The sequence below is a fragment of the Coenobita brevimanus genome, chromosome 6, assembly GCF_032717465.1.
Source record: "Coenobita brevimanus isolate Jiangsu-jjx chromosome 6, ASM3271746v2, whole genome shotgun sequence".
Lineage (NCBI taxonomy): Eukaryota > Metazoa > Arthropoda > Malacostraca > Decapoda > Coenobitidae > Coenobita > Coenobita brevimanus.
The window spans coordinates 180,334-252,422 of NC_136959.1; the positions used below are offsets into that span (position 1 = coordinate 180,334).

Consider the following 72,089-nt stretch of genomic DNA (forward strand, 5'->3'; position numbering starts at 1 on the left):
CAAGTTACAACTGCTGAATCACAAGCTAGCAAAACACACACACACACACACACACACACACTAATAGTATACTGTAATCTTCACTTTAACAGTTGTACTCATTTGTACACACAGCACCTGTAGAACAGCCATAAGTACTACTGATACATCAGCTAAATGAACATTGTTTTCTTTTTATATATCACATGATTCTTAATTTATTTCTTACAGTGCGGGACACTAACATACAAAGCAACACACATTGGTGGTTGATGAGTTTCTTAATGAACAAGATCAGACAAAAAAATCATGCATTCTTTATGGGCAATAAAACAGGTGTGACCTTATTCCTGCCATGTTTAGCACTTATTGCTCAGGCAGTCTGCTGATGACCACACTGTTGATGAGTCTGCTTCAGTGATCAGACTTCAGCTGTGGACCTGGAACAAAAGCTGCCATTAGCCCAGCATCTCTGTGAACCTGATAACACTGTACAGCAATTTATGCACAACACTGTACAGCACTTTATGCACACACACAGCCAGGAGAGACAGAAAGAAAAGTTGAGTCATGACACAACCATTACCTTACATCTGGGATCAGCAAAGTCCACATCAGCTCCTCTGGTGCACTGACCACTGGTTGCCTTGTACAGTAAACATCCACTCTCCGGCTGCTCTCTCAGCACTCACCTGAAACACAAAACTGTCTATTTAAGTGGGAAACTAATATCAGATACCAGTCAACCTTAGAGAGAGAGAGAGAGAGATGACGGCATAAACTTAGCATTGACACTCCTCACACTAACTGCCTCAAATGTGGTGATAACCAGTCCTACACAGAATGCATTCATTACCCCCAGTTAAGTTAATGCATTTTCCCTCCAAAATTTCAGTTTTAAGGGAGTGCCAGTGGTTTCCATGGGAGTATTTTGTACAGTACTCCACTACTCTATGACAGCAACTGCTTAATGCTGCTACACTGCAGCCGCCAAATATGATAATTTTTGTACAGTGCTTGGGCTATAGTATCTTGCCTAGACATGCATGATATTCCCACACATCCAGCTGCCCATGACCACTGCCATGTACAAAGATGACATCACCATAACAAGCAGACAACCACACTGAAGACACAGTCTGCATATTGCAACAGGACTACCACATCACACCACAGACTTGGGTTGAGGACAACAGGGTGACAATTATTGTCCCAGCCAAATCCACCACCACACTCATCACGTGCAGAAAACATGAACACAGGCACTCCCCTCACATCACACTTATTAATTTTTATTTTCTTTAATGCATGGATAAAGGAACCAAAAGCCAGGAGCCCACAAACAGTTACCTCCAAGAAAAAAACAAAAACAATACAAAAGAGAGCCAAATTCAAGATTCATTCATTTCGAGATGCCTGGACACACTGCGTTTGAGAGACTGGAGATCATAGGAAATAGGAAATGCAGACAGGGAGACAGTTCCAGAGTTGACCTGTTGCATAAATGAAGGACTAGAAATAACAGTTAACTCTTGCATTAGAGAGTTGGACAGAAAAAGGATGAGAGTTTGTTGCTAGATGGCTACTATGCTCCCGCTGTAGAGGTGAAGGGACGCAAACAGACAGTTCGGAGGGGCAATGACCATTGAAGTAGTGACAGGAATGAGATAAAGATGCAACAGTGAGGTGAAGAGACAGGTTGAGGGGAGCCAGTAAGAGGAAGAAAGTTAATGAGACGAAAAGCTTTTGACTCCACCCTATTGAGAAGAGCTGTATGTGAGAAGCCTCCCCACACGTGAGAGTTGTACTCTACACCGGGGCAAATAAAACCCGTGTATAAAGCCAACAACTGTGCAGCGGTAAAGAAGGTATGGAGTCGGCTTAGCATACCTCCCTCTCGTTTACATTTCCTCTCCATCTCTCCATATCATCCTTGGCCTCCCCCTCCCTCTCCCCCCCTCCACCTCACTCACATACATTCTGTTCGTTAGTCTCTCACTCTCCATCCTCTCCACATGACCAAACCACTTCAATGTATTTCTCCTAACAACCACATTTATTCGGTATTATTACATCAAACCTTAATAAACAAGTCAGTTAACTGTACAACCATATTGAGAAAACTCATCTGAATAACATACAAATACAGGTAAACCCTTAATTCACGCGAACTTTTTTCACGCGATTTCGGTTATCCATGAATATTTCGTACAATAATTAAAACAAAATTATAGTATTCAAATAAATAATTTTAATATACAAGAGAAATAAATAAAATACACAAATGCCTACCTGCTGCCTGTGTGCATATGTATGTGTGTGTGTGTGTGTGTGTGTGTGTGCGGAAGGTCGGTCCACACACTGACACAGTCAGTTTGAATCCGACGGTCGAACCATGCACGACTCGCGAATCGTTATTTGTGGCTTATTTTTCTGCCTTCCAGTGATTGCTTGCCTTGTCTGCCAACCTGGGCCCTAAGCACAGTGCTAGTGATGCATGTGGTAACACACCAAAATGGACTAGTAAAGTGATGTTGCTGACAGAGAAAGTTAAAGTGTTGGACAAACTTAAGGGAGGAATGTTGGCGACAATTCCCCGTCAGGACGATTCCCTGTCGTTTATTTACATATAAGTTTATTTAACAAGTACAGTACACTAGTTTTTTACTTATATGAAATATAAAATCTACCTGAAAATTAGTTATTAAAGTATTAATTAATCAATAATAAGTATAATTATAGAATGACAGAATCATCCATGTTTTGATGGTGAATTGACTTCATGGTGAATTGTCTCTGAACCGTGTGTTTGGGGTGAGTCAACTGTTCTTACAATAAAGAAGACAGAACGTAGCATACGGGAGTCAGTGAGGGCTAGTGCACCAGACTGTGCTAAAGTGTCTTCACCTACGCCTGTGAACTGGCTTGGAACCGTATGCTTGGGGTGATTGAGTCAACTGTTTGGACAATAAAGAAGGCAGAATGTAGCATATGGGAGGGAGTGAGGGCTTGTGCACCAGACTGCTGAAGTGTCTCCACCTACGCTTGTGCTTGTCAGGTTTCAGTGTTAAATTTCTTACATTTTTTTTGTTTTTCATACTTTATGCTAGTTTATAAGGTGTATGTAATGCATAAACAGTATTATTCAGATGTAATATACTTAGTAGACATGCGTAATTATGTGCACACAAGGGCAGAATGTATATGCGAATTAACCACATACGCGAAGGGTCTGGGAACGTAACCCTCGCGTGAATTAAGGGCTTACCTGTAATTAAAATCATGAAGACGAAGGGGAGCTGCAAGGCTTGGTGGATGAGTTTGGGAGTGTGTGTAAGAAACGGAATCTAAAGGTGAATGTAGGGAAGAGTAAAATGATGGTCTTTGAGAGAGGTGAAGTCAGTGAATGTACAGCGAGGTTGGATGGTGAGGAATTGGAAAATGTGAGTACGTTTAAGTACTTGGGTAGTGTGATGAGTAAGGATGGAGGTTTGGAGGGTGAAGTGCTTGAAAGGGTACAGCAGGGAAGAAAGGTTGCTGGTTCTTTGAAAGCATTGCTAAGAAACAGGGAAGTGAGCATGGAAGTGAAAAAGTTACTACATGACAGTATTGTGATACCAACTCTAATGTATGGAAGTGAAGCTTGGACGTTGTTGGAAGGACACAAGTCAAGAGTGAGAGCAGTGGAAATGAGTTATTAAAGAGGAGTCTGTGGAGTCACATGGAGAGACAGGCTGACAAATGAGGATACAAAGGAGCGTTGTGGTGTGGATGTGGATGTGATAGGAGCGTTAGGAGGAATACACTGAGGTGGTTTGGCCATGTGGAGAGGATGGACGGTGAAAGACTGACGAAGAGAGTGTATGTGAGTGAGGTGGAGGGGGGAAGAGGGAAGGGGAGGCTAAGGATGAGATGGAGTGATGGGGTGGAGAGGTATATGAGAGAGGGGGGTGTGAGTTGGGAGCAGGGCAGTGAAATGGCGGGGGACAGGGCGACGTGGAAGCGATTTATTTGTGGCCACCCTGAACGGGATTGAGGCGTCTGGCAATAGATAGATGGATAGAAATAAGAAAAGAGAAATTAGCCACATAAGGTACATTAGATACAGAAACTTAAAAGAGAAGTCACTGAAATAAAGTATTCCCCCAACCAATAAATGAACCATGCCAAATCTATCAATGTAAGATAGGACTGGAGAATGGGATATTTTGAGATCTAGTTTCCATTTCTCTTTAAAGCAATTCTAACAGAAAATGCTGTGGGAGGACACAACATTTTTAGATGCAGAGGGAGGAGGAAGACTGCAAAAATGACTGATTTCTGACAATAATGAAAATCATCTACTTATTGCCAGATGCCATAATCCCGTGAGAGGTGGCCATTTGTCACTGAATTGGTGCTTTTATAGGTAGGGGCACTAACCCTCTGTCAACTATCTTGTTGACACGTATGGAACACGTGTGGGTTGGCTATATGGTTACCACCCTGCACTGTAAGTGGTTTCCTGGCTTACTGGACACCATTAGGTTTGTCAGTCAATGTAAAGCCATCTGAAAAAGAAGGAAGAGTAACAAAAAGTGACAGAAAAGATGAGGGAAATAGGGAGATAGGAGGGCAGACACAAAAAAAGAATGATAAAGGCAAAGGAAGAAGTAGGCAGCACCACATCAAGTGAGTGGATGGTGGTCACCACCACCTGTGAAGATCATAATCAGGTATTTTTGCAGTTTTGGACAGTCATGACCCTCAGTAATTTTAGCTTAAGCTGCCTTTTGTACTGTGTTTTCAAACTAGTCAAAGTTTCCTGGACATACTTGATGCTCTTTAGAATGAATTTTAGACCAGTACCATCCTTAATGTGCTCTTATTGGCTGGGGGATTGAGCAGGCAGAATCATGACAGAATCAGCCGAGTTAAGAAAACGGAGAATAGGATGATAATAAATCAGTTTACTTATAAATATCTTCATTATTAGCATGCACAGTACCTGCTTCTACATCAAAGCTATAAAAGAAAATATGACAGCTCACCAGTGTTTCCCTATTAGTCATGATTATGAGTTCTCAGGACATAAGGCATTAGAAAAAGCAGGACAGACATAAAAAAAAAGCGGGACTGTCCCGCCTTAAAACGGAATTCTGATCACCTTATCATTACACCATGAAGTGAAATAAATGTGCAGCTTACCTTTTCAGTTAAAGGCAAAGGAATTACTGTATTAGTGGGAAATGGTTGTACGTGCCATCATTACCCTATGATAATCTGTGAGACTCACGAAATTCGCAATTCTCTCCAGACAGTATTATCTCACTAATTCACCCATAACTGGTCAGCTTTCTGAATTCTGGTTTAAACAAGTATTCATTTCAAGTGGTATCTACATTTATATAGTTCAATTTGCTGTTTCATACAACCATGGAATCTTGAAATTCCTTTTGACAGTAAACACATCTCATCATCTACTGCTGTTTTTACTAAATATTCAGTCATCACAAATGCACTTTTCAGTATTAAGTAGATAAGTGGGAGTCAGGGTTGGGTGGGGGGAGCACAGCGGAAATGGTTTATTCCAGCCCCTATCTCTCTTTCATTTTATCTAACTTAACCTAACCTAACCTAATTTAATCTAGTGTGGACATAGATTTGATAACAGATGGAGCTTCAACCTGAACAACCCCCATTCCCACTCCTTATCTATTTAGTAATAAAAAGTGCATCTGCGATGATTATTTAGTAAAAATGGCAGTAGAAGGTGCGTATACTGTCAAAAGGAAACTTCAAGATTCTATGGTTGTATGAAACTGCAAATTGTCCTTTATATCACCATCCTATGACACTGTTGGCTGTTAATTCTGCGAAATTTTATTGTAAAAATAAGATATAACTTCCACTTCTGTTGACCATCTTTGCCGAATCAGCTGTTTACCTCAGGCACGGGATCTCCTGACTGTTCTTGTTGCCCTGTGTTACTGCACATCCTTTGTGTGGCAGGACCAGACAAACCCAGTCCTGCCTCTAACTTAGGACGGGATCGCTTAAGACCAGTCCCGAACGGTCTGATTTGTCTCACCAGAACAACCATGGGACTAGTCTCGGCTGGTCTGAAAGCCTCATTACAATGCACCTCTACTCAGGTTTGGTTTGATGTCTGATTAAATTACTAATGTTTGATTAGCTTTGTTTGGTATGGCTTGGTAAATCTGGTTAGATTACTTCAACTAGTTCAGTTAGGTTCACTTGGTTAGAGTTAGCATGAGCTTGATCAATCTGGTTAGCTTACTTATATCCGCTACGATAGGCTAACTTTGTTAAGTTTGTTTTGTTACGAAAAAATAAAATAACGTGTAAGAGATTCATACCACATCAAAACATTTAAAAATACATTAGGCATCAGATATTGTATGATTCAACGAATGATAAAATTTACCAGACATACTCTAATACCACAGTTCCTTTCTGGCTGTCATTACCCACCTAGGACATACCTGCGAATATCCTCAAAATGAACCAGAAGACACAACGCCAGCTGACACATGGCGTTGGAAGACATTTGACGCCACAGCAACTACTCGTTCCTGAGGCTGACCACCACCATCTTTACACTCCCTTCAACGCTGTATAGTTGTACATTACTGTCAAGCAAATCTTTTTACGTTCATGAATGTCTTTCATATAGTCAAAGATATATAACTGAAACATCTATTGTGGACATTAAATTGCTTTCGTGATAATATCTAAAATAAAAAGGTTGTATATAAATTAACATGGGAACGCTATCTCTTCCAGTTCGTAAGGGTCCCGTTTAGTTAATACAAAAAAATCAATACTGCCTGCTATGGAGGAAGTATCTCTACATTTGGAAGTTGTATGATCGCCATCTTTCTAAGGGGAATATAAACGAGACATTTTCATCAATATAAAACACGTAATCAGGCACTTCAAAGTTGTAGAAATACACTATTTCCCCGTTTACTTTTAAAATTTAATACTTCTAGTCATACACTGGCATTAAAAGTAAAAAGACTGTGAGGCGGGGGAGTGGTAAGATGGGTAAAAATGTAGCATCGCACAAACGTTTCCGTCAGCTGATTGTTGTTGTGACGCCAGGTGACAGGTGTTTAAGGCAGACGTGTGGTGTGTTATCCTCCTATAATCTGGGAAACTTCACCGCCTCTGGCTTAGTAGGCATCTTCCTGAGACTCGGGACTCGGAGAGAACTTATACGGGCTGTTTGTTGTTCACGGACCTTCATCCAACACCAGGAACCAAGGCAGTCAAGAAGGGTTGTATGATATAACTACCTGTTGGGTAAGTCAAGTCAAACCGTTGTCTGTGCATGCCATCTATCTATCAGTCTATAGCCATATGCCATAATCCCGTAAGGGGTGGCCGTTTGTCTTTGAGTTAATGGTTTTACGGGGAGGGGCACTAACCCTTTGCTAGCCCACTTGTTGACACATAGGGGAACACGAATGGGTTTGTTATATGATTACCACCCAGCTTTGTAAATGGTTTCCTGGCTTACAGGAAACCATCAGACTTGTCGCTTAATGTAAAACCACCTGAAAATGAAAGAAGAGTAATAAAAAGTGACAGGAAAGATAAGAGAAATAGGAAGAGGGGAGGGCAGACATCAAAAGAATGGTAGAGGTGAAAAAAGAAATAGGCAGCACTACAAGTGAGTGGAAGGTGGTTTAAGGTCTTGCCCTTGTTTCTGATGTTTCTTGTTAACCTGTCATCTGATATACCGTAACAGCACACGCAGTATCCCAAGTATTGGAAGGTAAAGATGCAAACTGAGAATAGTGTTACGTCCCTGTCCCACACTGCCACAGGCTCCAACAGCAGTGGTTCAGTATAGGAAGAACGTCACCAAGTGAATCGCTCTTCGTGGGGTCAGCCTTTCAATGGTCACAAGGTTAACTCGGGGGTTGTAATAACATAGGCTTCTCAAGTTCTTTGTTATAATTTTCCAAGTAATTACACTGTCTGCTTCACAAATCTAGAGCAACACTAACTTAAAGGCACAAGTTAAACTGACTGAAACTCCTCTATGCTCTCCCACATCCTTTTACTGTATAAACTTCCTTGTAAATCGATTGTTCTGGGACGTACTCCTTGCAACACCAGTTTTCTGTGTTGGAGACATACAAAAGTCTTTACTCCAAAGCCTTCTTACTCTAAATGCTTTATCATAGCAACTGAAATTAAATCTGAATATTACATGATTTAACAAACAACCATCCAAATAACATAAAACATTATAGTGAGAAAGAGGGTAAATATGATGCCTACCGGTAATTTTACAGAATACCCTCACTCACAGCAGCAGGCTATCTGGCAACTCTCACTAGCAACTGAAAGAATGCAAACCATTGGGAATTTTCCAGTGCCACCCAGCTAGTACTACTGCTTCATAACAGTAACGTAAAACTTTTCTGACGGGTATGTAGAGTTACACTGAGAGACAAACTGACAAATGAGAAAGTCAAATTACACTCTGGTGTTGATCTGGGTGTGCCAGATAGCATTAGCCAAAATACTTTCAGATGGTTTGGCCGTGTGGAGAGGATGGAGACTGAGAAAGCAATTAAGGGAGTGTATTTGCGTGAGATGGAGACGGGGAGGGAGAGACCAAGGATGAGCTGGAGTGATGGGGTAGAGAGCTATATGAGAGAGGGATGCAGTTGACCTGGAGAGATGGCAAGCAGATGGCAGAGGACAGATAGATACAGAGGTGATTCATTTGTGGCCATCACCTAAGGGATTAAGGCACTGAGCGATAGATAAATAGGTAGCAGCACGACTAGGCTTGAGGGGAAAAGAGTAATGTGTGTTTGGTAGACATAATGAATCAATTAGAGATTATTTGCACAGAAAACTTCTTAGCAGAACATGTTCAGAATCAGAGTAAGTCACATGAAAAGTGCTAATTTGGTTGTCACACAAGCGTAAGACAGTGAGATGCCTCGCAGGCAGGAGAAAAAACTCATGTCAGGAATTGTCATTCATTTTAATTATATAGATGTCATTGGTAATATTGAAGTCCATGAATAATTAATCACATTTTTGTTTTCATAGGCTCCAACATGCTTCCATGTGGCGGCCTTGGTCACCTACTGGCATCTCTCCATGCTGCTCGATCTCTCGCAGCTTCCCTTTTTAGTCCCTTAACCCTGATGTCACACTCAGTGGCCTTGTCTTAGGTTTTTTTCAGTCTACCTCTTGCTGCCATACACCCAACATTAACACTTCTCACTTTCTGCACGCAATTATCATCCCCCATCCTCTCCACAAGCCCAAACCATCTCAGTTTATCTCTTCTCATCACAATACAAATACGCTACAGTCCCATCCAACCTCTCAACTCGTCCATCGTAAACCTAGCCCCCCCAAGCCTTGCATTCAAGGACGCATTACACATCCACCTAATCACTGCCATTTCTATACATTTGAGCCTGCAAATATCCTCTTCCTTTACTGCCTAGGACTCACTACCATACAGCATTACACTCCTAACACATGCCACATACAAAGATCCCTTAGGACAGAGGAAGAGCCCTCTCAGTGTCCAAAGAGGCAACAGCTTCCTGAACTTCTTCCAACCACTCCTCATTCTAGCCACAGAGCTCCCTCCTGCCCCACCTCCATCACATAACATGTCTCCCACATAACAAAACTCTTCCACACACTCAAGAGACTCACCAGCAAGTCCAATCCTTTCATGCCTAGCAATATCCACCTGCTCTCCATGACACGCTGCACGCATGAAACCAGCATTATCTCGAAGTCTACCTCTATTACCGTTACATCTCTTATTTTTTTTTTTTTTTTTATAAATAACAGAACGGAGGAAGGAAAAACAAATGAGTAAAAAAAACAAATCCATACACCAGATTACTGGCATCCTCCGTTATGCACCCACTTATCACAAACACTGCACGAGATGGAATTATTCCCCACACCTTTGTGAAAAATCACACCGGGCCACTCTCCCTCTTCTTTGACAGTACCACCCCCAGCCCTAGATACCATCATGTTGTATATGCATTTACTCTTAAGCCCTTGTGCCCCATACCATCTCTCCACTTCCTAAATCTTTCCTTGGCCTCCCTTTCATTCTGTGCAATGAACACCAAATCATTAGCATATAACTTTTCCCACAGGAGTCCATTTCTGAAGTCACGTAAGAGGGCTTCATGATAAACGACAAGGAGCTAAAGACTGACTCCTAATGCGCACCAACATTCATGGAAAACTCATCACTCAAATCTCCATTCACCGTTACCTGGGTGTGAGTACCTACTTAGCTACATGGCCATAACAACCCCAACCAGCCACTCCTCGATCCCAAGCTTTCTCACTGCTCACTACACCATCTCTCTAGTGACACTATCATAAGCCTTCTCCAAATCAACAAAAACAAAGTATATACAGTTCTCTTTTCTTTCCTGTACATTTTTCCTGAGCTCTAATTTTTTAGTGTCCTTTATTTTGTATTATTATTATTTTTATTATTATTATTCATCCATCCATCCATCCATCATCCAATCCTACACTGTCCCATGAGGAGCGTAGGAGTCCGGGGCTAAGCAGTTGGTCCCAACATTTAAGATATTATTATTATTATTACTGTATTATTATTGCTATCCATCCATCCATCATCCAATCCTACATTGCCCCATGAATGTAGGAGCCCAGGGCTAGGCAAGCTGGTCCTGACATTTAAGATGAGAGCGACAAGCCTCACTCATCCCTCAGTGGCATTACGTGAGCAATAAACGGTAACCCCAACCATCCCTTGGATATGAACCTACACTGGTTCAATCTGATTGGAGCTCCATAATACTCACTAAACCACCAGGTGCCATAATTTGGTTATGGTTACCACCCAGCATAGTAAATGGTTTCCTGGTGTACAGGAAACCATATGGCTTGTCACTCAGTGTAGGGTCACTCATAAGCAGAAGGAAAAGGAAAGAATGAAGGAAAGAGAGACAGAAGAGGGAGTGTAAAGTCACCCATAAGCAGAAGGATGAGGACAGAATGAAGAAAAGGAAGGAAGGAAAGAAAGAAGAAGGAGAGGAAAGGGCAGACACCCCAGAGCAGCACTACATCAAGTGAGTGGATGGTGATCGCCCCCACCTACCACATTTATTATTATTATTACGGTATTATTAATTTGAGCAGTTTTTGGCCCCAAATATTGCAAATATTGATTTTGTGTTAGGAGAACTATTTTTTCTCACCCCAAAAATAATGGAAAAGGGAGAAGGGGGGATTTACAAGCACGTTAGCGAAGCTTCATCTCCACTTTCATCTAAATGGGGAATGCAGGCACAGTCACCAGTGATAAGACTTTGGGAAGTGAACATGAAAGTAAAAAATTTGCTGCATTACAGTATTGTGATACCCACTCTAACATATGGAAGTAAAGCTTGGACCTTGTTGGATGCACATAAGTCAAGAGTGAGAGCAGTGGAAATGAGTTATCTGGATGGAGCATATGGAGTTAGATGGAGAGACAGACTTACAAATGAGGAGTGAAGGAGCATTGTGGTGTGATAGAAAGGGTTAGGAGAAATTCATTGAGGTGGTTTGGCCATGTGGAGAGGATGGAGAATGAGAAACTAATGAGGAAAGTGTATAACAGTGGGGTGAAGGAGGGGAGAGGGAGGAGAAGGGGATGGATTGGAGAGGGATATGACAGGGAGGCAGGGTGAGTTGGGGGAAGGGCAGCAAGATGGTAGGGGACAGGAAGACATGGAAGTGATTTGTTTGTGGCCACCCCATACGGGATTGAAGCGTCATGTTATACAATAGATAAAGATACAATAAGCCTTCCATTTTGGTGACCAATTGGTGCTAAAATAACCCCACCAAACCCAATTTTTGCCAAATCCAAGGGCTTAATTAAATGGGGGAAATTTTAATTGGTTCTGTGGTGTCAATAAAAAGATTGATTTTTCTCCTATTCCACTTTTATTCTATTGTTGAGAGGTAATAAGTATTTAGTATATTAACATAACGTTTGAAAACAAACCCATCAACAGAAATGAATGTGCACTGACTGACTAAACTAGTATTCAAATTATTCCAAGGCTCACAAAGTTAGGCTAATGTCCGATTCCGTGGCCCCCCTCGCAGACCCCTCCTCCACCCTTCTCCACCACTGCCTCAGTCACTGGTTCTGTCTCTGCCACCATATCATCAAAACCTTCAAAGTAATTACCCATTGGTAGTCTGTGTTCATCTTCTTCCATGTCATCTTCCACATTTACATGTTCAGTTGCCTCATTCACTTGCTTGTTTTCTTCTCGTCTGCGGTTGAACTAGCGAGCGACTGGATCTTGGTTATGGTTCCAGCTGACTGGGCTCAGTAATAGGGTTGCCAAGTTGGCATTTTTCAAGCCAAAGATCTCAAATTTTGCTTTTAAAAACGACATTTGGTCTCAAATTTTTCCGTTCAGTGGAAGAAGTTTGCGGTTCGTGCTTGAGAATTATTTGTCAGTCTTTCAGTTGTGAGTTTTTCGTCACCAAAATAAAGGGTAAAATATTTTGAATTTCCCTGCCAACTGCAAATCTGCCAAACATAAACCTGCCAAAATGGAGGGCATACTGTAGATGACATTCTTTTATACACATACTGTACCAGCATCATAAATAATAATAAATAAATAAGTCACTGTGCATAGACAACATTAATATCAATATAGTATGGGTGTACAATATACATAAAATATGTGTTACTTGGAAGCTTTACTGCTACCTCTGATATTTTCTCCAGTGATACTTTCCTGTTATGTGAAGTCTGATCCTCTGATTATAAAGACATTTTGGTCCTATTAATGTACTGTACTGTAAATAGCCACCAGACCAGGTATAAAAGTGGCTTTGTTATATTGCAGAAGACTGGTAAGATAGCAGCTGAGAAGTGAATGGTTATTGAACAAGTCCTCAGCAGCCAGCATAGACTAGCCCCAGCTGGATTTATGGTAAGTGGATCATTTTTACAAGATTTGGATATGTATGCTGTACCTCCCAACTTACTGTATGTTCATAAAGGTGCTGAACAACATTATTTACCATTTCAGCCTGGAGGTGTGTTTTACTGATTTATTTTTTGTTACATCTAGACAGTTTTGTACTGAAGTGGTGTATGAAGGGCATATCAAACTCCTACAATTTGGATTGTCTCTCATTAGCCGAATAAACTGATTTGGGAGGAACAAAATGAATAAAACATCATTGAATTGGAGGAGGTAACAGATATCTTTTTTCTCTTTTTTTTTCAGTTCCACATCTGAAGTCTGATAGACACCATTGTGGTTATGAGAGAGCTCCTGGCCACGTAATACATGCTTCATGTATACTTCAGTGACATCGCACCTGGTATTATTGCTGGAAAGGAATGATTGATTTAATTATATGAGTACATCCTACAGTGATCAACTCTGCCATGCATAAAAAGAAACGTATAAGGTATGTGTAGCAGGAGTGAGTCCACATACGTAAGCTTTTGGCTGCTCTACAAATATGTGTAGAAACTAAAAGGTCTGGGAAAGTGAAGAGTGCATCATCAGGTATGGTTTAACCGTAGTTGATATTGTCTTGATTAGAATGTTCATTTAACAGTGGCTTTTAGTTGGCAGGTATGGGTAAGTAATAATATGCGTTGATAATTGTTATGTAATAATGGTAATGTTTATCCCTTGAGATTGGTCAGGGATAATTTTGTTGGCAGATAGAAAGGTCAACAGTGAGCTGGATCTGAGTGGAAAGTAGATTAAGTTTTGTAGCCATAGGACAATGGAAGTCATTAAGGAAGAACCAGAAGTGAAATTAGTGTGTGAGAAGGGTGAAGAAGTTATGAAGATGGTAAAGGACGAACCAACAGTTAACACAGAGAGTGGTGTGGTTGAAGAAATAACGGAGGTGATTAAAGAAGAACCAGCTGTGAAGTTAGAGTGTGAGAATGGTGAAGACAAGTTATTCATTGAGAACGGGATTGTTGAAGATCCTGTCACCCTTCCTGCCGAAGCTGAGAAGTTCCGGTGTTTAGTGTGTGGCAAGCTGTTATCTTGTAAGAGCTCTCTCCTGCGACACTCAGTAATTCATTCAGGAGCCGACAAATTCAAATGTGAGGAGTGTGGGAAAGTGTTTGGTTCCAAAAATCAGCTCAATAGACACCTTATAATTCATTTAGGAGTAAAGAAGTTTAAATGTGATGAATGTGGTAAACTCTTTGCTTATAAAAGTCATCTTACTGAGCACTTAATAAGTCATTCTGGATTGAAGAGGTTCAAGTGTGATGAATGTGGTAAGCTGTTCAGTCGGAAGGGTCATCTCACTGAACACATAACAGTTCATTCAGGAATGAAAAGTTTTAAGTGTGATGAATGTGGTAAATCATTTAGACTGAAATCTGAACTTATCCGGCACCTGACCATTCACACACGGGTGAAGAAGTTCAGATGCGATGAATGTGGTAAATATTTCAGTTATGAAGGTCAGCTCACCAAGCACTCAGTCATCCATTCAGGACTGAAGAAGTTCAAGTGTGATGAATGTGGTAAACTTTTTGATTATGAGAGTCGTCTCAGTGAGCACTTAATAAGTCATTCGGGTCTGAAAAGTTTCAAGTGTGATGAATGTGGTAAACTCTTTGGAAAGAAATGTGATCTTATCCGACACTCAAATATTCATTCAGAAGTGAGGAAATTCAAGTGTGATGAGTGTGGTAAAAGGTTTACTCAGAAATGTACCCTCACCCAGCACATACTAATACATTCAGGAGTGAAGAATTTTAAATGTGAAGAATGTGGTAAACTATTTGGTAGAAAAGGGGATCTCTCCAGACACTTGTTGATCCATTCAGGACTGAAGCCTTTCGTGTGTGAAGAGTGTGGTAAACGGTTTAGTGATAAATGTGCTCTCACCCAGCACTTGCTAATTCATGCTGGAGTGAAGAATTTCAAGTGTGAAGAATGTGGTAAACTATTCGGTAAGAAAAGCGATCTTACCCGACACTTGCTAATTCATTCAGGAGTGAAGCCATACATGTGTGAAGAATGTGGGAAACAGTTTGCAGATAAAAGTACTCTCACACAACACTCGTCAATTCATTCAGGAGTGAAAAAGTATAAGTGTGATGTATGTGGTAAGCTCTTTAGATTGAGGTCAATTCTCAGTCGACACATGCAGATTCATTCAGGCTTGATTAGCTTAACCCGTAAACAGCGACTTATATCCCAGACTGCAGCAAGGGGAATTGAGGCCAACATTCCAGAAGGCACCCTCTCCCTCAACTCCCAATCATTCCCACCAGACTCCACTCCCTTGCATCAACCCCACAGTCTGTTCCCATTCATCCCCTCCTCTTTCTCCTTACCTCATCCATACACCCTCTCCCAAACCCTCCCCTGCCCCAACTCCACCCGCACACCACCCCATCCCACTCAAAATTCCCACCCCCACAACCGTTTCCCCTCACCCTCCTCCCACCCCCCATTACCCCACTCACCTCCTCCCACCCCCTACTGCCCTGCCTCCCAGCCCACCCCCACCCCCATCACTTCCATACTTCCCCCACCAGTGCCAGAAGGGACTAAATTTCAAAACACTGTGGCAACTAATGTATAGGACACATTGACCTAAAATCTGTCTATCTCTGTCTATCTGTCTATCTATCTATCATCATCAGCAGCAGCCATTTGAGTGTCCACTGCAGGACCAGCCTATCCCGACCGAATTGGGGACGATACAGCCTGTGTATCAATACCAAGTGGCTTAGGCTGCCTGGTAGAACCTGTATGTAGGGTGAGAAGTGCTTGTAAGTGTGATGTAATGTTGGAGTGGCTTTGGATGTGTGTGTAGTCTGTAAAGCAAGTGTAATCAGCCCATGCAAGCTGACTGGGTGCAAGCATGCTTAATGGTGTGCGACACTGGTTCAACCACAGCACCCCTCATGTCCGCCAAAGCAGTATGTGGCCAGGAGAACTCTCCCAAAGTTTCTTACCCTGGCAGGGTGAGAACCCTGGTTCTCCCATGTACAAAAATGCACTCTATATATATATATATATATATATATATATATATATATATATATATATGTGTGTGTGTGTAGGTGTGTGTGTATGGAAGGGTTGAGAATGTAATTGCAATTCAGTCCTGGAGGAGAGAAAAAGTTGTGAAGCATTCTCATTTTAAGGCATTAATGCCTCTTATGTTTTGTAGGTGTTACATTTTTTTTTCTTCTCTTTTGTTTCATCAACTTCGCCTTTTCATCATCATGTCTTCCCCTCCCAGCTTTCCTTCTGCCAGTCCCACAAGTCCATCATCTCTGCACATCAAAACTACCCTCTGTTTCCAGCATTCTGATCCTCACAACAACACAACACTAGCCACTACCGGTAATTCACTTATTGTGTGAATCATTCTCCATTTTCAAATGGCAAACTGTACCAGCTCTTATTTCCATCATTCCCATCCCTGCACCATCATATCAATGAGCAGTAATTCACTTAATGTCTTGTGATGCAAACCACTCCTCTTCATCAAGTGATAAACTATACCAGCCCTATTTCCCGCCTAAATGCAACCAAAAGAGAGTCAGTGCCCTCTTTGCAGATAGGTCTTACATTATATACTGGTTCATAATGACACCTGTATACACAAGCAGAATAGACCCACTGACCTCTTCTCGGGTGCAGGTGCCACAGTATGTGCCAGTCCATAAACACACCTAAACACAAGCAGAAAGCCACTGCCCTCCTCCCAGGTGGGGTTGCCCCACCTTGCACCTGCTATTGGAACTAGTTATGGCAGGGTGGGCAACACTTCGTTGTGGATTTACATGTGTGTTTCTAAATATTCAAGTACATATGCCTTCCTGACTGACAGGTAATATTTTAATCTAAGGTACCACCCAAGTGGAACCTGTGGATGTATGCAAAAATCCATATCCCATTTTTAATGTGTTTACCAGCCCTTTGACTTGACACCAGCTTGCATACTAAAGACTTTCTTTGACCCCAGCTAGGCTACAGATATGTGCCAAAGGGCATAACAAACTGTACGTAGGTAAAATAGATGTACCATAAGAATGCAACATTAATGACATTTAAATCGAAATGAATAAAAATGAGGGAAAAAACTACCTGTGCAAGTGATTTCAGTGTACAAATGTGGGAAACAACTAACTGCAAGTGATTTCAGTGGTCAGGGATCTCTCTGCTGACCACCAATGCACAATCACAATACTTTTTCTGTGCAGATGTCCTTAGTAGTGCTTTATTCTTCTGTGCAAAGAAATTCCATGTATGGTGAGCAGGCATATTTGGAGGATCTAGTTATGCCTATCTGTTTTGTTACATTTCTCACTCTTGGTTTGTTGCCAGTTTTTTTGTGCAGTTTGTTGTTTTTTAGTAATCCTGGCCAATCTTGTCAAGCAGACTCATCAGCCGCAGGCAAGCAACCACTCCTGCAGGGCCAAACCGTGCAGTGAGCGGATGTCCTCTTGTGGTAGACAGCACCTCACCACAGCAAGGTGTGAGGAAGGGTGTGGAGGTTTGGTTCCTGGATGGATACCACATTTGTGTCTCTCCACCCAGTTAACAGGGGCACCATATTAGGGCCTCCCTTACCCCATTATGTGGTTATATGGTTACCTCTCAGCATTCTGAATGATTTCCTAGGTTACATGAAACCATCAATCTTGTCACTTAGTATAGAGCCACCTGAAGTGGAAGGAAGAGGAATAAAAAAGTGACAGGATGGATGAGATAAATACGAAGACAGAAAGGCAGATGCGTAAAAGAATGAGAAAGGTAGAGGAAGAAGTAGGCAACATTATACAGAGTGAGTGGATATTGGTCGCCACCACTTACCACTGTGTCTCTACATTAACTTTTATAAAACTTTCATTTTCTTCCATGTAACTCATCATTATCATTGGGCCAACAATGCCTTTATACCATATCCCAATTACAGTTCATATGCTAACACTTTTCAGAATACTGTGTACATGCAGAGCAATGGCGTTCATTAATTAGAATAACTCAGTATCAGAATATTGTAAGGAACCATGTTTACTGAGTAATGCTAAATAAACAGTAGTTTTTGTAACATGACATTCTCATTTCCCATACTGCAGGTTTTTAAAAATAATTATCGCAGATGAACTATGGAGAAAGCATATGACAGGGTGGATAGACAAGGACTGTGGAAAGTATTAAGAATATATGGAGTAGATGGGAAGTTGCTGAATGCTGAGAAGAGTATGTACGATGGTGCGAAGGCTGCAGTGCGTGTGGATGGTGAACTAAGTGAATTTTTCTCTTTGAAAGTTGGGTTGAAACAGGGATGTGTCATGTCTCCATGGTTGTTCAATCTGTACATGGATGGGGTAATAAAAGAGGTACAAGGTAGGGTAGTGGATGTTGGAGTGGCCCTGGTGAGAGAGGATAGTGTTTGGAAACTCCCTGTACTGTTGTAATAAAAGAGGTACAAGGTAGGGTAGTGGATGTTGGAGTGGCCCTGGTGAGAGAGGATAGTGTTTGGAAACTCCATGTACTGTTGTTTGCAGATGATACTGTGTTGTTGAGTGAAGACGAAGGGGAGCTGCAAGGCTTGGTGGATGAGTTTGGGAGAGTGTGTAAGAAACGGAATCTAAAGGTGAATGTAGGGAAGAGTAAAGTGATGGTCTTTGAGAAAGGTGAAGTCGGTGAATGTACAGCGAAGTTGGATGGTGAGGAATTGGAAAATGTGAGTACGTTTAAGTACTTGGGTAGTGTGATGAGTAACGATGGAGGTTTGGAGGGTGAAGGGCTTGAAAGGGTACAGCTGGGAAGAAAGGTTGCTGGTTCTTTGAAAGCAGTGATAAGAAACAGGGAAGTGAGCATGGAAGTGAAAAAGTTACTACATGACAGTATTGTGATACCAACTCTAACGTATGGAAGTGAAGCTTGGACGTTGCTGGAAGGACACAAGTCAAGAGTGAGAGCAGTGGAAATGAGTTATTTAAGAGGAGCCTGTGGAGTCACATGGAGAGACAGGCTGACGAATGAGGATATAAAGGAGCGTTGTGGTGTGGATGTGGATGTGATAGGACGCGTTATGAGGAACACACTGAGGTGGTTTGGCCATGTGGAGAGAATGGAGGGTGAAAGACTGACGAAGAGAGTGTACGTGAGTGAGGTGGAGGGGGGAAGAGGGAGGGGGAGGCCGAGGATGAGATGGAGGGATGGGGTGGAGAGGTATATGAGAGAGGGGGGTGTGAGTTGGGAGCAGGGCAGTGAAATGGCGGGGGACAGGACGACTTGGAGGCGATTTGTTTGTGGCCAACCCAAACGGGATTGAGGCGTCTGGCAATAGATAGATAGATAGAACTATCGTTGACTGATGTCCTGTTGTCTGTTCACAGGATAGTATGAGGAATGAAGGAAATGTTATCAGATCAAGTACTTCTCTGCAGTAAAGAGGGCTCACATAATTTTGTTTTCAACCATTAGATTTTTTATTTTATTTTTCTCAAAGCCTTGCAATACGATAGACCATTTGCTATACTGGACTACTTAGGGGAAAGCCAGGTCCATTAATGCCAATTGTCTGTTAAATTCAAAGTCCCCCCCCAGGTGGGATTGTAAACACGTTTGAAAGTAAATGTGTACAATAATAATTATATTCTAGTTCTAAAAATGTAAACTATACTTATTTTACACTAACATGGTCCTTAATTTTGCCTTTTTGATACTTATTTCATATCCTTGTCATAGCACTTCTTCATCACTAGGAGACTATTACTATCATCTATTATTACAACTCCGCAGTCACAATGGAGAGAGGGCAATTTCAGGCCAGGTAGGAGTAGAAATGGCAGGAACCAAATGTATTGTGACACAGTGCCCCCCAAGTAACAGACATTGTTTATCATAGCTGACAAAAGTTATGTGGGCTTAGCGGCATCCGTGAAATCCAATATATGCCATACAGTACTGGGGGGCAGTTATTGCATGAGTCTACAGTATTAAAGATTTCATCCTTTCATCCCCGATCCTTTGTCTGCCTCTTTCCCTCTAACTGCACTCCTATCATTCTTAATTTCTTCTTATCTCAGTATATATCTTGTACTCTGTGAAGGTGGAGGGAGTAGTTGGTGAATGGGGTGTGCCTGCAGAATTGGATGAGAATGGCAGTGCTCTTGTGGACATATGTGCAGGGAGGGGGCTGGTGATAGCCAACTCCCTCTTTAGGCACAAAATCATCCACCGGTATACGTGGCAAGTGATGAGAAGGGTGGGCAGTGAACTGAATGAACGAAAGGCATTGATTGATTATGAGTGTGTGGATGAGAGAATGAGAAGGTATGCAATGGACGCAAAAGCATATAGAGGCTAGGGGAGCGGACTTTCAGATCGCCACTTGGTGGTGGTGAAAGTCAGGGTTCAAGAGAGTGGAGGAATAGAAGGGGTGAAGGACAGAAGGAAGTAGTCCATACAAGGAGGGTAGAAAGGTTGCAAGAGGATGGAAAAGAGGCAGAATATAGGAGGGAAGTAGAGAAGTGATTGGGTAAATGTGATTTGGAGCAGATGGGGGAGGTGTAAGGTGTGTGTAGGATATTCACAGAAGAAAAATGTGTGCAGCATGTAAGGTGGTGTGTTGGGTGAAGAGAAGACAAAAGGGGGTGCAAGGAATAGTAGGGTAGAATGAAGAGGTGAGACAAACTATGGCACAAAAGTAAAAGGCATATAGTGAGTGGATGGGAAGCAGAGGCATGGAAGAAGTTGAGAGATGGAAGAGAGAGTTATAATTATGTAGAGAGGAAGAGAGAGAGAGAGACAGAAAGATTAGTAAGAGAGAGTAAGAAGAGAGTGGATGAGGAATTTGGAAGGAATTTGAGTGTAAAATGGGGGGAATGTAAGAAAATGTTTTGGAAGGAAGTAAAGAGAGTTAGACATGGTGATAAAAAAATGGGTGATTAATATTGGAGAAGAAAGAAAAAGTGAGCAAAAGGGGTGAACACTTTAAGAAATGGTTAAACATAATGATTGAAAGTAATGAGAGTATAAGTGGGTGGGGAATGGCCAGGAGAAGGAGGCAGGTGAGAAGGGAGGAAGAGATCAATAGGATGAAAGTAGTGGAAGCAATGAAGAAATGGTGAAAGCTCCGGCAATTTTATGGAGTGTGTGGTGAAATGCTGAAGCATGGAGGAGAGACAGTAACAGAATGGATATGGAAGATGTACAGATTGGCCTGGGAGGAAGGTACAGTCCCGGAGGAGTGGAAGTCAGGTATAATTATTCCCATGTACAAAGGAAAAGGGGAAAAAGAAGCGTATGGTAATCACAGGGCATTTGCCTTCTTAGTGTAACAGGCAAAGTATGTGGTAGGGTACTTATTGAAAGAGTTAGGGAACAACAAAGGAATTAGGAACAGGGAGTTTTTTAGGAAGGGAAGAGGTTGTGTAGATCAGATATTCATCCTTAGATATTCAGTGGAAAAGTTTCTAGACAAGGGAAAGAAGTGCATGCAACCTTCATGGATTTGGAGAAGGCATATGACAGAGTGGATAGACAAGGAATATGGAAAGTACTAAGAATATATGGAGTAAATGGGAAGCTCTTGAATGCCGTGAATAGTATGTATGAGGGTGTTAAGGCAGCAGTGCATGAGCATAGTGAACTGAGTGAATTTTTTTATCTGAATGTTGGATTGAAATGGGGATGTGTCATGTCTTCATGGTTGTTCAGTCCGTACATGGATGGGGTTATAAAAGAGATACAAGGTAGGGCAGTGGATGTTGGAGCAGCCCTAATGAGAGATGGTAGCATCTGGAAACTTCCTGTACTGTTGTTTGCAGATGATACTGTATTACGTGAAGACGAAGGGGAACTGCAAGGCTTGGTGAATGAGTTTACGAGCGTGTGCAAGAAGTGGAATCTAAAAGTGAATGAAGGAAAGAGTAAAGTTATAGTCTTCGAGAGATATGAAGGCACTGAATGCACGATGAGGATGGATGGTGAAGAAATGGAAAATGTGAGTGCATCTAAGTACTTGGGTAGTGTGATGAGTAAGGATGGAAGAGTGGAGGGTGAAGTGCTTGAAGGGGTACAACAAGGAAGAAAGGTGGCTGGTTCTTTGAAATCAGTGATAAGAAATGGGGAAGTGAACACAGAAGTAAAAAAAAGTCACTGCATGACAGTATTGTGACACCAACTCTAACGTATGGAAGTGAAATCTGAAAACCGTGTTGAAGGGACACAAATCAAGAGTGCGAGCAGTGGAAATGAGTTGAGAGGAGCATGTGGAGTTACATGGAGAGAGAGACTTATAAATGAGGAAGTGAAGGAGCATTGTGGTGTGGATGTGGATGTGATAGGAGGTGTTAGGAGAAACATATTGAGGTTGTTTGGCTACGTGGAGAGGATGGAGATTGGGCAACTGACGAGGAGAGTGTATGTGAGTGAGGTGGAGGGGGCAGAAGGAGGAGGAGGCCGAGGATGAGATGGAGGGATGGAGTGGAGTATATGAGAGGGAGGTGTGTGAGCTGGGAGCAGGGCAGTGAAATGGCGGGGGACGGCGACGTGGATGCAATTTGTTTGTGGCCACCCCTTACGGGATTAAGGCGTCTGGCAGTAGATAGAAAGATAGACTAATTATTATTATTATTTTTTTATTGAGACGAAGATGCACTTGACACGTTGGTTATGATTGGCTGAATGCAACATGTCCGAATAACATCATTGTATTTGAGTTAGTAAATAACCAAATCATACGTGCTCTCTACGTGTCAGCAAGTGGGTTGGTGGAGGATTAGTGCCCCTCCCCGTAAAACAAATAACTCAAAGTCAAATGGCCACTCCTTACGGGATTATGGCGTCTGGCAATAGATAGATAGATAGAAGTTTTGATTCACATTACCGGCCATTACTTGAAATACAACAATGTTATTCAGACATGATGCATTCGGCCAGTCATCACCAGCCTGTCAAGTGCATCCTCGCCTCAAGAGAGAGAGAGAGAGAGAGAGAGAGAGAGAGAGAGAGAGAGAGAGAGAGATTTGACCCGAGCATCAAAGGGAGAGGACAGGGTGTGGGGAGTTAGGACGGACTATGAGGAGTGAGGAAGGGGTGTGGGGAGTGAGGGAGGGGTGTGGGGAGTGAGGACGGGGTGTGGAGAGTAAGGCAGGAGAGTTGTGTGGAGTGAGGGATGGGTGTGGCGAGTGAGGGAGGGGTGTGGGGAGTGAGGAAGGGATGTGAGGAGTGAGGGAGGGTTGTGGGGAGTGAGGCAGGCGTGTGGGGAGTGAAGGAGGAGTGAAAGAGAGGTGTTAGGAGTGAAAAAGTGTGAGGAATGCAGCAGGTATGAAGAAAATGGAGTGTGGAAGAGTGAAACAGCGATAGAGAGAGTAGGCAAGATAAACAAAGTAAGCTGAGGCAAAGAGGATAGCGCAGAGGTAAAGAAAGTAACGAACGGATAAGGACCGTTAGCCACAAAGTAAGGCAAGGGTAAAGAGAGTAACGACAGGGATAATCAGTGTTAGGCAGAGATAAACAAGACTAAGAAAGTAAGGCAGGGATTAAAGAAAATGAGAGAGAGAGAGAGAGAGAGAGAGAGAGAGAGAGAGAGAGAGAGAGAGAGAGAGAGAACGAAGGACATTTACTGACGTGGTTAAGTGTTTTGTGTTTATGCATGATGAGCTGATAAATGATTGCTGAAGCACTAATTAAATAACTGATAAGGAGAAGAGATTAAAGGAACAGAGATACGATGGTTAAAAGAACAGAGAGAGAGAGAGAGAGAGAGAGAGAGAGAGAGAGAGAGACTGTTTTCACTCAATTTCCTGCCTCCTTTCATTTTGTTTTAATTCTTGCTTTCTCCATCTTGTTTTTGGTCTACATTTTTGCTTCCCTTCCAAGCCTCCCTCTCTCTCTCTCTCTCTACGCATATATCACTGACCGTATGTAGAATCAGTATGTCTGTAGCAGTGACTGTTTCTTCGTTATTTATGCATATAATCGTTCCTTACATTGAGGTGAAAGTTCCATTTGCCTCCAAGAATATTATTTATTTTCGTACGCATGCACACAGCTCCCCCCATCTCTCTCTCTCTCTCTCTCTCTCTCTCTCTCTCTCAGGTAGTATTGTTGTGTTCGTGCCTCGCCTTCCCCTCGTTCGCTTATTTCGGCCCCACTCGAGTCAATACTGGAGAGAGAGAGAGAGAGAGAGAGAGAGAGAGAGAGAGAGAGAGAGAGAGAGAGAGAGAGAGAGAGAATGGACAATACGAAATGCAGTGGCTACGAAAGGCATACAGCGCGGAAAACACACACACACACACACACACACACACACACACACACACACACACACACACACACACACACACACACACACACAATTTCCAGACATTACGTAATCTCAGAAATATCATGGGCGATAAAACAAAATCAAATATGAAGTGTATTGCCTCAGCAGGAAGGAGGAGGAGGAGGAGGAGGAGGAGGAGGAGGAGGAGGAGGAGGAAGAAGAAGAGGAGAAGAGATGGTGAATATGTTAGTTGCGCAGAGTTTGGTTGTGATGATGGTGGAGTGGATGTAGATTAGTTCAAAGACACACGGGTAAATGAGGCGGGAAATTGGAACCAAACAGACAATTAAGCAAGACTACATAATATTTACCTAAGCAAGAAAGTAATATTAAATCCCGTACCATCAAAACAAGAGAAACAATAATATAAAGGTGAGCAAGTGTCATTCTTAGCCTGACAGTATAACACGATAAGATGACGGATATGAGAACGTGAAGGTCAAGACGTATGCAGAAAATGAATTATATTTTTGGGGAATTATATTTTTAAGGTAAGTTATGGCAAGAGTAAAATCTGGCACAGCGTTTGTTAGGCTTTCTTTGTCACTTTCATCCCTTCTGTGTTTGCGCGCGTGTGTGTAAATAACGCGCCTTTACGTAATTCGCGCGTGTGTAAATAACGCGAGTCTAGCCTATGTATTTCGTTGTGTGTTTGTAAGTGTCCAGTAAATCGTGGTGGCATGTGTGTGTGTGTGTGTGTGTGTGTGTGTGTGTGTGTGTATAGTTGTATGTACACAGCCCTTAGTGAGTGCGTGCTCGTTTATCCTTGTGTAAACATAATTCCCACGATATTCATTTCTGTGTGTGTGTGTGTGTGTGTGTGTGTGTGTGTGTGTGTGTGTGTAATTACGATCATGGTTTTATAATATTTCAATCACAGGAATAATTAGCGAATTTTTTTTAATTTACTTAACCATTTGCAAGAAAATTAAAGAGCTTCAGGGTATGGCTTGATTAAATATTTGAGAGAGAGAGAGAGAGAGAGAGAGAGAGAGAGAGAGAGAGAGAGGAGTGGTATTGTCAAGCCGCACAAGGACTCATTAAAAACACGAAGAAGTGGAGTCTAATGAGGCTAATTACACGGGAAGGAAGAGCAGGGAGGAACAGATCGAGGCAGAGGGAGAAGGAGGGGCAGGGAGATACAATAAAGGGAGGGAGGGGAAGGGAGAAGTAGGGAGTGAAGAGGAGGGGTGCAAAAAGCGCGAGGGAGGAAGAGACAGGGAGGAGTGAAAGACGAGGCTTGGGGCGAGAGGGAGGGTTGAGAGAGGGGTAATGAGAGGGAGAGAAGCAGAGGAATGGCAAAGGAATATACCTGCTCTCTATACCAGCTTCCTACCTCCTCTCTATACCAACTTCCTACTGCTCTCTATACCAACTTCCTACTGCTCTCTATACCAACTTCCTACCTACTCTCTATGCCAACTACCTACCTACCCTCTATACCAACTACCTACCTACTCTCTATACCAACTACCTACCTACCCTCTATACCAACTACCTACCTGCTCTCTATACCAACTACCTACCTGCTCTCTATACCAACTACCTCCTCTCTATACCAACTTCCTACCTACCCTCTATGCCAACTTCCTACCTACTCTCTATACCAACTACCTACCTACTCTCTATACCAACTACCTACCTGCTCTCTATACCAACTACCTACCTACTCTCTATACCAACTACCTACCTGCTCTCTATACCAACTACCTACCTACTCTCTATACCAACTACCTACCTGCTCTCTATACCAACTACCTACCTACTCTCTATACCAACTACCTACCTACTCTCTATACCAACTACCTACCTGCTCTCTATACCAACTACCTACCTGCTCTCTATACCAACTACCTACCTACTCTCTATACCAACTACCTACCTGCTCTCTATACCAACTACCTACCTACTCTCTATACCAACTACCTACCTGCTCTCTATACCAACTACCTACCTACCCTCTATGCCAACTACCTACCTACTCTCTATACCAACTACCTACCTACTCTCTATACCAACTACCTACCTACCCTCTATGCCAACTACCTACCTACTCTCTATACCAACTTCCTACTGCTCTCTATACCAACTACCTACCTGCTCTCTATACCAACTACCTACCTACTCTCTATACCAACTACCTACCTACTCTCTATACCAGCTTCCTACTGCTCTCTATACCAACTTCCTACCTACTCTCTATGCCAACTTCCTACCTACTCTCTATACCAACTACCTACCTACTCTCTATACCAACTACCTACCTACTCTCTATACCAACTACCTACCTACTCTCTATACCAACTACCTACCTACTCTCTATACCAACTACCTACCTACTCTCTATGCCAACTTCCTACCTACCCTCTATACCAACTTCCTACTGCCCTTTATTCGAACTGTCAGCTAAGGTTACCACATACTCTCCCTTCACCTGCTACTACACTTCCTACACCTGCTACTACACTTCCTACACCTGCTACTACACTTCCTACTACACCTCCTACTACACTTCCTACTACACCTCCTACTACACTTCCTACACCTGCTACTACACTTCCTACACCTGCTACTACACTTCCTACTACACCTCCTACTACACTTCCTACACCTGCTACTACACTTCCTACACCTGCTACTACACTTCCTACACCTGCTACTACACTTCCTACACCTGCTACAACACTTCCTACACCTGCTACTACACTTCCTTCACCTGCTACTACACTTCCTACACCTGCTACTACACTTCCTACACCTGCTACTACACTTCCTACACCTGCTACTACACTTCCTACACCTGCTACTACACTTCCTACACCTTCCCCCTACACACCATATAATCTATTTCCCCAGGAGTTGGTCTATCTGTCTATATCTACACTCCTCAGTCTCGTAAGGGGTGGCCACAAATAAATCGCCTCCATGTCGCCCTGTCCCCTACATTTTCGCTGCCCACTCAACTTACACCTCCCTCTCTCGTACACCTATCTCCTCCATCCCTCCATCTCATTCTCAGTGTCCCCCTCTCCCCCTCACTCACACTCTCCTAGTTAGTCTCTCACTGTCCTCTCATTTATTACCCTAACTTGGCCTAAAATTGTCATCCTTCCATCCTGAATGCTGCGTTGTAGCTCTAGCACTAGAATATTACGCTAGTCACGAAGAAGTTCTGTAGCAAAACACGCAGGTCCGCAGTATTGTCTTTTTGTGCCACTGAGGAAAATAAACAGCAAATGGACGAGATTTTAGGCCAAGTTAAAGTAGCAGTGGTCTAGCGATTAATGCTAGGCCAAGTTAAAGTAGCAGTAGTCTAGCGATTAATTCTAGGCCAAGTGAAAGTAGCAATAGTATAGCGATTAATTTTAGGCCAAGTTAAAGTAGCAGTAGTCTAGCGATTAATTTTAGGCCAAGGTAAAGTAGCAATAGTATAGCGATTAATTCTAGGCCAAGGTAAAGTAGCAGTAGTCTAGCGATTAATTCTAGGCCAAGTTAAAGTAGCAGTAGTCTAGCGATTAATTCTAGGCCAAGTTAAAGTAGTTTAGCGATTAATTCTAGGCCAAGTTAAAGTAGCAGTAGTATAGCGATTAATTCTAGGCCAAGTAGCAGTAGTATAGCGATTAATTCTAGGCCAAGTGAAAGTAGCATTAGCATAGCGATTAATTTTAGGCCAAGTTAAAGTAGCAGTAGTCTAGCGATTAATTCTAGGCCGTTAAAGTAGTCTAGCGATTAATTCTAGGCCAAGTAGTGTAGCGATTAATGAACTCTTGCCTCTGATGTCAATTTCACCACAAAATTAACAAGAAGCGACACACACGGAGCCTAACACCTGATCCTTCCAACAGATGGATTATATTACCTTTCCGGTCACCTTGCCCTTTGCTTACCTGTTCTCAGAATTGAATATCCTAATCCCAGTTTTCACCTGAATCTTTCACAGTGTTTAATACACACACACACACACACACACACACACACACACACACACACACACACACACACACACAAAATTACACTGACAGAGACGAAAGGAAACGAGTCATGAATAAAACTTGGCCCCATGTAATTAGGAAAAAACAATTAATTCAGGAAATGGCAGATTACCCCCTGAACTACACCCGGAATTATATACCAATAGCTTGCTTCTGTTGTCTGTCTGTCTGTCTGTATTTCTCTTGTCTGTCTGTCTGTCTGTCTGTCTCTATTTCATTCCACCAGCCCATCTCTCTGTCTGCCTGCCACTCAATTCCATCGGGATAGCTTCGATTATACTTCAAATCTTTCTTGATCTACCATTTCCTGTGACCAACCTATTTCAACAAGCTTTCCTAGTCAATTCTATCTATCCATCAATTGCCAGACGCCTTAATCCCCAAGGGGTGGCCACAAATAAATCGCCTCCATGTCGCCCTGTCCCCCTCCAGTTCACTGCCCTGCTCCCAGCTCAGTTGCATTACATTAATAGTAATACGAACATTATTCTTGAAATTAGTGGACACCGGTAAAATATGTCGGTATAACACACACACACACACACACACACACACACACACACACACACACACACACGGGACAGTACGAGCTTGACTCATTCCTGTAAAGATACGATTAGGTAAGAACACACACACACACACACACACACACACACACACACACACACACACACACACACACACACACACACACACACACACACAGGACAGTACGAGCTTGAGTCATTCCTGTAAAGATACAATTAGGTAAGAACACACACACACACACACACACACACACACACACACTACTGCGGTGTTTTACTCGTGGCTATCAGTCTCTCAAACACTTGTCTTCCTCTGATACTTCTCACCATTTATCTCTCCCCACCACAAGTCTCCCCAAATGGCTAACTTTTCATTCTATCTGAGGAGCTTATATCACTGCCTCTCCATCTGCTCCTTCCACCCTCCTCTCCCCCCCTCCACACCGCCTCTCTAAACAGCAAGTCAAGTTACGTAGCCCTTGTCTAGGAAAACAAATAACTCTTGAGACTGAACGGGTATTTCTTCCAGGAGCTGTGTGTGTGTGTGTGTGTGTGTGTGTGTGTGTGTGTGTGTGTGTGGATCAAACAGCTTATGAAGTTGTTCTCCTGGCATCACTCAATAAAGGAAATGAGACGAGAGAGAGAGAGAGAGAGAGAGAGAGAGAGAGAGAGAGAGAGAGAGAGAGAGAGAGAGAGAGAGAGAGAGAGAGAAATAATTGAGGTCTCTGAATTAACCAAGAATACGTATTTAGTGCAACTCCTTAAACTAATATATGACTTAAATATACGTGTGTTTGTGCCCTCTCTTCGGTGGTATGCATTCCATGAGACCATTTCGCCTCCTCATACATTCTCCCGATACTGGAATAAGCTGTCCATCTATCTATTGCCAGACGCCTTAATCCAATACGGGGTGGTCACAAACAAATCGCCTCCACGTCGCCCTGTCCCCCGCCAGTTCACTGCCCTGCTCCCAGCTCACACCCCCATCTCTCATATACCTCTCCACTCCATCCCTCCATCTCATCCTTGGCCTCCCTTTCCCTCCCTCCACCTCACTCACATACACTCTCCCCGTCAGTCTCTCACTCACTGGAATAAGCCCTGTTATAAATTAGACAATACGGAACATTTAAAACAACGAAGTGAATGGATATGCAAAAGGAGGATATTATTCTTCATTATTTACAACCAGGAAACGCTTTCACGGTTAGGAGACATAGCTTTGTTTGGATTCGTTATAGTTTGGGTTGTCTGCCGCTTCTGAAATAGAGCTAATATAGGAATTTACAAGGCAAGTTGAAAATACACCTTACTTTGCAGTTTTATCTATTTCCACACACAGGTGTACGGTCGCGGACATAAATACTGATCCACTCCAGAGCGATAATAGACAGCGAACACTGACTTTCGAGACCCAGTGCTATGATCTCAGGAGCCTAATTGACTTTTAGGATACTGTGTAAGGGTTTCATAACGGTTCGGCTGAAGAGTGTATCGGTATTTATGTCCACGACTGTACTGTATGTTATGAGTAATGCCCCATCACGAAATGCCTGCCTCTTACTGATTCAGCAAGCCAGCGATGAGTTACCTAATTCCGTTATCAGTGAATTTATACATTTCAAAAAGGTGCCCTGATACATATGACTTCGATATCTACAGTAACTTTAGATCTTCCTCTACATGATTTTGCCACATTTTTTGAATATCTTTCTTCGGTGTTCGCTATAGCACTACGAAATGTGAACAACCTTTTCGAACATCCAGTATATACACGTACGTAAAAATGAAACGCCAAGAACTAGGGCTCGAAGCTGCCGACGCCAAGCATTGTTCGGTACGTCTCTGCCAAGCCTTCACAAATAACCTAGGTGTATGGCATATTATACTGGAGACGGTCTATAGTCGCGGCGCACGACTCTGAGGTTGTTATTATCGTATGCTGGCAACGTACCATTCAAAAGTGCGTCTGATTTCGTGAATTAAATGAGACGCATGTGATTCGTGTATAATATGTTCGTGTATAATAATATTCGTGCATAATAATGTGGTTCGTGTATAATATGTACGAAATCGGACGCACTTTTGAATGGTAGGTTGCCAGGGTACGATAATGACAACCTCAGAGTAGTGCGCCGCGACTATACAAGCTAAACCAACGAAGAGACGACAAACAGGGAGGCGGATAAGTTTGAACTCTGGCCACACCACTCGGCAGGACAAGATGATGGAGGGAAAAGAGGGAGTAGTAGAAGGGAGGGGGGAACTCCTTCATCAAGACTCTGAGTAAAGACAGTCTGGGGAAATTACCGGGGAAGTTTGGGAGTTTTGGACACAAGAAGATTAGCGCGCTGTTAGGAAAAGACGGCGGTGACTGTGGTAGGGAAAATTTGATGAAGAGATACTGTGGTAGATGAAGAGACTCTGTAAAGAAGGAAGAGGTGAATAGTGTGGACTTGGAAGGTGGGGACAGAGGTGAGGTAAGAAGGCAGTCTGAGTTGTACTATCCCATGCACAAGGGATGTGTGAATTGGAAGGAAGATGAGAATATGGGGGTAGTTTGTTTATATTAGTGTTATTATTATTATTATTATTATTATTAACGTGGCAGCGTCCGGATTGACTCAGTCGGATACGTTTGTGTGAAGCTACAGAACGTGGTGAATGTTTTTGGCGTATCCGCTAAAGCCATGATTCCGGGGGCTTGAATGATGAGTGAATGGAAGCGTGGCCTATTGGACTGGGCAAATTTGGGCTGTCTGGACATTGCTACTCCTCACCCTGCCCTAGGGTGGGAAAGGAGGTCCGGATGATGATGATGATGATTGTTGATGTTGTTGTTGGTGGTGGTGGTGGTGTCACGAGAATGGGTTCATCTGATCGTGAACCCTGTGAACTGTACACCGAAGTTGTCATTTTCCTGCGGTATCCCATGATCCTTTCGGGGGATAGGGAAGGTGTTCATGATTGTACAGCCTGGTAGAGGAGCCGCTCTGCTATATCTGTGCAACCACGTGAAGGCATCTCTGTGCGGCACCTAATTTGATCCTAAAATACTGTCTATCTATCTATTGCCAGGCGCCTTAATCCCGTAAGAAGTGGCCACAAAGAAATCGCCTCCATGTCGCCCTGTCCCCCGCCATTTCACTGCCCTGCTCCCAGCTCACACCCCCCTCTCTCATATACCTCTCCACTCCATCCCTCCATCTCATCCTTGGCCCTCCCCCTCCCTCTCCCCCCTCCCTCCACCTCACTCACATACACTCTCCTCGTCAGTCTCTCACTCCTCATCCTCTCCACATGGCCAAACCACCTCAGTGTGTTTCTCCTAACGCTTCCCATCACATCCACACCACAACGCTCCTTCACATCCTCGCTTGTCAGTCTGTCTCCTCATGTGATCTGAGACACCTACACAAATACGAAGAAATACTTGACCTGGTAGTATGAAAGAAAAGCTGGACTCATTCACGTAAGCTGCCTTTTTAGTCCATTTATCCGCACAAGGCAACTCCCGCCTGCAGGCCAGTGAATGTGTCTCTTATCTGGCCTTTTCTCAAATATAAATCCGAGTGTAAAGGATAAGGATGATGCAACAAATACTCCCACTGCAGAATGTGTGTGTGTGAGAGAGAGAGAGAGAGAGAGAGAGAGAGAGAGAGAGAGAGAGAGAGAGAGAGAGAGAGAGAGAAGTACTGCTCTAAGAACAGTGGAGTCGGTTGCTGTGGAGGTATGTTGACGTTAAGAAAAATATAACCAGCGATGGAAGGATGTTGTTGCTCACTTCTTCACACTTTCCTCGCTGCAGTGATCGTGGACTGACGTGTGACGAAATGATGGCGGTGGTAGTTAGGCAGGGGTGATGTGTGTGTGGCAAATGTGGTGGAGGGACTGTGGTGATGACTGTGGTAGTGTGATCGTGATGGTTCTTGCGGTGGAAAGACTGTGGCAGAGTGATGGTGATGGTTCTTGTGGTGGAAGGACTGTGGTAATGACTGTGGTAGTGGCATACGTCCTGACAAGACTGCAGTGGCATGAATGGTACAGATCTAGTGGAATTTTATATTGTGTCTGCAGTTACGGGGAACGTGCTCTTGGGGAAATAGTTTCAAATTTTTCGAGATGCATGTTCGCCCGTCTCATACCTTCTCCCTCCTGCTGCCCACGATTTAATTCCAGACTCTTGGCATAGACGTGATAGGCCGGTCCATAAAATCTTATTACCCTTTTAATTAGGACTGATTGTGTGTGTGTGTGTGTGTGTGTGTGTGTGTGTGTGTGTGTGTGTGTGTGTTTAAAGGAGAGTAAGTGGATCTTGTGAAAATTAAACAAAGCATCTGATTAACACCTCTCAAATACGAGGAAGTTTTTTTAAAATTTGCCCCGAAAACATAATTCATGACCACCTAGCCACATCCTCGTTCTACGCCTCCAGCATCAGTGCAGTACAACCCCAGGCTGTTTATCTCCATGTCTCTGTGGGTTATATTATTTTCGTTTTATGTCCGCTTATATTTTCCGTGTGCTTATTAATCGTTCTTTTTATAGTTTCTTCAGTAATTTATATACGGTGTTTGGTCCCTCTTGTTCCTTTATGCTCGTGTGTGTTCTTTACGTATGTTTAAAATGTCTCAGATTCTCTCTCTCTCTCCCTCCTCTTTATGCCCGTGTTCTGTGTTTACATTCTCTGCGTTCCGTATGAAGGGCATGGCGTCCCCTAATTCCATCACTTCGTTTTCCCCTCCACACACTGTAAAATATCACAAGCCCTGATGATAAAGTTTTACATGTCAAAATATGGCTTCACTTTCTCCCCTTGAGGATGAATCTTGTTTGCCGGGTCATCAGCTGCTTGGAAATATACACAAAATTCCAGCGCAATACGTTAATGATGATGATTTTTATAGATAACAGAATTCCCGTGGCGTTATTTAGGCGAAGTGACGGATGAGAGAGAGGGAATGAATACAGGGTTACGCCAGGAACACACCATCTCTGCCCCGGTCATAGCCTAGCAGTTTATGTGTTGAGAATTCCCTATTTGACTATACTATAATTGTCCTCTGCTTGTTTCACTCAGATTACTGTATGGAGCGGAGTGTTGGGGTGGAGAGGCAGATGAAGGGCTGGGTGCGGGTGTGGATGTGGGTGTGGGTGTGTGTGTGTGGGTCTGGATGTGGATGGGGGTCTGGGTGTGGATGTGACTGTGGGTGTGGATGTGGGTATGGCTGTGGATGTAGTTCTGGTTGTGGAATGAGTAACTGTGGGTGTGGGTGCGCGATGGAACACAGTTGTTACAGGTGCTGTGTGGGGTGTGTGTAATGTGTGGATGTGAGTGTGGATATGGATGTGGGCGTGTGTGGGTGTGGATGTAAGTGTGGGCGTGTGTGGGTGTGGATGTGAGTGTGTGTGTGTGTGTGTGTGTGTGTGTGTGTGTGTGTGTGTGTGTGTGTGTGTGTGTGTGTGTGTGTGTGTGTGTGTGTCCCCACCTTGTCGTGACAGGGGGCTTGTATCCCCCGCAATTTAGTGGAGATCGCCCACGGACTCAGGAGGACAGGATTACCCATGCTGGAGAGGTTATCAATGAGGGGTCAGACTAAGTATTCCCAGGCCTACTGCATCGTGGATTACCCTTGGTGGGTTAAGACTACGACAGCAAACCCCAAACAAAAAATCCGTGACTGAAATCCCACGGAAGGGGTACTCGACAGACAGAGCTCCCCCAAAAAATCCCAGAAGACCCCGATGGTCGTCATGGATCTTCTTTATGCCACTACCACAGACAGCTGAAGGAGATACCGAAAACTGGGAAAAAATGAATCACGCGGTGGAAACAACGCTGGGCTACGCGTGTCAAGTCAGAAGGGACCTACTTTGAAGCCCCCATTTTTGTGTTCTGTGAAACGGTAGAGGATGAACAAGTTGTACGTTTTTGAATTTATGTTTTTGTTTGGACGAAATTCAGAATACCACACGTGTTGTTGCTCTGCTGACTGAGATTATCATTGTCCTGTTTTGCTCGTACCTGATACACAAATGATTTAACCATAAAGGCCTGTGTTGGATTTGCTACGCCATGCCCACAACGCAGAATAGTTCGCAGAAATCGCTTGTTTTTAAACCATCGTGTCTCAGCAACTACACCCGCTAGAACTTCTGTTAAAATATATAATACTCACCAAACCTTCGTCTTTCCATTGCAAGTATCCCCAGGTCTCCAGGTGGGGGCATTGCAGAGCGTAGAAGTGAAGAAGCGGGGTAACTTTTGGGGTAGCGACTGGATTTTGACGGAGCACTTAAGGTTATGGTTAGGATGGGTTCCCGGACAGGATCCAGGGCGGTCTTGTTGCCACTTCCCCCTGCCCCGCCAAACTCCCCTCTCTTCTTCACCAGCCCTTCCACTGCCGCAAGAATGAATATCCACCCTGTACGTGTGACTCTCTTCACTGCCCAATCTTTTCACGCCGTTCGAGAGTGACACTGTGCCCTTTTGTGAATGGGAGGATAGATTAGCAAGGATTATACATCATTCACGCGTATATATAAAATTAATATATGGTGCTTACACGGAAAAAATAACTTACTCTGTTACTCATTTCTCTCTCTTCTTACTTTTATTTGTTCTGTAATCATTATCGTTTGTGTAATTCTTTCTAAACTCTTACTTCACCGAATAAATATCAGTCCATTCGTTTCTAATTACATTTCTAAATGCGTTCTTTGGTAATCATTATTTTCTACACTATATATTTCCTCACCTTAACACTGATTCTCTTATTCACTTTTTTTTCTTATTTATATGTGCAGTTCTACACTATATACACGCTTCCCAACACGTCTCTATAGTTGATCTCGCTGTGGTGATGGAAATAACCCTAAGGACACTCTGCTACCGTATTCAGAACAGCAGTAGTGTCTCTTCATGTGCCTACTGCCATCGCCGCACATACACACATACAGTAAACACATCGCAGTGTCTGTAGGGCGTGGAGTTGAGGAAGCTTCTGGTGCAATAAGTCCAAGTTTCCAGACCTGGTGAGAGAAGCTGGCATCACTCGAGTCAGGTGTCTAGCCACCCTGTTGGGTTCTGTAAGTAACATGAGTACCTAAGATTGGTATCCTGGTTGGTGATGTGTATTGTATCCCATGGCTGTGGGCACAAACCCACCACAGGCTCAAAGGCCTAGGCTACAGAGAATGACTACCGTGGCAGAGCGCCTCATGGAGTTTCCCACGACTTTTGCCTTTAACTGTGACAAATTATTTTCAGAAATCTGGTAGGATGATCGACTGATGCCAAGGCTGACCCACTCTGATGTATTTGAATTAAACATTACTTTAGTTTTACTCCGGTTCATCTTCAGCCAACTTTGAGACTTTCTTTATTCAAGTCATTTTATATTTCCTGCAATGTCTCTGCTGTTTCTGAGATTAGGACAACGTCATCTGCAAATCTTAAATGGTTTAAGGTGTCCCCATCTATGTTTACTCCTTTGTTTTCCCAGCTTACCTTTCTGCAAACACCTTCTCGCCATGCTGTAAATAATTTTGGTGAAATTGTATCTCCCTGACGCACACCCTTCACGATTTTAATTTTTTCCGTGTCTTTATGTAATGTAACCGTAGCAGTTTCCTCTTTATATGTGTTTTCGAGCAGTTTTACAATGTTCTCATTTACTGCTTGTTCCCGCAATGAATTTATAATTGCTATGTGCTCCACTGAATCAAAGGCCTTTTCGTTATCAACAAAACCTAAGCACAGTGGTTTATTATACTCTGTAGTTATCTATCTATGTCTATCTATCTATCTATTTATATACCATATTTAGATTAAGCCACAAGAATGATATCCCTCTGAGTCGTGATGATGAATTATCTGAATTAAATACTTTGTCAGAAGGTAATTTTGTCACGGCTGATAAAATCGGGCAAGTTTTCTGCGAAGGCCAAGGGAAAATGTACCTTGAGTTTAGAAAATGAGAAAGAGAATACAGCAATGTGCGGTCCTCAGCATGGCATCATTATCAAGCACGCAGGGGAAGGTTTTCTGGGTACGAGAATAAAGTGGCGGGAGTGTGGGTAAGGGGACTAAATACAATATAACCTTTACGCCGCTGTATGTCAAACTCACGGGATCATCGCCCCTGACACCTGCTCCTGCTGACATTCGTGGCGGTAGTGGATCGCCCTCATCAGCAATTCACCTGCGCTCAACACTCGCAGTCAAAGTTGGAAGGTGGCATTCTGGTAATAACACACGTTGTGCTGTGGTCTGGTTCAGGCGTGGGTCGTTACTGAGATTCATAAAAGCCCTGGAAAAGGTTGTCCGTACAAGCCCTTCTGGATGGTCATGACGTACCATCTCGTTTATTTCTGTGTCAATATTTAGCTTTGGAGAAGACGATGGCTGAATCGGTAGAGAGGTGACCTGCAGTCTCAATGGACAAAGGTTCGAATCTCGGCTGGGGCAGGGTACGGTTCAAAGATTTGAATTTCATAAAAGCAGAGTTTACTGATCTACCAGAAGACCCGCCGACAGGTCGTAAAAATACCCCCGCTAATACCAATACACCAGTCCTGCATGAGACAGCCCCGACATTCTGACCTTTCCTTTCCTTTCCTTTCAGCTTTTTCTGTCCTACTGAAAGGTATTATTTCTCTTATTTCCATTTTTTCGAGACTGTCATTTTTTGCTTTCTGTTCAGATTTTCTTGTTTTAGTTGATTTGTTAAAGAGTTGTTTCATAGATTAGACACTGATCTTCGTTTCCTTCCCCCCCCCCCCTGCTCTCTCTCTCTCTCCCCCCTTTGTCTGTCTGTCTGTCTGTCTCTTTCTCTCTCCCCTCTGTGTCTGTCTGTCTGTCTGTCTCTCTCTCTCTCCCCCCCTTTGTCTGTCGTCTGTCTCTCTTTCTCTCTCTCCCCTCTGTCTGTCTGTCTCTCTCTTTCTCTCTCTCTTCTTTGTCTGTCGTCTGTCTGTCTGTCTCTCTCTCTCTCTCTTTCTCTCTCCCCTCTGTCTGTCTGTCTGTCTGTCTGTCTCTCTCTCTCTCCCCTTTGTCTGTCTGTTTGTCTGTCTCTGTCTGTCTCTCTCTCTCTCTCTCTCTCCCCTTTGTCTGTCTGTGTGTCTCTCTCTCTCTCTCTCTCTCTCTCCCCTTTGTCTGTCTGTCTGTCTCTCTCTCTCTCCCCTTTGTCTGTCTGTCTCTCTCTCTCTCTCCCCTTTGTCTGTCTGTCTGTCTGTCTGTCTCTGTCTCTCTCTCTCTCTCTCTCGCCCCTTTGTCTGTCTGTCTGTCTGTCTGTCTCTCTCTCTCTCCCTTTTGTCTGTCTGTCTGTTTGTTTGTCTGTCTGTCTGTCTGTCTCTCTCTCTCTCTCTGCTGACCTTCCTGTCCTCATGCAATCACGGTGTGGCGAGGGAGGTGGGAGGTGAGAACGAAGGAAAGTGAGAGAGAGAGAGAGAGAGAGAGAGAGAGAGAGAGAGAGAGAGAGAGAGAGAGAGAGAGAGAGAGAGAGAGAGAGAGAGAGAGAAAAGAGGAAAGTAAGCAAAGCGACTGAGGTAAAACAGCGAAGGAAGCAAGGAGAAAATATTTTGCAACAGTCCTGCTAAAAGCGTGAGCAACTCTGGAACTGTCTCCCTCTGTCTGAATTTCCTGCTTCCTATGACCTCCAGTCTTTCAAACGCGGTGTGTCCAGGCATCTCGAAATGAACGGATCTTGAATTGGGCTCACTTTCGTATTATTTTTTTTTTCTTGGAAGGAACGGTTTGCGGGCTCAGCCTTTGGTACATTGTTCCTTGCTAAAAAAAAAAAAAACCCAAGGTGTAGTTTCTGTTGGCTGACGTGCATAAGGAGGATATATATTCAGATGAAAAGGTGAAGTATAAGAGTGTGGGCTGGGAGACAAAGGAAATATATTGTAGACTGGAAGGAATGGTGTGGGGCGGCGAGAGAGAAAAGGAATGGAGGGATTATGAGGCGGAGAGAGAGAGAGAGAGAGAGAGAGAGAGAGAGAGAGAGAGAGAGAGAGGCGGAGGAGAATAGAGAAAGAACTACAAAGAAAATAATATAATCAAGAGAGAGAGAGAGAGAGAGAGAGAGAGAGAGAGAGAGAGAGAGAGAGAGAGAGAGAGAGAGAGGCGGAGGAGAATAGAGGAAGAACTACAGATTAAATAATATAATCGCGAGAGAGAGAGAGAGAGAGAGAGAGAGAGAGAGAGAGAGAGAGAGAGAGAGAGAGAGAGAGAGAGAGAGAGAGAGAGAGAGTCACAAGGATGAAGAAAGATGGAATGGACAATACGCTGGTGAGACGAGGAAGAAACAGCAGAACCGGGGTTGCCTGGGGACGAGAGCAGGTAGAAGGAAGGAGGAGAGGAAGACTGAGGCGGGGTGGAGGGAGAGGCAGGTGGGGGAGCGGAGGGGAAGAGAAAATATGAGGGGAGGGGGGCGAAAAGGTGAGGAGGGAAACTGACAGGGAGAGAGGGCGAGGAGAAGAGATAAAAAAATAAAAGGATGATCAGAAAACAATGATTCAGGAAACAGATAAGCTCGTGATAGATAGACAGATAGATAGATAGATAGATAGAAAGATAGATATAAATGGATAGCCAAACTGAAGGAGCGTTGTGGTGTGGATGTGATAGGAAGCGTTAGGAGAAACACACTGAGGTGGTTTGGCCATGTGGAGAGGATGGAGGGTGAGAGACTGGTGAGGAGAGTGTATGTGAGAATGTGGATGTGATAGGAAGCGTTAGGAGAAGCACACTGAGGTGGTTTGGCCATGTGGAGAGGATGGAGAGTGAGAGACTGACGAGGAGAGTGTATGTGAGAATGTGGATGTGATAGGAAGCGTTAGGAGAAACACACTGAGGTGGTTTGGCCATGTGGAGAGGATGGAGAGTGAGAGACTGACGAGGAGAGTGTATGTGAGAATGTGGATGTGATAGGAAGCGTTAGGAGAAACACACTGAGGTGGTTTGGCCATGTGGAGAGGATGGAGAGTGAGAGACTGACGAGGAGAGTGTATGTGAGAATGTGGATGCGATAGGAAGCGTTAGGAGAAACACACTGAGGTGGTTTGGCCATGTGGAGAGGATGGAGGGTGAGAGACTGACGAGGAGAGTGTATGTGAGTGAGGTGGAGGGGAGAAGAGGGTGGAGGAGGCCAAGGATGAGATGGAGGGATGGAATGGAGAGGTATATGAGAGAGGGGGGTGTGAGCTGAAGGCAGGGCAGTGAAATGGCGGGGGACAGGGCGACGTGGAGGCGATTTGTTTGTGGCCACCCCTTACGGGATTAGGGCGTCTGGCAAAAGATAGATAGATAGACAAACTGATAGATACAATACACATGAACAGAGAAGGAAAGAGACAGGATACACACACACACACACACACACACACACACACACACACACACACACACACACACACATCCACGTAAATCTCTTCAAAATCTGCAAACACAAGACAAAATGGCGAATAGAAGGAGACAAAGAACAAAAAATATCACACACGATAGTCCAAGGCCTGTCGGGTAAGGACGCTCCCTAACACCTCTTCCTTAGCGATTTATTTTTAGATATGGCTGGTTAATATCCTTTGGTACGCTATATATGCAGCGTATGGCGATTCTGGGAGGATTTATGTAACGCAGAACGGAAGAGCAAGGCGTACTAAATAAAATAAGTTGCCTAGGAAAAGGTGTTAGGGAGCTTCACAACCAAAGAGAAGGACTCCCACTGCCACATACACGCCCACACCTGCAGCTTGTGCCGTCCAAATAACGCCTATTTTATCGCAGTGGAGTTTTTAGGAAAGCACTACTTTCGTATCACCCTGTACACACACACACACACACACACACACACACACACACACACACACACACACACACACACACACACACACACGCACGCACGCACGCACACGCAACCCGATAAAATGTATATCTCTTGCCATCTCTCAATTCGTCTACATCGCCTCCCAGTGCCAAAGTATCTGAGAGAGAGAGAGAGAGAGAGAGAGAGAGAGAGAGAGAGAGAGAGAGAGAGAGAGAGAGTTAGCACTATCATTGGACGTGTTTATGGGATTACTGCTGTGGATTACTTTTGTCCCTAGCAATCACCACATACACAGCACTCTAGCCATCACACAAACCTGACCTTACATTCACTATAAGAAGACCTGTTGGCGATAAAGGGTTACCAGTGACCTTAAGGCACCTAGGAGAAGGTCATACAAATGGCCGTATTGCAAGAAAAGGTCAGGTAGGATTTCTATCTATCTATTGCCGGACGCTTTAATCCCGTACGGGGTGGCCACAAACAAATAGCCTCCACGTCGCCCTGTCCCCCGCCATTTCACTGCCCCGCTCCCAGATCACATCCCCCTCTCTCATATACCTCTCCATTCCATCCCTCCATCTCATCCTTGGCCTCTCCCTTCCTCTCTTCCCCCCTCCGCCTCACACTCATACACTCTCCTTGTCAGTCTCTCACTCTCCAACAGGATTTAAGACTGATAATTTGGCTGCCCTGCCACATAAAATACAGTATGAGAAAATCTGAGTCAGAAAAAGTCATCTGAACTATAAAAACAGCTATTCCCCCCATGTGTGTGTGTGTGTGTGTGTGTGTGTGTGTGTGTGTGTGTGTGTGTAAACTTGCAAATCACACTGCTGGTGGAGCTTGGTGGCCTGGTGGGTTGACTGGTGTACAGATGGATAGGGTCGATTGGTGTATGTGCAGACAGGTGGGGTGGGCACTGAGGATGGGTGTGTGTGTAGGGTATAGCAGAATGAGAGTAGCAGGATGGATGGGGCGTTAGTAGTGGGTAGATGGGTGGGCAGGGTGGTAGGTGGGTGGGTGGCTGGGTGGGAGGATATCTGGGGTGGGTGGGTCTGTAGGTAGTTGGAAAATGGGTCCATGGTAGGCAGAGGTGCATGTGGGAAAATGACCCTAGGAAGGAACATATTTCGAATGGGTAAAAAAAACTTTCATGAGGAAAACAGATCCACGGGAGGAAATACAGAAGGTCCATGTGGGGAAAAAGGGGACTCCCATGCGGAATAAATCGATCTATGAGAAATATACCTAAGGGGAAGAGAGATTCAAGAGAGAAATGTGTTTATAGTGAGAAGAAAAGGAAGTCCCAGGGGAAAATTGGTTTATAAATGAACAGATCCATGAGGGAATTCTAAGAGGTGTTGCTTGAGGTCGACTTTGCTGTAAATAATGCTTAAAGTCAAACCCTTTTACACATACACAAGCTGCCCATTTTCCGGCACTGTAATTGGCGATATGGTCATTCACTCGCTTCATTAATCCGTCAATCCACTCGTCACTCATATCCAATTATCGCCTATGTGTCCACCGCGTTAAGCGTTGGCGCCAAACCGATTAATTACTGATGCAAAATGGCCTTCAATAACCCAGTTTCACGCGGGAATCGGAAAAATAACAGCCATGCACGGTGAAAAGTGATGACCAACTAATTCTATTCAGGTGGTGCTGTATTTAGCAGAAGACCGTGCAAGTAGCGTGGAGCTTAGGAGATACAAGGTAGGGCAGTGGACGTTGGAACAGTGCTAATGAGAGAGGGCAGCATCTGGAAACTTCCTATTTTGTTGTTTGCAGTTCAACTATATTGTTAAGTGTAGACGAAGGGGAACTGCAAGGCTTGGTGAATGAGTCTGGGAGAGTATGTAAGAAATGGAATCTAAAGGTGACTGTAAGGATGATTAAGCCGAGGCCTTCGAGAGAAATGAAGTCACTGAATGTACAGTGAGGATGGATGGTGAGGAAATGGAAAATGTGAGTGCATTTAAGTACATGGGTAGTGTGATGAGTAAGAATGGAAGTTTAGAGGGTGAAATGCTTGAATGGGTGCAAATGAGAAGAAAGGTTGCTGGTTCACTGAAAGTAGCATTAAGAAAAAGGGAGTGAACATGGAAGCAAAAAAGGTGCTGCATGATAGTATTATTATTATTATTTTTTTTCATTATATCTATCTATCTATTGCCAGACGCCTTTATCTCGTAAGGGGTGGCCACAAACAAATCGCCCTCATGTCGCCCTGTCCCCCGCCATTTCATTGCCATGCTCCCAGCTCACACACCCCTCTCTCATATACTTCTCCACTCCATCTTATCCTTGGCTTCCCTCCCCCTCCCCCCCCTCCACCTCACTCACATACACTCTCCTCGTCAGTCTCTCATATTTTTCATTATACATTGAGTAAATAAGTGGGCACGCCAGTTCTGAACTCCTACTCCTGGATCCGACAGTAAGCCGCTACTGTTCCACCTTTCCTGGGGCCTTCCCTCTTCCCATACTTGTAAGAAAAAGTTTACATCAGCTTGTGTCGCTTCTCGTATTTCATTTGTGTCAGCTGAAGGCTTAGCTGTTGGTACTATTGTCCTTCATCCAGTTCTTTGTAAAATTCTTCAGCTTTTCACCATCTTCTCTCCGCACTCAATGACTACCGTTTGGGTCTGTCAGTCACTGTTTTTGAAGTGTCAATTTGCTATGGGCCTTCTTCAGTGTTTCATATTTTGATGGTTTATTTAATCTATCCATGTTTCTCTTATGTTTTCCTTCCCTGTGTTTCAATTTGGTCTATCTATCTATTTATTGCCAGACGCCATAATCTCCTAAGGGGTGGCCATTTGACTTACTTGTTTTACGGGGAGGGGCACTAACCCTCCACCAACCCACTTGTTGACACGTAGGGAGCACGTTATATGGTTACCACCCAGCGTTGTAAATGGTTTCTTGGCTTACAGGAAACCATTTGGCTTGTCATTCAATGTAAAGCCACCTGTAAAGGAAAGAAAAGCAATAAGAAGTGACAGGAAAGATGGGCGAAATACGAAGAGAGGAGGGCAGGCACAGAAAAAGAATGATAAAGGCTAAGGAAGAAGTAGGCAGCACTGCATCAAGTGAGTGGATGATGGTTAATTCTGCTCTTTCTTTCTTTGTTTTTGCTTTCATCTCCTTTCCTCTTTCCATGAGCTTGTTTTTGAAAACCTGTTGGCTTTGGTTGTATTAGCGTTCCCTACTACCTCTGCTGATTCCCTTAACACTTTTGTTAGTCTATCATTAAGCTCATCTGTGCCACATCCAGCATAATTTACAGCCTAAAATCTGTTCTTTATTTCTAACTTAAAGGGAGCTTTGTTTTCACTTGCTTTTATTGGGCATATCTTTTAATTTTAATCAGTTTCTTTCGCTTCTGCCATTGAATCTAGCTGTGCAATCCATCATTCTACGGTCACCTCCTTTATTTACTTTGCTGAAAACTGCGACATTTATGATCGTGTTTTCCCTATCTGCTATAATGAAGTCAATTGCATTCTATTTTTTCCATCTGGGCTTCTTCAGGTCCACTTTCTCCCTGTTCTTTTGTGGAAGAATGTGCTGTTTATTCTTACGTTATACATTTTAGCAAAACTTACCATTCAACCTCTGTCATTCTTCTCTCCAACTCAAAATTTTTCCACACACGTTCCTCTATTTTTCGATATGTCAGCTTTTGCACTGAAGCCTCCCATGCGTATAATATGGTACTTTTTTCTTCCATAATCTGGGAGGTATCATCACAGAGAATCTTTTTTCCTTTATCGGTGCTTTGAGATCTGGGTGCATTACACTTGTGCTTCGTTCAGGGTGTATCCTTTCAACAGCCTACTCTCACCCTAAATGTCAGGACCAACTTGCCTAGCCCCGGGTTCCTACACTCCTCATGAGGCGACACAGGATTGGATGATGAATGGATGGATAATTACAAGCCACGCTACTCTGTCACACCGCTGAATATGACAATGTTCTCTGCAAGATTTCTGTTGCGCAGGATTATAGTGTTTACGTCAAGTTATGCTTCAAATTCCAAGTGACAGACTCAGAATTCGGTACACTGGACTGAACTATTGTAGGATTTAGGCAGAGGGCAAAATCTGAAGTCAGAATTGCATATGAAAGTATAATAATGTATTGGAGAATGTCACAGTTTTTTAAGTGACAATCAGATCTTGGAATTGGTTTATTTTTTTCTATGAATGGATAGTGAGAGACTGACGAGGAGAGTGTATGTGAGTGAGGTAGAGGGAGCTAGAGGGAGGGGGCGGCCAAGGATGAGACGGAGGGTTGGAGTGGAGAGGTATTTGAGAGAGGGTGGGGGTGTGAGCTGGCGGCAGGGCAGTGAAATGGCGAGGGACAGGGCGACATAGAGGCGATTTGTTTGTGGCCACCCCTTACGGGATTAAGGCGTCTGGCAATATATAGACAGATTTCAGGTTCACATCACATCACGTTGCTCATATGTCACGTTTTCAATACTGAGCTAGAGTAATACTGCGTGCATAGTTACAAAGTTGCAGTGATACCAGCTGGGGGTGAGAAATGTACTGTGGCGTGATGCTGCCACACGGAACATAACATCAATCCGCCAGGAGCTAAACGGGGCGCGACATTAGCTGTGAAAATACGAGGGCTGTGCATAGCGAGAATTACCACATTAGAGGCTTGACTGGGAAACTTTTGTGGCTGTGTTGGTGTTGGTGGTGATAGCGCCTGCTGCTTGTCGGTGAATTCTGTAATATGTGACACTGAAACTATCATTACCAGACGCCATAATACCGTAAAGGGGTGGCCATTTGTCTGTTGTTTTACGGGGAGGGGCACTAACCCTCCACCAACCCACTTGTCGACATGTAGGGAAGCACTGAAACTAATGTATGTATTTGTCACGATCATTACCTTGTGAAACTGTACAGGTGATGTGAGTGAGACCTGAAACTTTAGCTTCTCTCCCCCTGAGCTTCCTTACACATTCCCGCTCACGGTTTCTCTTGCAATTACCTGCCTTCAACATTTCAGTTTACCATACATCTATTTTTTCCATCACAGGCCTGGCTACCTGTTTCCACTCTCTACACCTTTCCTAATCCATTCATATTTTATCTATGAAATGGCTGAGGAAATTTCCCCACCATTATCGTTATTTATCTGTCTATCTATTGCCAGACGCCATAATCCCGTAAGGCGTGCCCACAAACAAATCACCTCCATGTCGCCCTGTCCCCCGCCATTTCATTGCCCTGCTCCCAGCTCACACACCCCCTCTCTCATATACCTCTCCACTCCATCCCTCCATCTCATCCTTGGCCTCGCCCTCCCTCTACCCCCCTCCACCCCACTCACATACACTCTCCTCGTCAGTCTCTCACTCTCCATCCCCTCCACATGGCCAAACCACCTCAGTGTGTTTCTCCTAACGCTTCCTGTCACCTCCACATCTACAGCGCTCCTTCACTTCCTCAGTTGTCAGTAACTCATGTGCGACTCAGTACTACTACTTTCTTCCGGTACACCTGTTGGGTCTTACTGTTAACCACGTCACTACGAGAGCTTATAGCCCTTGTTTATGAAGATCGCCTGAAATTAAGTGGGTTTGTTAAGGCAGGACCGCATGATACTGTGGTGAAGTTTCTGAATAAATACTCCATCTAGTAAAGGTAACGAGAAGCAGAACAGGTGCCATCAAGCTGAGAGGATTATCATGTGGGTAAAATGCAGTCTACGTCATCTCAGTCTGTGTAAATATCTGATGCTGTTTCCCCCCCCCTCCCCTCTCTCTCTCTCTCTCTCACCGCTACATTCTTCGCCTCTCGCTCACTCCTCCCACTGCTGCCTCCGATGTAGCGATTGCGTTCCAACCCTGATGGAAAGATAGTGTTTCCTTCCACGGTAATTTCTTCTCTCCACCCTCACCATTCCTCTCCAATTGCCCCACTTTACCCCTGCAACCTCACCCTGCCTCTCCAAACCTCACCCTGCCTCTCCAAACCCGCCCTGCCTATCCAATCTTTCCGTGCCTCACCAACCTTCCTCTACCTCAGCCTGTCTCTCCAAGCTTTCCCTGCCTCACTCTGTCTCTTGAACCTCTCCAACCTCTCCTTATCTCGCCCTGCCTCTCCCTGTCTCTCCTTATCTCACCCTGCCTCTCCAGTCTCATCCTGCCTCAACCTCCCTCGCCAACAACCTGCCTCAACAATCTCTCCCTGTCGTTCTCTGCCTCTCCAACCTCACCCTGCCTCACCAACCTCTCTCTCTCTCATCCTGCCTCTTCAGTCTGTCTGTGCTCACTCAAATATAAGATTTTAAAAAGGCGGCGTTATTTTGGCCATGTGGAGAGGATGGAGAGCAAGAGACTGACGAGGAGAGTTTTTGTGAGTGAGGTGGAGGGGGGAGAGGGAGGGGGAGGCCAAGGACGAGCTGGAGGGATGGAGTGAGAGAGGGGTGGGTGAGCTGGGAGCAAGGCAGTGAAATGGCGGGGGACAGGGCGATGTGGAGGCGATTTGTTTCTGGCCACCCCTTACGGGATTAAGGCGTCTGGCAATAGATAGGTAGACAGATTTTTTAACTAAATGAACAGTAGAGAAGAGACAAACGGGAAGTGAAAGAGAGAATCCAAGCTGTTAAACGGAACACTGGAGAAATCTAACATACAACTAGTCAGGATGAAAGGCAGGATGATAAAGGAAAAACAATAAGACAAGGATAGAGAGAGATGGTTGAAAGAATGTGATGGGAAAAAGGCAAAGATGAAAGTAAGGTACAAGCTTCCTGAATCAATTTGGAAAGTGTGGCATCCCTTTTTAACACGGCAGCGTCCGGATTGACTCTACCGGATACGTTTATGTGAAGCTCCAGAACGTGGTGAATGTTCTTGGTGTATCCGATAGAGCCAGGATTCCGGGGGCTTGAACGATGAGTGAATGGATGCGTGGCCCATTGGATTGGGCAAATTTGGGCTGTCTGGACATTGCTACTCCTCATCCTGCCCTTGGGTGGGAAAGGAGGTCCGGATGATGATGATGATGATGATGATGATGATGATGATGATGATGCCACATGTTCAGTAATCTTCCTAATGCGGTTTATTTTGCTTTTTATTGTTTCTTGGATTTGTCATTCAGTGCAGTCGCCGGAAGGTATACAATCAAGTGAGTGGATGGTGGGCGTATGGTTTCCGAGATAAACCAGCTATGACTCGATTTATTATTATTATTATTATTATTATTTTTCTGGGCGGAGGGGTCGTGGCGGGGGGGGGGGGGGGGTCATTTTTGTCAGCACTATGGTTGCGAATTGTGAGTTAAGCCACTTCAGTTACATCTCACAGCCCACGTTTCCTTAAGTTTCCCGACAATGTGTGTAGAGTCACCTAAACCTTGTAATTTATCTATAGCCAGACGCCAATATCCCTTTAGGAGTGGCCATTTGTGTTAGTTGTTTAACGGGGAGGGGCACTAACCCTCCGCCAACCCACCTGCCGGACACGTAGGGAACACGCATGGGTTGGTTATATGGTTACCACCCAGCGTTGTAAATGGTTTAGGACTGCCATTTTATGTAAAGCCACCTGAAAAGGAAAGAAGAGCAATATGAAGTGACAGGAAAGATGGGAGAAATAGGAAGAGAGGAGGGCAGGCACAGAAAAAGAATGATAATGGTGAAGGAAGAAGTAGGCGCACTACATCAAGTGAGTGGATGATGGTCGCCGCCACTAACAACCAGCCTTAATGGTTTTAGAGATATTCCATTTTTTTTTTTTTTTTAAGCTATGTAGTTGCAAGTTTTGAGACACTAGTAAAGCCACACACGTAATATATATACTACTTTTCCATGAGCAGCGATTTGTTATGTTCATGTATCTTTAGAAACTATAGTTGCAGCGCATGACTCTGAGGTTGTCGTTATCGTGCCTGGCAACCTACCCGTCAACACTGCTTTCCGTTTCGTGTATAACATGATACGCGTGTGCTTCGTGTATGATATGTTCGTGTATAATAATATTCGTGTATAATGATTCGTGTATAATATGATACGAAATCGGACGCACTGTTGAAAGGTTGGTTGCCAGGGTACGATAATGACAACCTCAGAGTCGTGCGCCGGGACTAGAGTCAGACAGCACGGGTTTGGTGATCAGTTAGGCGGGTCTTGGTCATATTCTGCAATATGGCGTCGAATGTTGAGAACTTAGGTTACCCTGAATACTTTTATAAAACCTTCCAACGTTTTGCGTACATCACCTGTGGGTTTAATCTTCACCGAAATAATAGGTTTTTCTTTTGTGCTGTACATGGAATAAGCATCCACACCCTATTACGTTAGGAGAAACACACTGGGTTGGTTTGGCCATGTGGAGAGGATGGAGAGTGAGAGACTGACCAGGAGAGTGTGTGTGTGTGAGGTGGAGGGGGGAGAGAGGAAGGGGGAGGCCAAGGATGAGATGGAGGGATGGAGTGGAGAGGTATATGAGAGAGGGGTGTGTGAGCTGGGAGCACGGCAATGAAATGGCGGGGGACAAAGCGACATGGAGACGATTTATTTGTGGCCACCTCTTACAGGATTAAGGTGTCTGGCAATAGATAGACAGATAGTTAATCTCTTGTGGTCACTACACTCTAGCATCGTATTTCGTTGACACCACTGGACACTATCACAGAGTTCCTGATATGAGACAGAGTGCGTGGTAGGGTTCTGTGAATATTATTATTATGGACTACTTAATGGAGAGGTGTTGATGGTGAGACAGCAGGATTACACAGACAGAAAAATTCATTCCTAATTCTGTATGTGATTTCCTGTCATCTTGCCGTGTATGGTATAGATGGAAGAGTTACACCGACAATTCCATAGTTTGTTTATTGGGAACGATTCTGACCCAACTAAAACCCTCTTAATATGTGTGTGTGTGTGTGTGTGTGTGTGTGTGTGTGTGTGTGTGTGTATGCGTGTGTGTGTGTGTGTGTGTGTGTGTGTGTGCGTGTGCATCCCAGACCCCTCTAGAGTTTAGGCTCATAACAAGGAAAGGCCTAATTGCTGTCCAGATTCTTCTAATACAGGAATAATTGACAGTTCAAATCAAAAGTCTGCGGTACACTGGCCGAGAAACTGAGAAGGATTTACAAGCTATGTGTGTCTTTAAGTCGGTATATTTTTAACTTAAACAACCTCTTCCCTGTTGTCAGACTATAATGTTAACTTTCCATCAGCATCTACAAAGGCTGATAGTTCAAGTCTAAGGAACGTCTGAATTCAAAGGTTAAATCTTTATTGGCAAAATGACATTAAGAAAACCTCATTATAGTTGCTTTGTTGAGTTAGATTTTAACGGCGGAAAATATAATCGTGCACAAATCAATTCGAAAATGGGTATATGTGTTGAAAGAGACACGGAGAGATACGGAATGATAAAATGCAGAGACAGAGAAGTGTAACTGCTCTTCAAAATGGCGGCAACAATATGACATACAAATACGTTACACAGCGTCACGTTATGCAGTAGTGATTAATAACAGACAATTTCAGGCTTCTGATTCATACTTTTCTGCCGCTAAAGTCACAGTTCCATAAAATTGATGCTTTGATACACGAAGCAATGAATCTCTCTCATCAGCGGGTATGAACGGTGGTAGGGTATGTGGCTGTTGGTTCCCCTGTTCTATCTGTTGACGGTGTCGTTGGTAGTGGATATGCGCGGCTTTCCTCCAGCGTGGTGAGTGCCGGTGAAGGTCTTGATGTGGTTCGCTCAACCTGCTGTGCGTTTTAGTTCCTCGGCATGTGGGTAGAAGGAGGCCCAGGATGATGACAACCAGTACAAAAGCCGCCAAGAAACACAGGCTTGCCAAATAGCTGCCAGTCAAGTCACGTATCACGCCTAAAAGAAAGATTAATTTTTAGAGCACCATAATCTGCCTGCTTCAGTGACATGTATAGATGCCACCCCACGATGAGATGAGTTTTTTCTTCCTGTAAGGCCTCTCATCTACTCCTAGCCTCACCGGTGTTAGTGCCGTGGATGTACAGCACCAAAGCCCAAAGTTGATGCTTCTGGTGCAGTATATGTAATGTAACGGGTCTGACACCACACATTTTAACCCAGTCTGACTAGTTTTGGCAAAGAAAACATGCTAGTGCCTCTCTTTTAGTAGTCTCTTCTTCCCAGTCATCACCCCGCTACCCGCTGACGTTGGAGGGAGTGAGGCGCATGTGTTGCTGAAAGTGCTAAACTACTATATTGCATAAACGGAATATTATCTATCTATCTATTGCCAGTCGATTTAATTCCATAAGGGGTGGCCACAAAAAATCGCCTCCATGTCGCCCTGTCCCCCGCCATTTCACTGCCCTGCTCCCAGCTCACACACACCCTCTCTCATATACCTCTTCACTCCATCCCTCCATCTCATCCTTGACCTCCCCCTCCCAATCACAATCAGTATATAAATGCATAAATGACTCCCCGCTGGAAACAATGGATCAATTACCCTCTACCCAAAACGAAACACATGCATCTCTTCAATGAAAAAATTCCCGTTCTTTGATATATAACATATTGCTTTTTGTGATGGAAACCAGGTAACTACCGTGTACCTGATAACAGTCCCAGACTCAAGGACAGTGTTGCCGTCATAACCCCCAGGATGCTGAGTGCGGGCCCCAGCATGGCCAGGCCGAGTTCCTGGATAATGAAGAGGTTCAGCAGAGGACTGACAGTGCCGCTGCCAACCCCAAGTATCGCCAGGGCGACTGTCTTTCCCTTCAGGCTGCCTGTCACGCTGAACCCTGCAATTATCATTGAGTACACTAGGAAACCTAACACAGCAATGGCTTACAGAAATGTATAGTATGTACATACATATATATATATATATATATATATATATATATATATATATATATGAGCCTCTGTGGTACAGTGGTAGAGTGTGAGTTTCGTACACGGGTGGACCAGGGTTCATGCCCCGCCAGGGTAATAAACTTTGGGAGTGTTCACCCAGCCACGTACTGCATTGGCGGACACAAGGGGTGCTGTGGTTGAACCAGTGTCACTTACTGTAAAGTATGCTTGCACCCAGTCGGCTTGCGCGTGCCGATTACACTTGGTTCACAGACTACACACGCATCCACAGCCACTCCAACACTACAATTACACTTACAAGCACTTCTCACCCTACATACAATCTCTACCAGACAGCCTAAGCCACTTGGTAGAGATACATTGGCTGTACCGTCCCGACTTCGGTCGGGATAGGCCGGTCCTGCAGTGGATACTCAAACGGCTGATGATGATGATGATGATATATATATATATATATATATATATATATATATTAGACCGGGTCGAAAAATCCAACTTGTGAATTTTAAATTGTAATACCAGGAATTATACAGAAAACCATTTACTACGCTGGGTGGTAACCATATAACCAAATTATGGCGCCTGATGGTTCAGTGAGTATTTAAGGCGCTCCAATCGGATTGAGCTGGTGCAGGTTTATATTCAAGGGGTGGTTGGGGTTTATTGCTCATGTAATGCCACTCAGGTTGAGTGAGGCTGGTCACTCTCATCTTAAATGTCAGGACCGACTTGCCTAGCCCCAGGTTCCTACGCTTCTCATGGGGCAACATAGGACTCGATGATGGATGGGTGGATGGATTATTATTATTATTATTATTATTATAAAAAACAGGAAACTCCTCACAGGGATACAGGAAGTTTCAATTAATTTTTCATTATGGTATACACACTCTTGTTGAAGTTGGACCTTGATTCACGTTGGGGTCCTCAAGTCCACCACGGAAATTACTCAGCCCCCGCCCCCAAACAGGTGCTTGATTTCTGTTTTTTCCTTAAAGCAAACAAAACACACACACACACACACACACACACACACACACACACACACACACACACACACACAAGAAAGGGAATAGACAAAATCCACTCAACTACCGACCAGTATCACTGACCAGTGTTGTAAGCAAGGTATTAGAAAAGCTTATAAGAAAAGCTTGGGTAAATCATCTAGAAGAACACAGTATGATAACAGAAAGACAGTTTGGTTTCAGAAAAGGAAAATCATGTGTTACTAATCTGTTGAGCTACTATGACAGAGTAACAAACACAATACAGGAAAGGGAAGGATGGGTGGACAGTATCTATTTAGATTTCAAGAAAGCATTTGACACAGTACCGCACCAAAGACTTTTATGGAAATTGTACCATCAAGGAGGAATTCGAGGCAAATTGTTTTGCTGGATGCAAGATTTTCTCATAAAAAGAGAAATGAGAACAGTACTAAGGGGAAACTACTCATCATGGAAAGAAGTGACTAGTGGAGTACCACAGGGTTCAGTGCTGGCACCAATCATGTTTCTAGTGTACATAAATGATATAAACAGTAACACTGGAAATGAGAGCTATCTGAATATGTTTGCAGATGATGCAAAAATACAAAGGAGAATTACTAACACAGACTCTTGTAAAGAGCTACAAGAAGAATTAAATAAACTTCATGAATGGAGTAATACATGGCAAATGGAATTCAATGTGGACAAGTGTCATGTAATCAAGTTTGGTAATAATGGAAAAAGACCTGATTGGGATTATAAGTTAGGAAATATAACCCTATACACATCAGAAAGAGAGAAGGACCTAGGTGTGATTATCAGTAACAGACTATCTCCGGCTGACCACATCAGTGAGAAGGTATGGAACATGTATACACTGCTTGCAAATATGAGAATAGCATTCATATACATAAATGAAGACATGCTAAGAAGGATACTAACATCATTCATCAGACCAACCCTGGAGTATGCATCAGTAGTCTGGAGTCCTCATCTCAAGAAACACATAGACAAGATTGAAAAAGTTCAAAGGGATACCAAGCTTAAGGGATCTAAGCTACGAAGAAAGACTAAATAAACTAAATCTACCAACACAACAGGAGAGAAGGAAAAGAGGTGACATGATATTGCTATATAAGTGCATATCAGGGAAGGAGAAAATAGACATAAATGATTAATTAACATATGGAGAAGCATCAGCAAGAGGGCACTGCAAAAAACTGCATAAGAAAAGAGGTGATAAAGACGTAAGGAAATTCAGTTTCCCAAACAGAGCAATTGATCAGTGGAATGCACTACCGAATGAAATAGTGTGTGCCAAAACAATTCACAAATTTAAGGATATATACAATAAATATGGTTTAAGACACGGGACAGTACGAGCTTGCTCATTCCTGTAAAGATACAATTAGGTAAGAACACACACACACAAGCACCGTTTTTATACGTCCAAACTCAAAAGCTAAAAAATCTGCGCGTTTACATTGCGTAATCCCGTTTATCAACATAATGAATGACGTACCTATTATTCCAGTTACTGTCAGAGAGAAGCTGGTGAGACAGATAGGCCGTACTTTCACCCCTGGACAGCAGCTGATGAGAGAAGTCAATATCCTGCTGGCCATGTTGCATAATCCGGTCACTGACAGGGAGAAAGCCAACTCTTGCTGACTGAATCCTGCATCCATCATCTCGAAGGGCACCAGAGTGAAAAAATTAAGGGTTGCTGACGAGGCTACTCCCACGATACAAAGAGTGATAACAACAGTGGGTGATTTCAAGTACCGCAGGTTTTGCACAGACTTCTTTCGTATCCTTCGCAGGCAACCCAAACATTCTGAAACAGTCTTTCTAGAAGCTTGACTTTGAACTGTGGCAGCCAGTCGCATGGAAGAATCTTTTCTGTGCCAGTGGACAGGGTGCAGAACCATGGCGGCAACACAGCAATTGAGAACAAGAGCCCCTATGATAATGGTGCCGCCCTGAAACCCATACTGTTCATGCAGGTAGGTAATGGCTGTCGGCATCACCATTTGGCTGATGCTGGTGCCACAGGACATCACTGTATTGGCCACGCCCCGCCACCGGGTGAAGTAATTGGGGATTATCATGATGCCAAGAGCTTTAAGTATTTTGACACTGGAACCTGCAAAAACAACGTACATGAAATTAATATCAACAGGTGGGAACGATAGAGCGTTGATGTGCAGTGAGAAGCGGTTGGCAGTGTAAATAAGGAATTAATTACAGGATAATAATGACGTTCTTGAATAAAGGTAACAGTGTAGGAGGAGGTGTAAGCAATAAATATAATCATTATCATTATCATAACCATCATTATCAGACATTTCCGTGAAGCAGCGTTATTCTGCGGGTGGGTAGCATGTATATATGTATGTACAAATATATAATATCAATACCTAGCCTATATCTGTCTATCTATCCATCTGTATCAATCTCTCTCTCTTCACACACACACACACACACACACACACACACACACATATATATATATATATATATATATATATATATATATATATATATATATATGTGGTGGGTGGGGGCAACCGTCATCCACCTACTTAGTGTAGCGGTACTCAGTTTTTGGGTAGCTCTGCAGTGAGTGGCAGAACAAATGATTATCTGTAAACCGGCATATCATTTACAAAGCTGGGTGGTAGCCTAATAACCAACTATGTGTTCCCTACCCAACAAGTGGGTCGGCGGGGGGTTTGTGCCCCTCCCCAGAAAACAACTAACTAAAAATACAAACAAGAAGCATTGGACCAGGACTGACCAACAGGTGACAACTAAGGACCGAACAAAGAACATGGTTCGGATTGCGACATGGAATATAAGGGGTGCGAATGATGAGGTGAAAGAAAGAGAATGTCCAGGTGCTTGAGGATGCAAAAGTGGCGGCTGAATCGGTAGAAAGGCGGCCTGCAGTTCTGATGGACCCAGGTTCGAATTCCGGCAGGGGCAGGGAACAGTTTAAGGATTTGAATTTCATAAAAGCAGACTTTCCTGATCTACCAGAAGACCTGCCGACATGTAAAAATACCCCTGCTAATACCAATACACCAGTCCTGTATGAGACAGCCCTAGCATGTATTCAATACGGACGGTGGGTTTTAGCGCCGAAGTGATGACATGTGGAGGTGTAGGAGGACTACTGGGCTTTGGGATAGGCTACTGCACCCGGGATATAGGCCCTGAAGCCTTTGCCCAGAGTCGGACACATAAAAAAAAAAATGTGGAATAACTGAGACAAAATGGAGAGGTGAGACCGTGAGGGAATAGGAGTATGGATGAGGTATATGTGTGGGAGTAGGAAAGAATGAGAGGGCACAAGATGGAGTTTGTATTGTTGTGTGCAAGAGATGGAAGAAGAATATAAGAGAGTATGGATCCATCGGTTCAAGGATTGTGTGAGTGAGACTGAAAGTTGGACTACAAATGTGGGCGACTGTGTGTGTATATGTGCCAACGCATAATACACACACAATTATATGCTAGATACATTGCACGAGGCTTACATGAAGAAGTGTTAGCGCCAACTTTAACATATGGGTGTGAAACTACAGTGTGGCATGAAAATGAAGTCATGAGTGAAAGCAGCGGAGATGGTACTGCTGAGGAATGTATGTGGAGTACAGAGAGTGGATAGGGTACGGAATAGTGTGATTCGTGAAAGATGTGGAATGAGGAAGCCTGTGGACACCAGAATCGAAGAGAGTGTTCTGAGATGGTATGGTCATGTGGAGAGAATGGATAACAATAGAGTGGTGAAAAAGGTATATCTGAGCGAATTCGAAGGAGGCAGGAGGCGAAGTAGGCCAAGGAGAAGATGAAGGGATATGGTGGATGAGTGTGTGAGGAAGAGAGGTATGAAGTCGGTGAGGCTAGGGAACTGACAAAAGATCGGGCTGGCTGGATGAATGTTGTGAGACGAAATGCATGACCAGGGATTTGGCACCCCTTTTTAACGTGGCAGCGTCCGGACTGATTCAATCGGATACGTTTATGTGAAGCTACAGAACGTGGTGAAAGGTTTCGGCGTATAAGCCAGAGCCAGGATTCCGGGGGCTTGAATGGTGAGTGAATGGAAGCGTGGCCCATTGGATTGGGCAAATTTGGGCTGTCTGGACGGTGCTACTCCTCACCCTACTCTAGGGTGGGAATGGAGATTCGGATGATGATGATAAACAAACATTAATTTAAAGAAGCTATGTGTATCCTATTAAAGTGCCATCTCTATAATGCAGTCAATCTAAACTTTTCTATATTTAAGAGAATGTCTCCCACAATATTTAAAGGCTAAGAGGAGGCTGTCTTGTTAAGGTGAAGATTCAGTTTCGTAATATATGCAGGCTCTAGAACCCTTCAGCTATCAGTACACCAAGAGTTGAATATACTACACTGCTCCCTACAATGTTTAATTTTTACAGGACTTTACAGTGTTCTCGTAATGCTGAGTGAGGTAGACTGTGGAATGCGCGGCCAGTTCTGGCAGACTGACCTAAGTGCTCAAGGACCCAAGCTTTAGGTGCTCCACTAGCCAAGCTGGGTATGTGGGCAGCACTGTCAGCGAACTCCAAACTCGGGTCGACGAACACTTCAGTCATTCTGCCAGATTTTAGGAGGGTGAGTAATAGGAGCCTGAGATTGCTAACAAATAGGCTACTGAAAAAGGCACTTACCTGTGATAATTGATAGTGATATAAAAAGGTACCACGGTGAGAAGGCAAATGCAGACATAGTCATTCCAGAGGCGAACACCAGGCCGCACACGAAGGCAACTTTCCTGCAGCCAAATTCATTCACCAGGGCATCGAAAAAGAGGCCACACACACTCCCCATGACCAGCATCAAGTTGTAGATCCAGGAGGTCATGGTGGTGGATGTGCCCAGGTTAAGCAAGAAGGTCAAGTACAGGACTCCGAAACAGCTGTACACTATCGTTGAGAGAAACTGGAATGGATGAAGTTTGAGTTAGGCCCCGGCATCGAAGTAAAAGTCTGGAAATCATCATCATCATCATCAGAACTGTATATTGTTATTGCCTAGCTAAGTAAACGTTTTCCTGAGCAATGAGAAACTATTTGGCTTATCACTGTGTAACGTCATCTGAAAGTGACAGAAAACACCCACCCATAAATTTTGCTCATACTATTACTGTTTACGGAATGAAATGCATTAACTTAGTTTTTATCACATTCAAAATCTCAGTAATAGTGGGAGTGTGTGAATTCTGTGGATATCCTGAAATGTGCACAAAATATGATTCCTGAGAGAAAAGGTGGAAATCTCATGTTTTTGGACATCACCATCAAAACAAACGCAGCAGCGGCAACCAGCCAGCCCCAGCCACCGTCAGGAGCATCAATGTTGATGGACTGGATGTCACTGATGTCAAGTACTGTGCCACTGACCGCACCCTGCACTGTGCCACCTGTAGCGAGCTGGCTAGAAGCTTCACCATGCCGACTTGCATCTCTTGTAGTAGCCTCATTCTCCATGCTGTGTGAGGCATGGCGTTTTGGCTCTGAGTGAAGAGAAAATGAAAATAAACGACTGTAAAGATTTTCAGTTTTTAAAGCGCTATCTGTAGCCATAAGCCTTAATTCTGTGAGAGGTGGCCACAAATATATCTTCTACATGTCACACTGTCCTCCACATTAAGGGTGCACTTAATCCAGTTCACACCACCATCATGTAGGTCTTTCCAATATTTAGTAAAGCTGCTTCAGATAATAATATGTGGCAAAATATTGTTTGTAATCAACGGATATTAACACCCCTTCCCCGACCCTGTCCAGTCAGATATAGTTTCCGTATTTCCCATGAATGTACAAGAGGAAACCGTATATCTACGTCACTACTGTTGCTGTTGACGCCCTACTGTTTACATTTCTTTGGAGGGACCTGATATGGTGCAGAGATATGCCCTTCTCCTTTACCTGACACGGGTTTTCCTCCTTTTGCAGCTTATTTCACGTGACTCAGTGCCCGAATAAGGTAAGGCTATGGCTGCACATCCTCGCCACAATACTTCCTTGTGACTAGCATCGAATTCAAGCGCTGATACAACTCAGTACTCTAGATGGAGAGATGATAATTTTAGGCCAAGTTAAAGTAAAAAGCGTATAGCCATCTCCTTCTGCACTTTTGATCATCCTGAGGCTTTTTTTTTTATTATTATTATTACAGTATATCAGTGCTGTTTCAAGACGACCTTTTCATGTTAGTAAAATCTCCTGCTAATGAAAGGAATTATTAAAACTATATTGTTCTCCCCTCTACCAAAATTACTGCTTACCCGGGAAATATATGCCACAGTAGAGAGAGAGAGAGAGAGAGAGAGAGAGAGAGAGAGAGAGAAATATACCTCCTCTTCCTGTCCCTCCTCTCTCTCACATCTCCTTCGACATACTCTACTGACTGGGAAGAAGTTTTACGTGCCAGAGAGAGAGAGAGAGAGAGAGAGAGAGAGAGAGAGAGAGAGAGAGAGAGTGGTGCCAGACACAACAAACCTCGCCCGACAGCAGTTATTTTATTTTCAGCCATTTTCAAGTTACAGCCCTCTGAAAATTCGTGATTCTGCGTCTGAACTTTCAAGGTCACTCAAGGTCAAAGGTCATGCTGCCAAATAAAAGCCGATAAGAGATTTCCTATATCTTGATTATAGTAAATATCTATCTTCAACCCGTTTCGAGTTGTAGCCCTCTGAATAACCATGGCCTTGAGTTTGACCTTCCAAGGTCACTTAAGGTCAAAGGTCATGGTACCAATTAAAAGCCCATATGGGACTTCCTGTATGTTGATAATAGTAAATATCTCTACCTTCAACCGTTTTCAAGTTATAGCCTTCTGAAAATCCGTGACCCTATTTTGACCTTTCAGGGGCACTCGATTACCTCCAAAATTTAATCACTTTCTTTTGAGACCAGTGCCCACATATCCTGAAGGTTTCATGGTATTTCATTCAGCCGTTTTCCCGTAATGTGGCTGATAAACAAACTCGATCACAAACAATACCTCGCCGGACTCCGCCCGGGCGAGGTAATAACAAGACTGCACTGTCTTCAGGGGGCTAACCTTCGACACGGTGATACTTTCCTTCAACTAACCAAAATCGTCAGTCATTAACTATTTCACTGCCACCATTACTTTCTGCTCAACAAAATCATCTGACTGAATCCAAATATTACCCATCCACGAGTATAACAGCGAAAGAAAATATCGACACAGTTATCCATTCTTTTTTAAATAATTTTGTATAAGTGAACAGTATCGGCCGAAAATCTGAGTGAAATATCAAAGACCTCATTTATAAAGTTTACCTTAAGCGGTAGGTGGTGGCGACCATCATCCACTCACTTGATGTAGTGCTGCCTCCTTCTTCCTTAGCCTTTATCATTCTTTTTCTGTGCCTGCCCTCCTCTCTTCCTATTTCTCCCATCTTTCCTGTCACTACTTAATGCTTTTCTTTCCTTTACAGGTGGCTTTCCATTGAGTGACAAGGCAAATGGTTTCCTGTAAGCCAAGAAACCATTCACAATGCTGGGTGGTAACCATATAACCAAACCATACGTGCTCCCTACGTGTCAACAAGTGGGTTGGTGGAGGGTTAGTGCCCCTCCCCGCAAAACAAATAACTCAGAGTCAAATGGCCAACCCGTACGGGATTATGGCGTCTGGCAATAGATAGATAGACATTTCAGGGATTATGTTCTTGGGAGTAAGTGTATTTCTATATCAGTCAAGATTACATGTAACATCACCTCAGCCGGGTCTGCATGTATAACTTAAGTCAGTTTTTTTTTTTTTTGCGAGGAAGAAGGAACCAAAGGCTGAGCCCGCAATACGTTCCTTCCATGAAAAAACAAAAACAACACAAAAGAGAGCCAAATTCAAGATCCATTCCTTTTGAGATGCCTGGACACACTGCGTTTGAAAGACTGGCGATCACAGGAAGTAGGAAATACAGACAGAGGGAGACAGTTACCGAGTTGACCTGTTGCATAAATGAAGGACTGGGAGTAGCGGTTACAGGTGGCACCAGCACCAATTAATCCCTTCAGCCCAGCGACGTATATTCTCACCGCCGATGTTGTCATGCTTCTGGAAATACAATCTTCGTGTCGGTGTTGGAAAGTCGCCACACAGTCCTCCACGGCTCCTCATAATCTGAATAAAATCGTGCCAGGGCAGCAAATAAATAAGTAAATAAATAAATACAATAAAGATACATAAACAAGCCAATAACGAGGAGCACCAACACAACAACAACCTCCCTCACCAGCTGTTCTATGCGTCCTTGACTTTCGAATGAATTCTCTCAAAATCAAAAACACAGCACGGCACCTGTCACGCTGAGACGTAAACATGACAGCAACGGTGAAGGGAACTAATGAGGCGACCTCAGGAGGACCCTTGCCTACCTGCAGTTGACGGGTCTGCTTGGGGATGAATTGCAACATCTTTCAAAATCGAATTCATTCTTGCCAAAGCCGTAACCCCTGCACCGACCTTGTTTCAAATCAGATCTTGACCTTTAACCTTTTGTTTTAAAAAAAGAAAAAAAAAAAATTCCTCTCTGGCTAACCTTCAGTCCTTCTGCTACGTCTGGCTAAAATCTGATAAAATTTGAGTTACTTTGCTCACACAGACAGACAGACACACACACACACACACACACACACACACACACACACACACACACACACACACACACACGCACACACACACACAAAAGGATATGTATGATAAAAAATGGTTTAAGACACGGGACAGTACGAGCTTGACTCATTCCTGTAAAGATGCAGTTAGGTAAGAACACACACACACACACACACACACACACACACACACACACACACACACACACACACACACACACACACACACACACACACACACACACTCTTCTCAACTCACATGTATCTCATAATTTTCTCCACATCAGTTCTGGTGCATGTCCGTGATATTGTAACTGACATGGCAAGGAGGAAGAGTGTTCCCTATCTTTAGACGGCACTTCCTAGAGCATCAAAAGAACGTGCCTTATTTCCTTATATCGTAGAGAAATGTGGCTCTAATTACGGGATGCAGAGGAGGGGGAGGCCAAGGATGAGATGGAGGGATGGCGTGGGGAGGTATATGAGAGAGGAGGGTGTGAGCTGGGAGAAGGGCAGTGAAATGGCGGGGGACAGGGCGACAAGGAGGCGATTTGTTTGTGGCCACCCCTTACGGGATTAAGGCGTCTGGCAATAGACAGATAGACAGACATAAATTATACCCTAAAATGTGTATGTCTGATAGAACACCCTAAAATGTGTGTCTGATAGAATACCCTAAAATGTGTGTCTGATAGAATGCCCTAAAATGTGTATGTCTGTTGGTAGAGGCCCCGCTGACCTCCCTCGCTTGGATATTACTCTTCTTGTATGTCAGGTCAGGTACTGGGTCTGACAAGCAAATGACGGCCCGTATTTCGTCATCTCTCTCTCTCTCTCATACCAATCACAGTTTTTCTCTGCTCTCTGTCTGGATCCTGAGCTAACCACTTCTCTGTCACTCACGCACACACCTGGCCAGCAAAGAAACTGTTTTACTCTGTCTGTCTTTCCAATGCCTCTTTTCACGTAAAATTACTTGAAACAAAAGCTTTGGAAAGGTCACGTTAATGGAAAAACTTCCTAGTAATATATAATATTTTAATTACTTCTCTCTGAAAAATCATGCAAGTCTTCTTAATTGATTTTTTTTTTTCGTGCTGTTCTCCGGGAAGTTTAGTATATTTCAAACATTTTCAAACCAAGACAAAGGATACTCTGATAGCCGCACCTACCCCTGGAGGATTGTTAGGGGAAAGAAATCTTTAACTTCGGGGAAGGAGGAGGGACGAACTCCTATGGTCCCACACGATATAACACTGGTGCGGGTGTTGATATAGTACTGTCCAAAGTTTCGTGTGTCTACGTACTGTACAAGCTATGGTGTTCTCCTTCAAGACAGTCCCCCCCCCCCTCCCGATGCAGGGGTGGCCATCCGGGGTCTCATCCTTCGTAAAACATGTCCGGGGTGAACGTCGTCCAGCATGCAAAATTTCTTGCTCCTAGGCTAAAATCCTTGACCGTGCATAAAAATTATGTTCCGGACTCCCGTGGGCCGTCCCCTCCCTTCTGGGGGAGGTAGTCTTTGGCGGTCTTACCTTGTCCAAACTGTAGGCTCAGTAAAGATCGACCAATGCACAATATTCCACGTTCTTCAGTGTTGAACTATGTCGTTGTCACTTCTGGAAGCTGCACCTCAACCGTGGGGATGATCAACCGGGGTTCCACTCTGCCCAAAACGAGGCCGGGGTAAAAGCCTAACAATACGCCAAATTTCGTGTTCTTAAGTTAAAAACTATAGCTATTCCCGGGACCCCCAAGGCAGCCTCCTCCTACGTGGGGAGCAACCCTTGGTGGTTCCACTCTTCCATAAACGTGTTCATGTTCTTCGGTTTGGTTCTGCATAACGACCTTATCCGACATCACGGGGAACCCCCGCCCCCGTGGGAGGGGGGGCCCTCGGGGATCCCACCTTGCCTGATACCTGGCCGGGGGGAGGGTCTCTCATGGTGCAGATTTCAGTTGTTCTAACCACCCTCCCATGGGGTCTGGACGCTATGCTTCAAGACAGTAATAATTCAATAAGGGACAGTTAGGGGCAGCACTATATTGAGCCGTCCCAGTGAATGTGCCCCCACACTGCACAGTACAGGCATCTGTCATTGTGTTGCGAACTGAATGCTTTTGAATCACGAAAATGCACTGAAATATAATGGAGACGTTACAGTGTGTGTGTTCTCCCCCTCCCGCCTCGATGGACATAACTGGATTATTCCTGAACTAACCTACACGGAAGCAATCTGTCTGGACCCAAGCCGGCGGAAATGTGCTGGAACTGATATACGTGTAAGTGATTTATTTGATGACTTATATTCCGTAATGGGAGTGTGTTTTTTTTTTTTCTAATGCAAGGAAAAAGGAACCAAAGGCCAGGAGCCCGCAAACCGTTCCTTCCAAGAAAAAAACAATACTAAAGAGAGCCACATTCAAGATCCGATCATTTCGAGATGCCTGGACACACTGCGTTTGAAAGACTGGAGATCATAGGATGTAGCAAATACAGACAGAGGGAGACAGTTGCAGAGCTGACCTGTTGCATAAGTGAAGGACTGGGAGTAACGGTTAACTCTTGCATTAGAGAGTTGGACAGAAAAGGGATGAGAGTTCGTTGCTAGACGGGTGCTACCAAGATTCTGAAAAGGCCTGATTGGACCAAAATTAATCGGCCTTAGCAGCATGGACGTGAGCGGTCAGAATGGTCCTGAAATAGCCTGTATAAAGACCACTTGAATGAATGAATTGTAATAAAGCCATAGAAGAAAATAATAGTCCTTCTCGACCCTTGTTATAAGGTCGATTATGACGCAGGTAAAGGACTGAGAAACGTATTTATATCTTCACGGTTGCGCTCCTTTCGTGTCTTCATATATATTTCTGTGGAAGAGTAGGAAGTATGTGAGGTAAAGGAAACTACAAGTTAAAAGTGGGACGCTGGTGAGAACATGTGCGTTATATTTATTTGGGTCGTTGGTCTATCTATCTATTGCCAGACGCCTTAATCCAGTAAGGGGTGGCCACAAACAAAATGCCTCCATGTCGCCCTGTCCCCCGCCATTTCACTGCCCTGCTCCCAGCTCACACCCCCCTCTCTCACATACCCCTCCACTCCGTCCCTCCATCTCATCCTTGGCCTCCCCCTCCCTCTCCCCCCTCCACGTCACTCACATTCACTCTCCTCGTCAGCCTCTCACTCTCCATCCTCTCCACTTGATGTTTCCCGTCACTTCTAACCACAAATGCGCGTACATAAAGGTGCTTGTGTGTGTGTGTGTGTGTGTGTGTGTGTGTGTGTGTGTGTGTGTGTGTGTGTGTGTGTGTGTGTGTTAATGGAATAGCCAATATATCATAAAAGGAACACTGTCTATGAGGTCGAAGTAGGTGGGAACTTAAAAAAAAAAAAAAAAGCAGTTCAGATGCGAAAGGTCACGACTACGCCATTACCAGATTCTTAGTGGTTACATATATTTTCATAATTGTGTGTATAATCAACATCTTTTACGCTGCGACTCTAATTTGGTGGTAGGTGGTGGCGAATATCATCCACTCACTTCATGTAGTGCTGCCTACTTCTTCCTTCACCGTTATCAGTGTTTTTCTGTCTGATGTAGTGCTGCCTACTTCTTCCTTCACCGTTATCATTCTTTTTCTGTGCCTGTCCTCCTCTCCTCCTATTTCTCCCATCTTTCCTGTCACTTTTTATTACTCTTCTTTCCTTTTCAGGTGGCTTTACATTGGGTGACAAGCCTAATGATTTCCTGTAAGCCAGAAGATCATTTACAAAGCTGGGTGGTAACCATATAACCAATCCAAACGTGTTCCCTACGTGTCAAATGGGTTGGCGGAGAGTTAAAGCCCCTTCCCGTAAAACAAGTAACTCAAAGACAAGAGGCCACCCCTTATAGGATTATGGCGTCTGGCTGTAGATAGACATATAGACACTCTAAATATCGCTAATCGGATACAGGCGCCAAACAAATCATTATATTAAACACAATGAATCTAGTGTAGTAATACAGGAGTTACACGTGAAAAGGAAATTGAGAGAAGTGTGGTTCTGGGAGGTTGTGTATGGTGCTTGCTGGAATAAAGACACTATTACGGAATACAGATACATATACAAAGTGGCAGCGAGAGGACAGCGTGATCGTGCCTTGTAGCTCAAATTAACGTACACGAGACTAGAATGGCGCGTTAAATCAAGGGTGTGAGAACTATGTCCGTGTGGTGTGCATAAGTTGGAAAGGATACGAAATATATTTATAAATGATGTAAAGGAATTTGTTCATAAAGGTTGAGTGTACATGAGGGAGGGGTGTGAGCTGGGAGCAGAGCAGTGAAGTGGTGGGGACAGGGCGACATGCAGGCAATTTGTTTGTGGCCACCCCTTACGGGATTGAGGCTTCTGGCAATAGATAGACAGATAGGTAGACTGTGCTTTGATGGTCTAGTAACATTAATAAGCGAGACGTGAATCAGGAGGTGCACGGAATAAATATGAGTAGTTACCCCTCCCCCTCCCTCTTTCCCTACCGTCTCCCCTTCCCTTCTTTTATTCTCCCTCTCTTCTTCCCGACCGTTCACTTACCTCGCTTTCGCTTCCTTGATTCATTATTCTACGGCGCCAAGATCCCTGTTTACACGACACTCCTTTAGCAGTTAGCTGTAGTGTATAAGTCATGTGCGCTCTCAGCTGGAATATTGCTCACCCTTGTGGAGTGGATGTGGAGAGGTTGCACTAACTGGACAAAATTCAGAACAAAGCTGTTGGAATCATTAACAACCCTGCCATTACAAATAAACTACCTCCCCTACAGGTAAGAAGGAATATTGCCTCCCTTGCATTATTTTACAGATACTTTTTTGGTAAATGCTCAGACGAAGTTGCGTCCATGGTGCCACCTCTCCATGCCTTCCCCAGTGCCACACGTGCATCTGGTAGCGCTCATGACTGGATGCCACATAGCCATATTGCAGAACTTTCGCCTATCACAGTTCTTTCATTCCCCGAACTGCATCTCTTTGGAACTCGCTTCCCCAGAGTTGTTTCCCTCCAAACTTCAATCTACAGCTGTTCAAGTCTAACTGTTACAGATATTTTATGAATAGAGGACGCCAGTAGTATGGTGTATGGATTATTTTTTTATTCATTAGTTTTCCTTCCTCTGTTCTGTTATTTAAAAAAAAAATGTAAGTTCCCATGCCCACATACACCAAACAGCGTCATCAGAATAAGCGAAAATAATCTTAAAGAAGTCGAGGAGTAAAGTTACTTGGGAACAAATACTAAAATTAACGGAAGACCATGATAGCAAAATAAAAAGACGCATTACAATTGGATGGAAAGCTTTCGGTAAACATAGAGACATTATGGAAAGTAGCTTGCCAAGATGTATGAAACGAAAAGTATATAACGAATGTATAATTCCAGCTATGACGTATGGTTGTGAGACCTGGAAACTGACAAAATCAATGGAAAATAAATTAATCCGTTCTCAGAGAGCAATGGAAAGGTCAATGTTGGGAATATCTTTAAGAGACAGGAAAAGATCAACTTGGGTGAGAGAGTAAAGTCAAAGATATTATTGAAGTTATAAAAGAACAGAAATGGAGGTGGGCAGGCCATATAGCAAGAATAAGGGATAACCGATGAAGCAAGAGGCTGACTGACTGGACACCAAGAGACTGTAAGCGTAGCAGAAAAAGGCCAGACAGGAGATGGAGAGATGAGATTGAGAAATTTGGAGGGAAAACGTGGCAAAGATTGGCTTAGTCAAGGAATTCGTGGAGAAGGCTTGGGGAGGCCTTTGTTCAGCAGTGGACTTGTAATGGCTGATGATATACATATATACTGTATATATATATACAAGTATATATATAATGGTAAAAGTACTGATTCAAATAAAGCGTATTCTTACCTACATAATATATATATTATACATAACAGGCCTATATATATATAATATATAAAATATATATATGTATACATATGTATGTATATACCTTAATAGTCAACTCGGGTAATTCGCGGTTCTTTTTGCCTTAATACCTACCGTGATTTAGAAATTCGGTGAATTAACAGTAACATACCATATGGGGAAACCAAGTTGCCCACTACCACCACACTTCCAGCCGCCTAGTCCCAGCAACACTAACACGCTATCAACACAGTATGTACTGCATGTATTTAATGGGAATTAACACTATTGTACGGTTCTTACCTGACTCCCACTGACAGCAATGCTTAAGGGGCCGGGGGAGGGGCAGGAGTGCCGAGGCTTGAGGCATACCACGGCCTCTCAGTCTCAGCACAAGGCGAGTGTGGTGGCGGCGGGGACAACACAGTGAACTAGTGCGCCATGTGACCGCTAGGAGTGGCTGGGAAGTGCTGTGTCTGGCTTGTCATGCTTAAATTACGATTGGGTTCAGCCGCGACTAACGTAAATACCGCCGCAGCCTGGAAAGCTCCTCGGAAATGAGTCACTCGGGACAGCGACCACGGCAATCAGACTGGTGAAGCTGGCTGCCGTGACGTAAGAGGCTATAAAGCGAGCTGACTGTCTCTGTCTCTGCCTCTGTCTGTCTGTCTCTACGACGTACAAGTTGATGGACCTGGATGCAAAATCGTTGGCCAGAAGCATGATAAGGAACACACCAATGAATTTATAATCCACGGTCAGGGAAGGTAAATGAGATGAATATTAATTTGGGGGAAAAATGTGTGAGCAAAAAGAGGAATGTAAGTGACGGATGAGTTAAGGGTCGTGAGGTGACGATGGAAATTACGAAGCTGCAAAAAGATAAAAGTTTGGTAGGTAAATAGGATAAAACATTTGTGCAACCCTTAGCTGGTGTCAGTCCAGATCTAGAGTAAGGCAGCAACGAGAAAAAATATGAGTGAGAAAGATGGCAGTCAGTAAGGGAAGAGAGAGAATTGGAGAGAAAGATGATTGTACCAGAGGGGAATTTGACGGCAAACGAAATGATAAGATGGGCTTGTGGAAAGAGACGACAAGGGCTCTGGAAAAGGAAGACAGGCCTGAGAGGAAGGATTTTTGGGGGGGTGGGAGGGTGAGGACTGGAGCCAGGAACAACATTGAGTGCAAGGAAAGAAAACTTAAAGGAAAGCTATTTATTTATGACTATGGGAAGGTGTTAAGCATCATCAGGGCGAGTAGGATTGGTCTGGAGAAATATTCAGAGCATGGAAAGATGGCAGGTAGCAGAGGAGAGGAGTACTGCAATAAGCTGTGATGCTGTAACACGAGGGGTCGGGGTGGAAGAAGACATGTACCGGGACAAATCGTAAGAGTGAAGGTGTTAGGAAGTGCATTAGAGATAAACAGAGCCATATTACGAGGGTAGTTATGTTTGAGTCAAAGTGTGATCAATAATTCAGAGTTAAATCCTACTTAGTAATTATATGTCAAATCACGTATGGATTCTCACGATCTGTAATTATGTGTCGGTAATTATGGGCCAAATTATGCTTACTAATTGGCAATCAAACTGGTAATTGGGGCCAGAATATGCTAAAAATCAGGACTCCAATTATCCAAATGGGGAGTTACATCATGCTTCGTAATTGGGAGTCAAATCATGATCTGTAATTGGAAATAATGATTAATATGTGAGAGAGTGAGAGACTGACGAGAAGAGTATGTGAGTGAGGTGGAGGGGGGGAGAAGGAAGGGGGAGGCCAAGGATGAGATGGAGGGATGGAGTGGATAGGTATATGAGAGAGGGGGGTGTGAGCTGGGAGCAGGGCAGTGAAATGGCGGGGGACAGGGCGACATGGAGGCGATTTATTTGTGGTCACCCCTTACGGGATTATGGCGTCTGGCAATAGATAGATAGACAGAAGTTCACATCCAGCACTTATCTCTTTCTAGCACAGAACATTGAAAAGTATGATTCTGATATGCATATTAGCGGGATTTTCTCTCTCTCTCTCTCTCTCTCTCTCTCTCTCTCTCTCTCTCTCTCTCTCAACATCAAGAGGGTAAGCTTATTAACAGCCTCCATTATCAAGAGAAGTAATTAACTGTAAGTACTTTGAACAGTGGCCATTGACGTTTGACTAGCAGACCGTGTGATGCTGTGTTATCATTAATGCCGGGTGATTCTCTCTCTCTCTCTCTCTCTCTCTCTCTCTCTCTCAGGGGCTCAAAATCTGGCTTCCTGTTGCATCGCTACATCCGTCTCACGAAGAATAACATGACAGTGGAAAGGAAGGGTATGATGGTGGGGGCGATGACCATATAGTATTTTATATTACAAGTCTGCATCATCTTCGGTCTGAGTGGAGGATGGAGAGTGAGAGACTGACGAGGAGAGTGTATGTGAGTGAGGTGGAGGGGGGAGAAGGAAGGGGGAGGCCAAGGATGAGATGAAGGGATGGAGTGGAGAGGTATATGAAAGAGGGGGGTGTGGAGCTGGGAGCAGGGCAGTGAAATGGCGGGGGACAGGGCGACATGGAGGCGATTTATTTGAAGCCACCCCATGCGGGATTAAGACGTCTGGCAGTGGATAGATAGATAGTGCCGTTTGAGTCTGCGGTGAGGTCTGCGGTGAGCACACGTAGCACAAGTTCTGCTGCCAGTCTGCCCTCTTCTTCTCGTTGTCTGCTGTTGAGATGCATATTCAAATCTGCTCTTTCCATATCATCTTTCTTTGCTCTTTCCCTTTCTTCTTTTCGTGAACTCGAGGGTCATTTTTGAATACTTCTTGGCTTGGGTCGCAGTTGGTTGTACCCGCTGACTCTCTTGAGGCTTTTTGCTAGTCTATCGCACATCTTTTCACCGTGACAATCAGCACAACTCAGAGCCTGATATCTTGACTTCTAACTGAAAGGCTGCATTGTTTTCGCTTACCTTTCTTGGGCACATCTTTTACTTATTGATCAGTTTCTTTCTGTCACTTCTCCCACTGAATCTGGCTGTGCAACTCCCTATTCTATGGTCGCTTCCTGTATTTCATTTGTTGATAGCTGTGATATTGGCAGTGAAATGGCGGGGGACAGGGCGACTTGGAGGCGATTTGTTTGTGGCCACCCCAAACGGGATTGAGGCGTCTGGCAACAGATAGACAGATAGTGTTGTTCTTATCTGCTATAATGAAGACTACTGTATTTTATTTCTCTCCATTTGGACTTCTCTAGGTCCACTTCCTCCCTGTTCTTTTGTGGAAGCATTGTCATTATTTTCATATCATACATTTCATGGGGTGGAGAGGTATATGAGAGAGGGGGGTGTGAGTTGGCAGCGGGGCAGTGCAATGGCGGGGGACAGGGCGACGCGGAGGCGATTTGTTTGTGGCCACCCCGAACGGGATTGAGGCGACTGGCAATAGACAGAAAGATAGACATTTCAGCAAAATCTGCCACTATTTCACCTCTGTCACTCCTCTCTCCCCTACTCCGAATTTTGCTATACATGCTTTTTCAATTTTCGATTTGTCAACTTTTGCGATGAGGTCTCCCATGAGTGTTGTATATCTAGTCTTTCCTTCTTCCTTAATCTGGGAGATGGCGTTACAAATTATTTATATTTCGTCTGTGCTTTGAGAAGTGGGTGCATATAGCTCTACTACTTTATAAGAGGTCTATGAGGGAGGGGACGTGAGTTGGAGGAGGGCAGTCAAATGGTGAGTGACAGAGCGACTTGGAGGCGTTTTGTCTGCGGCCACCCTTTGCGGGATTAGGGCGTCGGGCTACAGATACATAGACAGACTTCTGGGTGTGTTTTTTAGAGTTTAGGTACAATCCATGCTACTCGTCAGACGCACCGCTGAATAAAATAATGTTCTCTGCAAGACTTCTGTTAATTAGGAATCCTACACCACTAACTCTTTCCTTCTATCTTCCTCTGTAGCAGAAGAGGTGGCTGCTGTCTTGGAACTGAATTATATTTGTCTTCTTTTCTGTGGCTTTCACTTAAACTAATAATAACCCCACCTAATGTTTTCTATTTCAGCCATTAAGGTGTCTAAGTTTGTATATGCGAGGCTTCTTACGTTGTCCGTGTAGATTTTCATGGTCTTTAGTATGTTTAATATCCCAGCCTCCCATTTACCGAGACAGTGCCTGCTCACTTTCGGTGGCACAGTGCCCGTAAACACAGGAGGAAGTGTCGTGGGACCTTTAGTATACGGTGATCCAAGAAGAACGTCCACAAAATTCATTAATATTCCTTGGCCTTTATCATTCTTTTTCTGTGCCTGTCCTCCTCTCTTCCTATTTCTCACCATCATCCACTCACTTGATGTAGTGCTGCCTCCTTCTTCCTTAGCCTTTATCATTCTTTTTCTGTGCCTGTCCTCCTCTCTTCCTATTTCTCACCATCATCCACTCACTTGATGTAGTGCTGCCTACTTCTTCCTTAGCCTTTATCAATCTTTTTCTGTGCCTGTCCTCCTCTCTTCCTATTTCTCACCATCATCCACTCACTTGATGTAGTGCTGCCTACTTCTTCCTTAGCCTTTATCATTCTTTTTCTGTGCCTGCCCTCCTCTCTTCCTGTTTCTCCCATCTTTCCTGTCACTTCTTATTGCTTTTCTTTCCTTTACAGGTGGCTTTACATTGAGTGACAAGCCAAATGGTTTCCTGTAAGCCAAGAAACCATTTACAGCGCTGGGTGGTAACCATATAACCAAACCATACGTGCTCCCTACGTGGCAACAAGTGGGCTGGTGGAGGGTTAGTGCCCCTTCCTGTAAAACAAATAACTCAGAGTCAAATGGCCACCCCTTACGGGATTATGGCGTCTGGCAATAGACAGATAGGGATAGATTCATATTTGGCTGGGGGAATTGTGGCAAATAATCTCACAGACCTCGCTACCACAGTTTCTGGTG

General features: G+C 43.9%; 1 protein-coding gene across 1 annotated transcript; it reads right to left on the bottom strand.

The window, feature by feature from the left end:
- Nucleotides 1-16,894: 16,894 nt before the first annotated feature.
- LOC145402463 (monocarboxylate transporter 4-like) lies at nucleotides 16,895-57,453 on the bottom strand. Its single transcript, XM_080274522.1, has 4 exons — nucleotides 57,261-57,453; nucleotides 54,227-54,700; nucleotides 51,295-51,486; nucleotides 16,895-16,917 (listed from the first exon to the last, which is right to left on the bottom strand). The coding sequence occupies exons 1-4, from the start codon at nucleotides 57,451-57,453 to the stop codon at nucleotides 16,895-16,897; spliced, it is 882 nt and encodes a 293-aa protein (XP_080130648.1).
- Nucleotides 57,454-72,089: the final 14,636 nt, after the last annotated feature.

Bases quoted from the DNA above. Each gene is read 5' to 3' on its own strand.
- LOC145402463 (XM_080274522.1), bottom strand. From the start codon at position 57,453: ATGACCTCCTGGATCTACAACTTGATGCTGGTCATGGGGAGTGTGTGT. The intron at 51,487-54,226 runs GTCAGCAAGAGT...TGATAATTGCAG, and splicing joins GATGATGGATGCAGGATTCA to GGTTCAGCGTGACAGGCAGC. The intron at 16,918-51,294 runs GTACACGGTAGT...ATACATCCACAG, and splicing joins GAGTCTGGGACTGTTATCAG to GTTCCACTTGGGTGGTACCT.